The sequence below is a fragment of the Mobula birostris genome, chromosome 3 (genome assembly GCF_030028105.1).
Source record: "Mobula birostris isolate sMobBir1 chromosome 3, sMobBir1.hap1, whole genome shotgun sequence".
NCBI lineage: Eukaryota > Metazoa > Chordata > Chondrichthyes > Myliobatiformes > Myliobatidae > Mobula > Mobula birostris.
This window is the reverse complement of record NC_092372.1, coordinates 210,175,535-210,247,623: the sequence shown is the minus strand read 5'-3', so window position 1 is coordinate 210,247,623 and position 72,089 is coordinate 210,175,535. Positions and strand designations below refer to the sequence as shown.

The 72,089-nt window shown below is 44.2% G+C and overlaps 1 protein-coding gene across 1 annotated transcript; it reads left to right on the top strand.

The window, feature by feature from the left end:
• Positions 1-40,959: 40,959 nt before the first annotated feature.
• insig1 (insulin induced gene 1) lies at positions 40,960-59,041 on the top strand. The gene is made up of 6 exons (XM_072254058.1): positions 40,960-41,196; positions 41,641-42,018; positions 48,656-48,780; positions 51,878-52,044; positions 56,069-56,168; positions 58,097-59,041. Exons 2-6 carry the CDS (start codon positions 41,685-41,687, stop codon positions 58,148-58,150), a joined length of 780 nt encoding a protein of 259 aa, XP_072110159.1. The 5' UTR covers positions 40,960-41,196; positions 41,641-41,684; the 3' UTR covers positions 58,151-59,041.
• Positions 59,042-72,089: the final 13,048 nt, after the last annotated feature.

The following is a 72,089-nucleotide window of genomic DNA, read 5'->3' as shown; positions in this document are numbered from 1 at the left end:
ATGCTTCAGGAACAGCTTCTTTCCCTCTGCCATCAGATTTCTGAATGATCTTGAAATTATGAGCACAACCTCACTATTCCCCTTTGCAATACCTATTTGTTTACTTACTGTAACTTCAGTAATTTTTTTATATCTTGCACTCTACTGCAGCCACAAAGCAACAAGTTTCACAAATTATGCCAGTAACAACGAACCTGATTCTGATTCTTTGTGCGGCCACGAACTTCCGATGAAAATAAGAAACAGAAGAAGGAGGAGGCCAATCCAACTGGGGGAAACCACAAGCTCATATCCTCATATCTGCCCTGTCAACCCTGTAAAAGCTTTGCATATTTCCGTGAGATCACAGCCAATTCTTGTACATTCTACAGAGTAAAGGCCCAATCTCTCCTGCTTAACCTCTCCTTATAATGACAAACTTGCCGACCCAGGATTCAATATGGTGATATGTCACTGTATTTAAGACCATAACACCAAAAGATATAGGAGCAGAACTAGACCATTTGGCCCATCAAGTATTTCCTGCCATTCCATTAAGACTGATTTATTATCCCTCTCACCCCCATTCTCCTGCCTTCTCCCTGTAATCTTAGATGCCCTTACTAATCAAGAACCTATCAATACCCCTTTAAGTATACCCATAGACTTGGCCTCCACATCATCTTTGGCAATGATTCCCACAGATTCACCAGCTTATGACTAAAGCAATTCCTCCTCATCCCTGTTCTAAAGGGATGTCCTTCCATATGAAAGAAAAGGGCCATTGTTACATATAGAAGATAGATAGATAGATAGACATAGACATACTTTATTGATCCCGAGGGAAATTGGGTTTCGTTACAGCTGCACCAACCGAGAATACAACATAAATATAGCAATACAAAAGACACAAACAATCAAACAACAATATGCAAACTATGCCAGATGGAAATAAGTCCAGGACCAGCCTACTGGCTCAGGGTGTCTGACCCTCCACGGGAGGAGCTGCAAAGTTTGATGGCCACAGGCAGGAACAACCTCCTATGATGCCCAGTATTGTATCTCGGTGGAATATGGCCGGAGTCCAACAGCAAAAAGTTCAATATCCGGTCTACAAACACATTCCTCGATTGTAATATGACCAGGATCGCACCATCCGTTGTTAACCAGAACTGCAAGCCCCTCTCCTTCTCAGTGCGCTTCCAGTCAGCCCAAACGGTCTGGAAGCCCTCTATGGAAACGTTTTGGTCGAGTATATCCCCGTGCAGCCACGTTTCAGTAGAACACATAACACTGCACTCCCGAAATGTTCTCTGACTCCCGGCTATGAACTTCTGTAAAACCCCACCCTAGTTCACTTTAAGGAAGGAAACCTGCCATCCTAACCCATTCTATTCTGCATGTGTCCTTCTGGCTAAAGAAATTCCTCCTTATCTCTTTTCTAAAGGGCCAACCTTGTACTCCAAGGCTGAGCCCTCTCAAACTAGACTCTCCCACCTTTGGAAACATCCTCTCCATGTTCGCTCTATCTAGGCCTTTCAATATTCCATTGGTTTCAATGAGACTCTCCTTCACTCTTCTCATCGCCAGTGAATACAGGCCCAAGGCATCAAACGTTCCTCACACTTTAATCCTTTCAATCCCGGAATCATTCTCTGGAGCCTCTCCAACATCAACATATCTTTTCTTAAATTAGGAGCCCGAAACTACACACAATACTCCAAGTGTGGTCTGACCAATGCCTCATAAAGCCTCAGCAATACATTATCTTCACCTTCTTAAGCCCATCACCTCAAATGGGGCATAGGCCACCAGAGTCCTCTGTCCAGGACCTGTAGAAGGTTGAGTGGCCAGGTTGCTTCTGCTTTCATCACCCAACTTCATAAATCTTCAAGGCAAAAATTCTTCCTCCCCCGGCAATGAGGTGTTTGGAGCTTCTGTTGGCGTTTCTGTAGTTCTGGGTTTTTTAGTGTAACATTTGCTAGCCACTTGCCCAACCCTCCTTTCTCAGCCTGGCTTGAGACCATGCACGGTGGAGCTTCAGTGATTCATCTTTGCTTTGTATTCCAGTCCTCTTAAAATGAATGCTAACATTGCATTTGCCTTCCTTACCACCGACTCAACCTGCCAGTTAACCTTTAGGGAATCACAAACTACCTCTGCACTTCTGATTTCTGAATTTTCCACTCACTCAGAAAATAGTCTACACCTTTATTTCTTCTATCAAAATGCATGACCTTACACTTTCCTACACTATATTCCATTTCCCACTTCCTTACCGATTCTCCTAATCTGTCTAAATCCATCAGCTGATTCCCTATTTCCTTAACACTAACTGCTCCACCACCTATCTTTGTATCTTCCGTAATCTTGGCCACAAAGCCATCAATTCCATCATCTGAATCATTGACATAAAATTTGAAAAGAAGCAGTCCCAACACCAACGCCTGCAGAACCTCACTAGTCACTGGCAGCCAACCAGAAAAGGTCCCCTTTATTCACACGCTTTGCCTCCTGCCAGTCACCCACTCTACTATCCACGCTAGTATCTTTCCTGTAATACCTTTGGCTCTTATCTTGTGTCGCAGCCTTATGTGTGGCATCTTGTCAAAGGCCTTCTAAAATTCCAAGTAAACAACATCCACTGACTCTCCTTTGTCTATCCAGTCTTTTGTTTCCTTGAAGAATTCCAACAGATCTGTCAGGCAAGATTTATCCTTCAGGAAATCTAGTGACTTTGGTCTATTTTATCATGTGCCTCCAAGTACCCAAAACCTCATCCTTAATAATGGACTCCAACATCTTTGCAACCACTGAAATCAGGCTATTGGTCTATCATTTCCTTCCTTTTGCATCCCTTCTTAAGGAGTAGAGTGACATTTGCAATGCTACAGTTCTCCAGAACCAATCCAGAATTTGGTGATTCTTGAAAGATCATTACCAATGCTTCCACAATCTCTTCAGCCACCTCTTTCAGAACCCTGGAGTGTCGTCCATCTGGTCCAGGTGACTTATCTATTTTCAAACCTTTCAACTTCCCGAGCACCTTCTGCTTAGTAATAGCAGTGACGCTCACTCTGTCCCCTGACACTCTCGAATTTCTGGCATTCTGCTGGTGTTTTCCACAGTGAAGACTGACCCTGTACAGCCTTTTCCAATCCTGTGCAAGAGATGCTACATACCAGGCTGTAATGTAACCATGTCAGAATATTCTCACCGTATATCTGTAGAGATATGCAAGAGTCTTTGGTGACTTACCAGATCTCTACATAGCTCTACACACCGTCCTTACACACCTGGAGAAGAAGGGTGCTTATGTGAGAATGCTGTTCTTGGACTACAGTTCAGCACTCAACTCCATAATTCCCTCCAGGCTCGACAAAAAGCTCAGAGACGTCGGCCTTCGCCCTGCCTTGTGCAGCTGGATCCTGAACTTCCTGTCAGATGGCCGGCAGGTGGTGAGAGCTCCCTTCCTCACCTCCACCCATCTGACCCTCAACACAGGGGACCGTCAGGGCTGAGTTCTGTCCCTTCCGTTAATCTCTGTATACCCATGACTATGTTGCCACCCACAGCTCAAGTCTGCTAATTATATTTGCTGATGATACTACATTGATTGGCCTTATCTCAAATACTAACAAGGCAGCCTACAGGGAAGAAGTCATCATCCTGACACAGTGATGTCAAGGAAACAACCTCTCCCTCAATGCCACAAGAACAAAAGAGCTGGTTGTGAACTACAGGAGGGATGGAGACAGGCTAACTCCTATTGACATGAATGGATCTGGGGTTGAGAGGGTGAAGACCTTCAAGTTCCTCAGCATACAAGTCACCGAGGATCTCACATGGTCCGTACATACCAGCTGTGTGGTGAAAAAAGCACAACAGCGCCTCCTTCACCACAAACGTTTGAAGAAGTTTGGCATGAGTCCCCAAGTCCTAAGGATTTTCTACAGGGACACAATCGAGAGCATCCTGACTGGCTGCATCACTGCCTGGTATGGGAACTGTACTTCCCTCAATCATAGGGCTCTGCAGAGTGGTGCGGACAGCCCAGCGCATCTGTAGATGTGAATTCCCCACAATTCAGGGTATTTACAAAGACAGGTGTGTAAAAAGGGCCCGAAGGATCATTGGACACCCGAGTCATCCCAACCAGAAACTGTTCCAGCTGCCGCCATACGGGAAACGGTACTGCAGCATCAAAGCCAGGACCAGCAGCTCCAGGACAGCTTCTTCCACCAGACCATCAGGCTGATTAATTCACACTGATACAATTGTATTTCTATGCTATATTGACCGTTCTGTTGTACATAGTATTTATTACAAATTACTATAAATTGTACATTGCACATTCAGATGAGATGTAACGTAAAGATTTTTACTCCTCACATATGTGAAAGATGTAAGAAATAGTCAATTCAATCCAACATTCTGTAATGACCAAATCTCCTCAAACTACTAATGAAGTCGAGGCACTGGGGTGCCTTGATCATGATTCAATGTGTTGAGCCCAAGACAGACCCTTTGAGATGTTGACACCCAGAAACCTGAAACTGTCCACCCTTTCCGCCACTGACCCCACAATGAGGACTGGGGTGTGTCCTGTCTCCACATGTTCGGATGCAGTCACCATCTGAGCCCCTGTTCTCTCGCCTTGATTTATCCCTCTCCACTAACACATTTCCCAGTCAGGTCAGCCCCTGAGATGAACTGGCTACATAAGGGGAAATGGAAGAACAAACTAATCCAGAACTCAGAGAATATAGAGCAGTGCACCACTCCGCAATGTTGTGTCGACCTTTTAACATACACCAAGATCAATCTCAGCCTTCTTTCCTGCATAGCTTTCTATTTTCCTTTCATCAACGTGCCTGTCAAAGAGTCTCTGAAGTATCTCGAATGTATCTGCCTCTACCATCATCCTAGCTGTGAGTTCCATGCATTTCCCAGTCTCTGTGTAAAAGACCGGCCTCTGAAATCTCCCCCTGTACAATGATCCAATGATTTTAAAAGTATTTTAGCCATTGCCAGCCTGCGATAAAGGTTCTGCCCGTCCACTCTATCTGTGCCTCTTATCATCTCATACACCTTTATCAAGTCTCCTCTCGTCTGTCTGCATTCCATGGATCACAAGAGAGATACAGGGGAGTTTAAAGCTGCTTCTGATAAGTGCTGGGTTATAAACACCAAGAAAGACCAGGCTGATTACAAAAGAATCAAATAGGAAGTTAAAACTAAAGACACACAGTGACAGCATATGAAAAAAGATTAGTGGCCGACACAAATTTCAATCCTAAAGTAATCTCTGGGTAGATGAGTAGTAAAAAGGTTGTATATGTCCTGGTGTGCTTGTGGAGGACTGGACCCAAGTGCAGGCGAACGGCAGGCTTTCTCTGTTATTGCTCGCACCAGGAATTGCAGTCGGCAGGCTCACGACTCGATCCAGGAGCGGAGGAACAGTGGAATCCCCATGAAGAGATGGAAACAAGAGGTTAGACACAGGAATACCAGTAGAGCCTCAGAGCAACTCATCCTCTCCAATATAATGACTCCGCTAAGGCACTGAACGGGAGTCCTCTTTAAATAATCATAGAATGTGGGAAATGTGTGCAAGCCACAATTAACTTGACCAGTTTAAACCGAATTAGTAAATACTGGTGCTCAAGAACCTTAGAAGCTCAGTGCTCTACAGCAAGCAGTAAAGGCTACCACACTCATGACACTATGTTCAGGAATGGAATCCATTAAGGACAAAATTAGGAACTTGAAAATGAATGCCAAGGACAATGTTTAAGTACTTTGCATCTGTCTGCATCAGCGAAGGAGTGCACTGGCAATATCGGAACCCACGAACAACAGACTTCAGTGTAGAGGTGGCGACAAGAGTTTACCCATAATTCCAGAAGAATATCAGTGGCTTGGCCAAGCAACAGGGTGAGAAGTAACATTCTCAAAAGTAGGACACCGTAAGTAGTGCTAATCAGGCGCCACTTAAATAATACAGGCAACACAGAATTTCCAAGCCTATCAAAATAAACTTGACAGAAAACACCAGGAGACCACGTTACAAAGAGCGAGTTGCTCAAGAAAAAAACACGAAACTCTAAACAATTAATAACTCTCACTAAACAACAATTAGCCAATACAGGTGCTCTAAAAACCCGAGAGCCCGGTGCTCTCTGGTGTCCCCCACAGGCCCAGAGAGCTCATTACAATGAAGGTGCTTCTAAAGTAATAATGAAGAGGGATGTGACTGAGCACTAGAGTCTGTGTCACCTGTGGTTGGCATCTGGAAAATACTTCCGAAAGAGGTGGAGGAATCAGATATATTATCATAACATTTCAGGAGAATTTAAACAGACACTTAAATATACAAGGTGTAGAAGGATAAGGTTCTATTGAATTATTACAGGTAGGCAGAAAGGTCAGCATGGATCTGATGGGCTGAATGGTTTATTTCTTGCACTACAATTCTATGGCTCAGTGAAAGAGTGATACAAACACAAGAGATTCTGAAAATCCAGAGTAACACTTACAAAATGCTGGAGGACCTCAGCAGGTCAGGCGACATCAAGGAAGAGAAATAAACAGTTGATGTTTCCGTTGTGTTCAATATTGAGGGATAGTGCAGAGCACACCAAGACGCTAGCATGCAGGATATTCAACTGAACTCTATTGATAACTCTGCTTGTACAATACGTGAACTCCTCCCACGTGGGATTGGCTAACTGTGTGGCACAGGAATAATACTATTAACCACCACCACAGTTTCAGGCTGAGATACTTCATCAGGACTCTTTGGGAGATATTAAAATGGGATATTATAAAGGAAATTTTAAAGCAAAGAGGTATTAAAAGTATTGACTGATAAAAAATCAATTAGTCTTCAATACAGGTTGGGATACATCCCTAGATTCTGAACAAGTATGGGAGGAAACTGCACAGGGGGACTGACAATAATCTTTCAAAGGTCTTTGGATACAGGGTTATGCCAGAGGGCTGAGAGGGGCAAATGTTATTCATTCTGCACAAAAGGAAATAAGGTTAAATCCAGCAACTGCAAGCCAATCAGTTTAACCCTGGTGACAGGAAAGCTGTTAGAAACATTGATCCAGGTCAAGATTCATAGCAGCCCAGAGGAAAATAGATTAATTAAGGTTTTGTTTCCCCAGAATGGAAAGGGAAGAAAGGGGCCAGAGGTCACAGTCAGAGGCTGCACCATTTCCTTGAGGAGTCAGCAGTGAATTTGTTAAAGGCAAATTGTATTTTACCAATGCAATAGCAGTGTTTTAGTGAGGTAAAGTAGGGAATTTATTAGGGTAATTCAGTAAATGTGGTTCAAGTTTTTGACTAGGTACCACATAAGGGACTTAGTCAGGAAAGCTGAAGCACATGGTATAAAAGGAACTTTAATACAAAGTTGGCTGGGCTACAGACAATCGAGATAGTGGCAAGAGGTTGTATTTCAGCCTCAGTAAGATAAGTGGCATTTCACAGGGATCAGTGGTAGAACAATTGCTTTTTTAGAGTCTATAGTAATGACCCAGACAGAGGTGCAAGCCAGAATTTCTATGTTTGTGGATGACACAAAACTTGGTGGCATTATGAAATCTATAAGCAATAACGATAAGTTTTAGCAGGGAATAAACGGGCTGGTGGAATGGCCATGTACAAGGCAGATGAAGTTTAAGATGGGGAAATGCAAGGAGATGTGCTTTGATAGAAAGTGAAAGAAGAAATAATATATAATAAAAGATAATATGCTAAAAAAGGGTTATGAGTCCCTTTTGATAATATGCTAAAAAAGGGTTATGAGTGCCATCAGATTTCTGAACAGTCCATGAATCCATGAACTACCAGCTTGTCCATTGCCCCCCAACCTCATAGATTCCTTCCCCCCCCCCGTCCATTTACACCTCCTACTCAAGATCCACAAATCTGTCTGACCAGGTTTCTGTTTGTTCCTGCCCCACTGAACTTTTATCTGCATACCTCAACTCTATTTTACCCCCAGGCTCAGTCCCTTCCTACCTACATCCATGACATTTCACACAATCTGGACCTTTTCAATGACTTCAAGTTTGTGGGCCCCAATTGTTTCACTTTCGTTATGGATGTCCAGTCCCTATACACCTCCATCCCCCATCAGGAAGGCCTTAAAACTCTCTGCTTCTTTCTAGAGAACAGACCCAATCTGTTCCCCTCTACCGCCACTCTCCTCTGTCTGGCGGAACTGATCCTCACTCTCAATAATTTCTCCTTCGGCTCCTCCCGCTTCCTTCAAACCAAAGATGTAGCCATGGGCACTCGCACGGGTCCCAGCTAAGCCTCCCTTTTTGTCGGCTACATGGAACAGTCCATGTTCCAAACCTACACTGGTATCACTCCCCAACTTTTCCTACGCTACATTGATGACTGCACTGGTGCTGCCTCCTGCCTCCCAGCCTGACCTCAAATTTACCTGGTCTATTTCCGACACCTTCCTCCCCTTTCTCCATCTCGCTGTCTCTATTTCTGGAGACAGTTTACCTACTGATACCTTCTATAAACCCATTGATTCTCACAGTTACCTTGACTATGGCTTTTTGCACCCCGTCACTTGTAAAAATGCCATCCCTTTCTCTCAATTCCTCCATCTCCACCAAATTTGCTCTCAGAATAAGGCTTTTCATTCCAGAACAAAGGAGATAGAAACATAGAAACATAGAAAACCTACAGCACAATACAGGCCCTTCGGCCCACAATGCTGTGCCGAACATGTACTTCCTTTAAAAATTACCTCTCATAGCTCTCTATTTTTCTAAGCTCCACGTACCTATCCAGGAGCCGTTTAAAAGACCCTATCGTATCCACCTCCACCACCATCGCCAGAAGCCCATTCCATGCACTCACCACTCTGAGTAAAAAAACTTACCCCCTAGCATCTCCTCTGTACCTACTTCCAAGCACTTTAAAACTGTGCCCTCTCGTGTTATTCATTTCAGTCCTCCTTCTTCAAAGAAAGGGGCTTTCCTTCCTCCACAATCAATGCTGCCCTCACCTGCATCTCTTCCATTTTGTATGTCTTCCCTCACCCCATCCTCCCGCCACCCTGCAAGAAATAGGGTTCTGCTTGTCCTCACCTACCACTCCACTAGCCTCCGTGTGCAGCACACAATTCTCTGTAACTTCTGCCATCTCCAACAGGATCCCACCACCAAGCAAGCTTTCCCTCCCCCCACTTTCTGCTTTCAGTGGGGATCACTCCCTATGTGATTCTCCCATTCGTTGCTCCCTCCTGGTACTTATCCTTGTAAGCGGAACAAGAGCCACATCTGCCCCTACACCTCCTCTCTCACTACCATTCCGGACCCAAAACAGTCCTTCCAGGTGAGATGACACTTCACCTGTGAGTCTGTTGGGGTCACCTACTGTATCCAGTGGTCTCCAGAATATTGGTGAGACCCAACATAGATTGGAAGATCGTTTTGCCGCGCACCTACGCTCCATCTGTGCCAGCAACAACGGGGTTTTCTGATGGCCACCCATTTCAATTCTACTTCCCACTTCCATTCTACTGCCGTGATGAGGCCACACTCAGGTTGGAAGAGCAACACTTTATATTCCGTCTGGGTGGCCTCCAACCTGATGGCATGGACATCGATTTCCCTAACTTCCAGTAATTGCACCCCCTCCCTTTACCATTCCACCCATTCCTGTTTCCTTCTCTCACCCTATCCCCTTACCTGTCCATCACTTCCCTTTGGTGCTCCTCCCCCTTCCCTTCCTTCCATGGTCTTCTACCCTTTCCTATCAGCTTCTCCTTTCTCCAGCTTTTTCCAATCAACTTCCCAGCTCCTTACTTCACCCCCCCCCCCCACCCCGGTCTCTCCCAGTTTCACCTGTCACCTACCACCCTGTACTTCTTCCTTCCCCTGTTGCTCATCATTTATTCTCCAGTCCTGATGAAGGATCTCGGTCCAAAACCTCTACTCTTCTCCATAGATGCTGACTGGCCTGCTAAATTCCTCCAGCATTTCGTGTGTGTTGCTTGGATTTCCAGCATCTGCAGACTTTTTCTGTTTGTGCAACTACCACACTATTCTTCTTCTGCTCTATTTATTTATTTTTTATTATAACTTATAGTAATTTTTATGCATTGCACCATACCACTGTAACAAAACAACAGATTCCGCGACATACAGTACGTCAGTGGTAATAAACCTGATTCTGATTCAGATTCAAATCATTCAAAGAGGCAGGGCAAGCTGAGAAAGAGGTTAATCACAGGTAGATAGGGAAGTTAAGAAAGCTTATGGGGTGTTAGCTTTCATAAGTCGAGGGATAGAGTTTAAGAGTCGCGATGTAATGATGCAGCTCTATAAAACTCTGGTTAGGCCACACTTGGAGTACTGTGTCCAGTTCTGGTCACCTCACTATAGGAAGGATGTGGAAGCATTGGAAAGGGTACAGAGGAGATTTACCAGGATGCTGCCTGGTTTAGAGAGTATGCATTATGATCAGAGATTAAGGGAGCTAGGGCTTTACTCTTTGGAGAGGAGGAGGATGAGAGGAGATGTAATAGAGGTGTACAAGATAATAAGAGGAATAGATAGAGTGGATAGCCAGCGCCTCTTCCCCAGGGCACCACTGCTCAATACAAGAGGACATGGCTTTAAGGTAAGGGGTGGAAAGTTCAAGGGGGTATTAGAGGAAGGTTTTTTACTCAGAGAGTGGTTGGTGCGTGGAATGCACTGCCTGAGTCAGTGGTGGAGGCAGATACACTAGTGAAGTTTAAGAGACTACTAGACAGGTATATAGAGGAATTTAAGGTGGGGGCTTATATGGGAGGCAGGGTTTGAGGGTCGGCACAAGATTGTGGGCCGAAGGGCCTGTTCTGTGTTGTACTATTCTATGTTCTATGTTAATAAGGCAGTCACAATTCAGGGTTTCATCTGTTTGACATACAGCGTAAAAGCAGGGAAGTTGTATAGGATAGGTAAACCCGGTTAAAAAAAATATAAAGATACTTTCTTTTATTAACTGAGACACTGATTCTTTTAATTTCAAAATAGATATATATGGAGGAACATATATACAGGTATATACAAGTATATGGAGGAATTTAAGGTGGGGGGTTATATGGGAGGCAGGGTTTGAGGGTCAGCACAACAATGTGGGCCAAAGGGCCTGTACTGTGCTGTACTATTCTATGTTCTATAAAATAGATTTTATTCATAAGCAAAACATACGAGAAATACAAAAATCTATTCATGGCTTTCTTTACATGCATACTCTGATTCAGCCTATGCATTCATAACGTTATAAGTTCTATGCATTTGTAGTGTGATCACATTCTAGACCATTAGACTAATCGGGGGGTTGTGCCAGTACCATATACAACATCAGATCACAGCTTGGACATTGTATGCAATTCTGGCTACCTCATTACAGGAAGGATGACTGATCTGGCTAGAATACAGTGGAACAACAGACACTAAATGCTGAAGGAACTCAACAGGTCAGGCAGCATCTATGGAGGGAAATGAACATTTACGTTTCAGGCTGAGGTATTTCATCAGGACTGGAATGGAAGAGGGCAGAATCCAGAGTGAAAAGGTAAAGGGAAGGCGAGAAACACGAGCTGTCAGGTAATAACTGAGTCCAGGTGAGAGGAAGAAGGTAGGTGGTTGTGGGTGGGTTTATGAAAGGGGCTAATGTGAGAAGCTAAGACATGATAGGAGGAAAAAGCAAAGGAATGAAGCAAAAAGAATCTAATAGGATTCTAGAACTAGGGGACGTAGCCTCAAGATTCAGGGGAGTAGATTTAGGATGGGGATGAGGAGGATCTGCTTTTCCCAGAGAGTGGTGAATCTGAGGAGTAGACACTAGGCCATGAAATCAAAGCTTCAGAGGCTCATTTGCTATCAAGGCATGTATCTATCTACAACTCTGAAATCTGTCTTCTCCAGATAGCCATGAAACAAAGAAAGAAGATGAAAATTGTTCAGAGAGAAACATCAAACCCACTCCCCTCCTTTCGCACAAAATGGAACAAGAACATTGACTCCACCCAAAAACAACCCTTCCCTGCACAACACAAAAACTAACAGAACATCAACCCCCAAACCCCCTCTCCTCGCACAACAAAGCGGATAAGGAACGGGAGATAAAAAACATAGGATGTAAAAACTTTACATATGAAAAAGTCCATAGTCCAAAAATGCAATAGTCCAATCCATAAATGCAGAACTACGATGCCATCCCCCAATATCACAGACATTCATTGAAAATAAAGGGAAGGGGGTGAGGGGCAGGTCCTGAGGGCAGGCTATGTGAAGAAAAGAGATGACTATTCTATCAGCTGCCAGCTTGTACTCCTTCCCCTCCCACTTGTAAATTCTAGCATCTGCCTGCTTCCTTTCCAGGCCTGATGAAGGGCCTCTGCCCCAAACATCAACTGTTCATTTCCCTCTGTAGCTGCGGCCTGACCTGCTGAGTTCCTCCTGTGTGTTGCTCAAGACTTCCAACACCTGCAACATCTGTTGTATCTCAGTTTAGGGCACAGAGGACACTTGCACGCAGTATATGCAATGAGGGAGATGATCCTGTAGCGCAGTTAGAGATTGGTAGGTATGACGTTGTGGGCATCACTGAGTTGTGGCTGAAAGAAGATCAGAGTTGGGAGCCTAAGGAGGAAGGAAGCCAGATGGAGGCAATGGGCAAGAGAGGAGAAGGAGCAGCTGAGAATATAGAATGAAAAAGGGAGAAGGAGCAGGGTGGGGAGAGAATTACCAGAAGTTAGAGAAATCAATGTTGATGCCATCAGGTGAGGTGTTGCTCCTCCAACCTGAGTTTGGCCTCATCATGGCAGTAAGAGGAGGACATGGACAGAAAGGTCAGAATGGGAATGGGAAGTTGAAATGAAATGGGTAGCCACCAGGAGAGCCTGCCTTTTACAGCATACTCCCCGGCTGCCTATAGCATCCCCCCAGTCCTCTTTTTCCTTTCCCTTTCTTCCTTGGTCTACTGACCTCCAATAGATCCCTTCTTCTTCAGCCCTTTATCTCTTCCACCTATCACCTCCCTACCACTCGCTCATCCCCCTTTCCCTCATCCATCCATCCACCCACTTTTCCCCTCACTTCGTCTCCTCTATCGCCTGTCAGCTTGTACTCTTTCCCATGCCCCAACCTTCTTCTTCTGGTTTTTGCCCTTCCAAATCATTAGGAAGGGTCTCAACCCAAAATGTTGACTGTTTCTTCACTTCCATAGATGCCATCTGACTACTGAGTTCTTCCCGCATTTTGTGTATGTTGTTCAAGGTTTTCAGCATCTGCAGAATCTCCTGTTTTTGACATCACGTGGGACTCTCAGTTTACTATGCACAGGTGTACGTTCATGACTGACTGGGCAACAAGTGCTCGCCTTGCCAGTGAACACCCCAAGCACCTGCTTTAGCTGGTTAACAAATGAATTGTTTCTCCCCCAGTACCTCCTTTACCTAATACAGTGACCATTGAGTATCTGTTTGTGGTCTTCTGTTGCCTATTCACTTCAAGGGTCATTGTGCAGAGCATTCAGAAATGCTCTCCTGCATGCCACTATTGTAACAGCTGGTTATTTGAGTTACTGTCAGCTTGAATCAGTCTGGCCATTCTCCTCTGACCTCTCGCATTAACAAGGCATTTTTTGCCCATAGAACTGCTGCTCACTGGATGTTTTTGTTTGGTTTTTCACACCTTTCCCTGTAAACTCTAGAGACTGCTGTGGGTGAAAATCCCTGGAAATCAGCAGTTTCTGACATACTCATACCACCCTGTCTGGCACCGACAATCATTCCACGGTCAGAGTCACTTAGATCACATTTCTTCCCCATTCAGATATTTGGTCTGAACAGCAACTGATCCTCTGCATGCTTTTATGCATTGAGTTGCTGCCACAAGATTGGCTGATTAGATATTTGCATTAGTGAGCTGCTGTACAGATGTATCTAATAAAGTGGCCACTGAGTGTATGTCGTATTTCATAGAAGCAACATGAAAGAGACTTCAGCATTTTGTGAGAATGTTAGTCATAGCCTAGCCATATCATTCTGGTAAACATGAGAGCCACTGGCCGTGTGGTCAATCACTGACTGTAGAGTAATTGTACTCATTGACACAAAGCAAATATTCTCATGGATCAAATGCGTGATGATCTTATCTGTAAATGAAAGGAAACACTACATATCACAGAACAAAAAGTCCAGGGCATTGACACTATGCATTGAGGTTACCCTGGATAAAGTGAGCATGATATCCAGTTCTCTATAACTAATAGCCGTCATCTGTGGTCAATTTTTCAGCAAGCACGAGATCAGATCTAATCTGCGCATTCTTTGGCCATATCCATTGAACAGTGGGATGCCTTGGGAGCTAAGGATGGCGGAAGGGGTGTGAGCAATGTGGGGAACGTGAGGGGGGATATCAGCTGTTAAAGAACTACACTTTCAAAACCAGGGGGGAGGACAACTATGCTGTATCTCTAAAGAAAAGAAAAGGAAACCAACTAAAGAAAAGGAAACCAATGGGAAAGACAACTGGAAGAGTCATAGATGCATGGAAAAAGACTATGCAGCTCTTCATATTTACAAATATTTACTATCATCACTAATTCTATTTTTTTTATCTAGAATGACCAAAAAGGAACTAGTGCTTTCCCGGCGTATACGATGAATATACTCTTCTCGGGTTTTCAGCTGGGTACAGGTATCGATTTTAACTGATGTTTCGATGACAAACTCTCCATGAAGACAGCAGAATTTGTCATCGAAACATCTGTTAAAATTGATACCTGCACCCGGCTGGAAGCCCAGAAAGATTTTATTCGTAGAATGACAACAACTTCTTGTGAGACTGTAGCCCAGGTTTTATAGGATGCCCAACCACAGAAGCATCATCCCTCCATCTACTTTGTTGAGCCCTTTAAGAAATTTGTGTGTTTCAGAGAGATCATCTCTCATTCATCTGAAGCCATAGAATCTTAGAGATGCAGCACAGACACAGGCTTTTCAGCCCACTGACTCCATGCCGACCATCAACCACTCATTTACATTAACCCCACACTAACCCGTTCTTTCTCATTCTCCCCACACTTTCATTAACTCTGCCTAAATTTTTCAGTCCGCCTACACTACGGGCAATTGACCTACTAGCCTACATGCTTCTGGGATGTGGGAGGAGACCCATACAGTCACAAGGAGAACATGCAAACTCCACCCAGACAACACCAGGAGTCGGATTGAATCCAGGTCCCTGATACTGTGAGGCAGCAGCTCCATTCGCTTTCTCACTCTGCAGTCTGAAGAGTGTAGTAGTCTCTCAGGAGATGCAGTATGTCACCAAAGACTCCAGCAAATTTCTACAGATGTTTTGAGGACTGGTTGAGTCATTGTCTATTATGGAGTTGCCATTGCACAGGATCGTAAGAGGCTACAGGGTGCTGTAGTCTCAGCCGACTACCTCATGGGCAAAACCCTCCTCACCATCCTCAAAAGGACTCTCACCATTTGGGAAATACTTTCTTCTCAGGGAGGGGATACAGGAGCCTGAAGCCCCACATTCAAAGGTTCAAAGATTCAAGATTCAAAGTACATTTATTAGCAAAGTATATGCAGTATACAATCCTGAAATTCGTCTTCCCAAACGGACAGTCACAAAACAAAGAAGATTCATGGAACTAATCGGTTCAAAGAGAAACATCAAGCATCAACCCCTACCCTACCAACACATGCAAAAGAATTGTGCAAATGGCAAAAAAGAGCAAAAAAACACAGAATACAAAAAACAAAATCAAAAAGCATATTTCAGTAAAGTTTTAGGAACAGCTTCTTCCTCTCTACCATTAGATGTCTGAATAGTCCATAAACCCATGAACCTCACTACCCCCTTCTGTATTTTTTATTTATTTTTATTGTTATTTATAGTAATTTGTTATGCCTACACTGTACCGCTGCCACAAAACAATGCTTTTTACGACTTACACTAAGTCAGTGACAGTAAACCTGATTCTGATTCTGAATTGACATGCCACCTCCAAGGAGGATTGAAGATGTAATGCTGAGGTTTTATAAGACATTGGTCAGACTACAGTAGCTGTATTGTGAGTAGTTTTGGGCCCCTTATAGAACGTAGAATGGTACAGCACAGGAACAGGCCCTTCGGCCCACAATGTCGTGCCTAACCAATTCAATTAGTAATCAAATGGTCAACTAAACTAATGTCTTCCGCATGCACAGTGTCCATCTTCCTCACATTCCTATCCAAACATCTCTTAGATGTCCCGAATGTTTCTGCCTCTACCACCACCCCACTCTGTGTAAAAAAAACTGGCCCCTCACATCTCCTTTTAAATTACCCCTTCACACCTTAATGCATGCCCTCTGATATTAGACATTTCAACCCTGAGGGAAAAAAGGTACTGTCTGCCTACTCTGTCTGTGCCCCTCATAATCTTATAAATCTCTATCAGATCTCCCCTCGGCCTCCAGCGCTCTAGAGAAAACAGCCCAAGTTTGTCCAACCTCTCGTTATGGCATATGCCCTATAATCCAGGCAGAATCCTGGTAAACCTCTTCTGCACCCTCTCCAAAGCCTCCAAAGCCTCAAAAGCCTCTGCTCATCAGTTTTCATGCAGAGGATCTGAAACTCATACCACCATACCAAGAAAGCCAGAAACATTTACCACATTTAAGCAATGTTTGGATGTGAACAACGAGAAGGTGGTCACGAGTGAGATAGATCAGCTGGTTGAGTGTCACAGCAACAACATCGCACTCAGCATCAGTAAGATGAAAGAATTGATTGTGGACTTTAGAAAGGGTAAGATGAGGGAACACACACCAGTCCTTATCAAGGAATCAGCAGTGGAAAGGGTGAGCATTTTCAAGTTCCTGGGTGTCAACATCTCTAAGGATCTGTCCGGGACCCAACATATCGATGCAGTTACAAAGAACATATGATAGCAATTATATTTCATTAGGAGTTTGAGCAGAATTGTTATGTCACCAAAGACACTTGCAAATTACCTTAGATGTACTGCGGTGAGCATTCCAACTGGCTGCATCACCGTCTGGTATGGGGGGGAGGGGGCCACTGCACAGGATCAAAATAAGCCGCAGAAAGATATGAACTCGCCACCCAGCATCCAAGACATCTTCAAAGAGCAATGCGTCAGAAAAGTGGCATCCATCACTGAGGACCCCCATCACCCGGGACACGCCCTCTTCTCACTGCTACCATCTGGGAGGAGGTACAGGAGCCCAAAGGCACACTCTCAATAATTCAGAAACAGCTTCTTCCCCTCTGCAATCCGATTTCTGAATGGACATTGAACCCATGACCGCTACCTCACTACTTTTTTCTTCTGCCGTATAACAACAAATGTCACGACATATGCTGGTAATTTTAAGCCAGATTCCGTTTCTGAGGAGCCATAACCTGCAACCCTCAGACTGAATGCTGGAAGGTGGGATTAAGCTGGGTAGTTTCTTTCTGACCAGCATGGACGTGATGAACCAAATGGCCTCCGCCCACAACGATGTTTTCTACAACTCCATGGTCCTAATTTTCTCTTCCTATATTAAAGACTCGTTCCTGCTTGCAAGACAGCGGAAGAATACTAGATCATATGTGGGCTGCATCTGTGTGGTGATATTCCGTGCTTCTGGAATACCCAGCCTCCTGTCACCTCATAACCTGGGGCCTCACTCCATGTGACAGCTCATCACAGCTTGATTATGACACATCCATTTAGGAAATTAACTCGATTCACGCATGAAGCAAACAGGGTGCTGCCTGGATTTAAGGGCATATATTATAAGAACAACTTCAAGAAGATAACGTTCATCATTAAGGTTCCTCACCACCCGGGACACGCCCTCTTCTCATTGCTACCATCGGGGAGGAGGTACAGGAGCCTGAAGGCACACAGTCAATGATTTAGGAACAGCTCCTTCCTCTCTACCATCAGATTTCTGAACAGTCCATGAACCCATGAACACTATCTCAATATTCCTCTTCCGGACTACTTATTTATTTCAATTTTATTGACCCTTACAGTAATGTACCTCTACCACAAAACAATAAATTTTCCACATATGTCAGTGAAGGTAAACCTAGTTCTGATTCCAAGAAATTGGAAAAACCAGGGTTCTTTTCTCTGAAGTGGCGCAGACTGAGGGGAGACCTCACAGAAGTTTGTAAAATTATGAAAGGCAGAGATAGGGCAGACAGCCACCATCAAAGTACGTGAGAAGCCATGCAATTAAGGAGAGGGGAAAAGTTCAAAGGAGATGTGCAGCACATATACACTCTGTGCCACTTTACTAAGTACTCTCATACACCAGCTCATTAATACAAATACTTTATCAGTCAATCAGTCAGATGAGGGTAGTGCAGTGGATGTGATCTATATGGACTTTAGTAAGGCATTTGACAAGGTTCCACACGGTAGGCTTATTCAGAAAGTCAGAAGGCATGGGATCCAGGGAAGTTTGGCCAGGTGGATTCAGAATTGGCTTGCCTGCAGAAGGCAGAGGGTCGTGGTGGAGGGAGTACATTCAGATTGGAGGATTGTGACTAATCCAGTGGGTGGCGGTTCCGTGGATGAAAACATTTTGTTAATGAGAGAAGTCAGAGAAAAATGGCTGGAGCAGTTCAAGCTGTCAGGGAGGCGACAGTAACTCAAATAACAATGCGTTATAATGGCGGTGTGCAGGAAAGCAACTCTGAATGCACACAACACATTAAACCTTGAAGTGGATGGAGCACAGCAGCAGAAGACCCCAGAAATACACTCAGTAGTCACTACTTTAGGTACAGTAGGTACCTAACAAAGTGGCCACTAAGTGTACACAGAATGGTGGGTGCCTGGTATCTGCTGCCCGGGATAATGGTGGAGGTGCATACCAAAGAGGATTTAAGAGGCTCTTGGGTAGGCCCATGAATTTGGAAATAATGGATGGCTATGGATCATTTGCAGGTAGAAGAGATTGGTGTCATTTGCTTAAGGGGCTGAAGGGCCTGTATGTCAGTGCAATTATTCAAATCGAGTATGATGTTCTCCTGTGGCTGTCTCTGGGATGATAGGGTGGATTCCCTTAGTGGTGAATGCCTGTGTGTGACTTTGCTTAACATGGGGAGGCTGATGCACTGGTTCTCTGTGTGGTACTGTTCCATCTTTTGCCCTCACAGTTCCTACTCTGCCAAGTTGCTACTCTTCAAAAATACTTGGGAAGGTGAGGACAGGAGGAACTGTATCCCTGTTAAGGTGGCAGAAAGAATGGGGTGGGTGTGAATGTCGGTGAAATGGAGGAAATGCAGGTGAGGGCAGCATCGATGGTGGAGAAAGGGAAACCCCTTTCTTTGAAGAAGGAGGCCTCATCTGGGAACAGCTGCAGCAGAGACAAAGGAACTGACAAAAGGGAATAGCATTTTTACAGGAGGCAGGTTGGGATGAGGTATAGTCAGGACAGCCATGGAAATTCGTAGGTTTATAAAAGATGTGGGTAGACAGAGATTGAAAAAGGGAGAAGAGATGTCAGAAATGGACCAAGTGAATTTAAGGGCAGGGTAAAAGGTAGGGGCAAAGTTGATGAAATTGGCAAGCTCAGCATGGGTGCCTAGAACAGAACCAATGCAGTTGTCAATGTAGCAGAGAAAGATTTGTGGACCATTACTAGGGAAGGTTTGGAACATGTTACAAAAATCTAGTTGTTTTATAGTTGTCAGTACTAATAACCAGTTTTTAATTTTACAAGACATAGGAACAGAACTAGGCCATTCAGCCCATCGAGTCTGTTCCTCCATTCCATCATGGCCGATCTGTTTTCCCTCTCAACCTCATCCTGCTGCTTTCATTCTGTAGCTTTTCACACCCTGCTTAATCAAAAACCAATCAACCTTAAATACACCCAATGACCTGGCCTCCACAACTGCCTTTGGCAATGAATTCCACTGATGCACCACTCTCTGGCTAAAGAAATTCCTCTCATCTCCGTTCTAAATGGACGTTCCTCTATTCTGAGGCTGTGTTCTTTCATCCTGGACTCTTACACTGTAGAAAGCCTTCTTTCCACATGTATTCTATCTAGGCCTTGTAATATTCAATAAGTTTCAATGAGATCCCCTCTCATACTGCTAAACTCCAGCAAGTACAGGCCCAGAGCCAGCAAACACTCCTCATACATTAACCCTTTCATTCCTGGGATCATATAATTACTTTAAACTCCAATGCTGCCATTGTGGGTTTTAGACTTGGCTCTCTCATTTGCTAATCTAGACCTCTGAATTTCAAATCCATTAAGTTAACTACATTGATCGTCCTGGACTGTGCCTATGAGATTTTGAAAGCAGTTCCTTTCTGCTGAATTGGCAGCTTCTGGGAACTTCTGAAATTGATAACTGTTACTCAAAACTTCTCAATGGCCCGTGTAGTAAAGGTACCGTCTCTTCAAAGTTTGCAACACAAGTTTAGTTGTCACTGTTCCAGTGCTGATATAGTGGCTGAACAGTTGGCTGGGCACCTTGCTCGACAACAATTTGGGTGCTCATCCAATCCGGCAAGGGTAGCAAAACATAGAGATAAAGACTAGTTTTGTTTGTCACATGTACAATGAAACATGCAGTGAAACACGTCGTTTTGCATCCAATCAAATCAGCAAGGATTGTGCTGGCCAGGCCGCAAGTATTGCCATACTTCTGGTGCCAACTTAGCAATTTACTATTCCTAACGGTGCGTCTTTTGGAATCTGGGTGAAAAATGGAGCACTTCGAGGAAACCCATGCGGTCACGGGGAGAACATATAAACTCATTACAGATGGTGGTGGAAATCAAACCTCGATCTTACGCCTAAGGCTATAAAGCACGGCACTAATTCTAATTGCTGTGCCAACCATAGGAACAGAATCAGTCCATTGAGTCTGCACTACCATTCAATCATGGCTGATTTATTTGCCCTCTCAACTTCACCCTCTTGATTTCTCCCCATAACCTGTGATGCATGTACTAATCAAGAACCTATCAACCTCTGCTTTAAATTTACTCAATGACTTGGCCTCCACAGCCATCTGTGACAATGAATTTCACAGATTCACCACCCTCTGGCTAACGAAATTCCTCCTCCTCTCTGTTCTAAAGGGACATCCTTCTATTCTGAGGCTGTGCCCTCTGGTCCGAGACTCTCCCACTACAGGTAACACACTCTAATGGAAATATCAGAGGCCTGGTTTGTTGCAATAGGCTTTTTCCAAAGTAACAGGTTGGTCTCGAGCACTAGTGGTAAAAGGATAGCACCCACATGGTGCCCTCCACACTAGCTCCAATTGCCCTGACTTTGTTACACCCACCAATATACCTTTGTAGAGAAGTCGCTGTTGTAATAAGCCATTCTCAGAATAGCTTAGCATTTTCTGGTATACTGTAAATCCATTGTGTAAGTTGCACCCGTGTTTAAATTGCTCTCCAATTATTACAAAAGGAAAATTTTGCATTACCTCTCTCTGAAACCTGTGAACTGAGCAGTCATTTCAGAGACAACCAGGCTAATGCAGCTTGAAACACGTAAACAGCAGTCAAAGTATAGATAATAGATTGCTTCTCCTTAAGATTCTGGATTGCTTATTGTCGTTTTTCGGTACACAAGTGTTAAGGAGAAAAAAATGATTGCCAATCCGGATCTGATGCAGCATCTTAAAAAAAACACTGTAAGCATAAAGAACATAATACAATACACAATAAATACAGATACATACGTTTTTGGAATTGTACAGCTTCTTTTGCATATTGGTTGTTTGTCAGTCTTTTCTGTGTAGTTTTTCATTGAATCTACTGTATTTCTTTGTTCTACTGTGAATGCCTCCAAGAAAATTAACCTCAAGGTAGCATATGGTGACATATACATTCAGAGGCTGCTGTATTAGGTTCACCTGTACACCTGCTCATTAATACAAATATCTAATCAGCCAATCATGTGGCAGCAACTCAATGCATTAAAGCATGTGGTCATGGTCAAGAGGCTCAGTTGTTGTTCAGAACAAGTGACAGAATGGGAAAGGAATGTGGCCTAAGTGACTTTGATCAACCTATGAACTCACTGTCAAGAACTCTTCATCTCATGTTCTTGGTATTTAATGCTTATTTATTTACTTATTTATTACTTGTTTACTTATTCACTTGTTTGATTACTTATTTATTTTCTCTCTTTTGTAGTTGAACATTCTGTTGCCTCTTGTACATTGGTTGTTTGTCCGTCCTGTTGGGCGCGGTCTTCATTTGATTCTATCGTGTTTCTAGGATTTACTGTGTATCCCACAAGAAAATGAATAATAAGTTGACTTTGAACTGTACACTTTGAACACCAGTGGAGAAGTTACACCAGAGTACAAGTCACACCACACCACCCTTTTCTCACCCTTCGAAGATATTCAGAATGATTCACCAGTTCTTACAGTAATTGATGATTGAAGCTTCCATTATTGGCCGATTAAAGCAACAAGGAAGATTGAAACATCCAGGCAAATATGGAAGATGGGGAGTGTGGGATCAGCACCAACCACCTACCTTTTGATTGCTGATGGGATGACGCTGCTGTCGGAGAGGGATCCTGTGTGGCCTCGTGCTGTGCCCAGAGGGTAGACTTCCACATTCAAGCAGTGTCTCTCTCTCTCAGTAAGTCGGAGGATATTACCAAGGTACTACTTTAATGGATTTGGACTATGGACTATTGACTTTTTCAGTCTTATGGGTTTTATATTCTGTGTTGTCACCTGTTCTTTCTCATTTTTTTTGTGCAGGGGTCGATGTTCCTGTTGCGATTTTTTATTTGGGGGGGGTCAATGTTCTTGTTGCATTTCGTGCAGGGGAGGGAGGTTGGGGGCCGATGTTCTTGTTGTGTTTCGTGTGGGGGGGGGTTTGGAGAGGGGTGGGTTGAGGATCATGTTGCCATTTTTTTGTGTGGGGGGGGCGGGATGCAGTTTTTCTTTGAACTGAGTTCCATGGTTGTGGTAAACCATATATATATGTTGTAACTGGGCTACCTGTCTGGACACGCCCCTCTGCTGACTGCCCCTGTGGCTCCTCCCACAGACCCCTGGATAAAGGCGATTGCGCCATTGCTCCTCCCTCAGTCCAGGGGCAGACACTCAGCATGGATGTTGGTCCATTTACTGTTAATAAAGGCCTTTCAGTATTTACTCTACTTCCAGTCTTTTGGAGTAATTGATGGTGCATCAGTGGTTTTGTTTGTTTCACGGTTATCTGGAGAGGAATAATCTCGAAGTTGTACACTGAATACATGCTTTGATAATAAGGGAACCTTTGAACCTTTGGAAACTTAATTGACGGTTTTACTGAAACACCCGAGGTAATATTTTCGAAAAAAAAGTGTTGAGCAAATTGGGTGCCATGGTTAGCGTGACACAATTACAGCTCGGGATATTCAGAGTTCAGAGTTCAATTCCAGTGCTCTCAGTAAGGAGTTTATACGTTCTCCCCTTAACCACACGGGTTTCCTCTGGGTGCTCCAGTTTGCTCAATATAGTCCAAAGATGCGCCGATTGGTAGGTTAATTGATAATTGTAAATTTTCCTGTGGTTAGGTGAGGGTTAAAAAGGTGGGTTGTTGGGTGGTGTGGCTTGTTGAGCCAGAAGGGCCTGTTCCATGCTGTATCTCTAAATAAAAATATATAATTTACACCTTTTAGAAATGTTTAAAATGCTGCATACTTATTTCTGTCTCCAATCACACTATAAACAATGGCAAGGTTAGAACACCCATCTTCCCTGCACAAAATAGCACATGTCCGAGTCTGAATACGATAAATACTCTGGGAGCTCAAAACCTGGAAACAATGCAGCTGGCTGTTGTTGATTCAAAGCCGTTATTTTGCGTGGATTAAAAACATAAAGAAACAAATAATCCTGAAACTTGACTTAAGGAAGTGAAATGAAATAAAAGATGCTTTTGCTTGTGGAATATTTAAACCAGCAGACAATTCAAATGAGGATTTAGAGGATTACAGCTGGATGAAGAGAAGCTAGGAAGAAACTTAACCAAGCTAAATGACAGAGGAAAAAATTGGGTTAGCTTACTTCAGGAAATATATGGTTGCCTTCAGAAAAGGTGTGGAAAGCAAAATCAATTTTGCAAAGTCAAAATGCAGAGCGAAGCATAATGGACACGCCGGTAGGCACACCATCTCACCGAAGGAACAATTACTAAATACTGAAAAAGGCAAGCATGCATTTCCATATAAAGAAAACTCAGCTCAAGGGGTAGTGGTGTGTATCGACAGCACAGCCAACAACAGGAAGCCTGCCTCCTCAAAAGCTTCAGGTTACAGTTCGCACATTCATCCAGAAGCTTAAGGGTTTCTTGCAAGGGATGTTTCCTGCCTCCATTTCCAGGATGCAATCAACAAAGCCAGGGAATTCGTCGCTGGCTGTTTCAGAACTCATTCAGATCAAACAGTAATCTGCCTTCGCCGCCAGAGGCCAAAGGTTACATGTTTCAGGTCATTAGCAGCAGAGGGAGGAAAGAGAAGCATGAATGAACATATCGAACGAGACCTGTGGTTCAAAGAAAACAACTCGTTCATTAATATTCCTGGGGGAAAGAAACTTGCTCTCCTTACCAAGTCTGGCTAATATAAGTCCCGAGTCCCACACTACCTCTAAACTGCCTTCTGTGGCGGCCTAGCAAGACTCTTGGCTGTATCCCAGAGCAACCAGATGCAGGCAATAAATGCAGCCTCTCTGGGATAACTCCCTGCTCTCAGAAATAATCCCGGGGATACTTTGTGTTGGCCTGAGAGGTCAGACGGTTTAATAAGTCACCTGAAAGTCACCAGTGCAATATGACAGAATTTCCTTTAGTAGAGTTGCCTTGTAATTTAATTATATTTGCAGCGGGTACTGGGTATATGGACCGAGGTGTCAGAGGAAGAGATTGGTACAGTTACAATGTTTAAAAGACATTTACACAGATACAGTACATGGATGAAGGGTTTAGAAAGATATGGGCCTAATGTGGGCAAATGAGACCATAAGACAAAGAAACATAGAACAGAATTAGGCCATTCAGCCCATCGAGTCTGCTCTGCCATTCGAGCGTGGCTGATTTTGTTTTCTCAGCCCCCTTCTCCTGCCCTCCCTGAGACTTATAATCCTTATCGTTCAAGAGCCTATGAATCTCTTGCTTATCACAAGCAAGAGAAAATCTGCAGGTGCTGGAAATCCGAGCAACACACACAAAATGCTGGAGGAACTCCTGAAACGTCGACTGTACTTTTTTCCATAGATGCTGCCTGGCCTGCTGAGTTCCTCCAGCATTTTGTGTGTGTCTTCCTGATGTACGCCCAATGACTTGACCTGCACCACCTCCGTGGCAACAGATTAACTACTCCGTGGCTGAAGAATTACCTTCTCATCTCAGGTTTAAAGGGACATCCCTTTACAGTATTCTGAGCCTGTGCCTTTGGATCTTGGGCTCTCCTGCAAATGGAAACATCCTCTCTGCATCCATTCTATCTAAGCCTTCCAGTATCAATAGGTTTCAATGAAATCACTTCCTCACACTTCAGAAACACATAGAGTACAAGCCCAATGCTGCCAAACACTCCTCACAGACTAAGCATTTCATTCCTGGAAAACATTCTTGAGTTCTTCTGGACCCTCTCGAGGATCAGCACATCCTTCCTTAGACATGGGGCCCAAAATTGCTCACAATATTCCAAATGCAGTCCGACCAAAGCCTCAAAAAGCCTCAGTAATACATCCCTGCTTTATACTCTAGTCCTCTTGCAATAAATGCCAACTTTGCAGTTGCCTTCTTCATTACTGACTCACAATAAAAGATAACCTAAAAGGAATTCTGAACTGGGACTTCCAAGTCTCCTTTCCACCTCCGATTTCTAAATTCTCTCTCCATTTATAAAATAATCTGCCCTTTTATTCTTGCTACCAAAGTACATATCCCCGACACTTCCCAATGCTGTATTCAACCTGCCACTTCTTTGCCCATTCTTCCAACTTGTCCAAGCCCTTCAGAAGTCTCCCTGCCTTTGCACCATTACCTGTCCTGCCACCTCTCTCAGTAAACTTGGCCACTCTGTCATCAGTTCATTCATCCAGATCATTAATGTGTACTGAAACATTCCAACACTGACCCCTGGGGAACTCCACTAGTCACTGGAAGGCCTCCTGCAAAGGACCCCTTTAACTCCGCACCCCCCGCCCCACCTCCGGCTTCTGCCAGTCAGCCCAGCTTCTATCCGTGCTAGCAACTTGCTTCTAACACCCATGAGACTAGCTCAGGTAGGCTAGTCACAAAGATGAGTTGGATAAAAGAGCCTGTTTCCAAGCTGTATGACTATTACAGAATGACCGGCACAATCTAATTATGGAGGAGGCCAGTTGGCTCAGTAGGTCCATAATAGCTTCCAACAGAGCAATCCCATCAATCTCCCATACTCCTTACTTCCCTGTGCCCCTGAACTTACTATTTCTCTCTCAAGCCTGTCGAGTCCCCTTTGATTCTAACGGCCACTTACCTAAACTAAATTACAGTAACCAATTAACTTCCCGGCCATGTCTTTGGGATGTGGGAGGAAAGCAGGGTACCTCCTTTGACGAAGGCGTGAAAACTCCTCAAAGACAGCACCCAGCATGCTTTAAGATGAGCTCAAATCCTACCGTAGCCTGTGGGGAAGTTCGATCAAGATTCAAGTTTATTTATCACTTGTACGGTACATCGAAACGCACAGTGAAATGCATCGTTTGTGTTAACGACAAATACCCGCGGTTGTGCTGGGGTCACCGCACATTCCAGCACCAACATAGCACACCCACAACGCTCAGCAGAGCAACACAGAACACAACAAGCAAACAAAACAACAACAGCAAAAACAAGCCCCTGCCCCTCCCTCCCACCCACACTCATGCGCAGTCTTATAACCCCAGAGTAGGCCACCAGCGTTCAGGGTCCAGCCTCCAGCAGACTCCAGCTCAGGCCTGCAGACTCTGGGCTTCGACTTGCCCAGCGGACTCGCTGAGGTTCGCAGACTCACAGACTTCGATTAAAGATATCTGGAGTTGCAAAATTAAAATTATTAATGGTGACCACAAAACAGCCAATGGTAAAAGTCTACCTGGCTCTAAGAGGGAATTCTGGCATCCCTACCCAGTCCAGCCTACATGTGGCTCCATTTACAGAGACAAGTGCTTAAATAGGGCCCGAAGGATCATTGGGAACCCAAGTCACCCCAACCACAAGCTGTTCCAGCTGCTACCATCCCCGGAAATTGTACCGCAGCATAAAAGCCAGGAGCAATAGTCTCCGGGGCAGCTTCTTCCACCAGGCCATCAGACTGATTAATTCATGCTGATACAATTGTATTTCTATGCTATATTGACTGTCCTGTTGTACGTAATCTTTTTTACAAATTACTATAAATTGCACATTGCACATTTAGACGGAGACATAACGTAAAGATTTTTATTCCTCATGTATGTGAAGGATGTAAGTAATAAAGTCGATGCACTCATTCCTTCATTCCACCTATTTTGTCATGTGAAATGGCTAATTACTGGGTTAAGTTCAAGAGCCAGGTCAATAATTTCACCCTTATCCCCTTAACAATTAAATGAAAATATTCATTGACAGAAGAAGCGGGCTGGAATTTTGTGCTCTGTTCTCTGGGCTGGGCCCTGAGACTGAGATTCTGCAGGACCAGCTTTCTCGGAGCCTTCCTGTGACATTTTAGCGAAGGAGTAAGCATTGGAATTTGTGCCTTATCAGTAAACAACATGCCGAACGAACACGGTAACAGTTCGAGAGCTTTTATCGACTTGGAGCTTGTTAGTACACTTAACCCAATCAGTTCCTGAACCTTACAGAGTTTATAAGGGGAATGTTTAAACATGGCACATAAAATTGATTCATTGGTCAGGGCTGAAGGATGCGGAGAGAAGGCAGGAGATTGGGGCTGACAGGAAAATTGGATCGCGTCATGATGAAATGGCAGAGCAGACTGGACGGGCCAAATGGCCTAATTCTGCTCCTATATCTTATGGTCTTATGGGCTAAATGTGAAACAGCCCCAATAAAGGGTGAAGCCATAACTTCCAGATTTCACGGGGAGTGACATGGGACTGGCCAGTTGCCCTGGTTCCAAAGGTATATAACCCACTGTATAAATTTATTCTGGGTTAGCCAGGCAGATTTCTCAAGCCTTGGGAAAGTTGAGGGAAGGTAGTGGCCACCGCTTCCAGATTTCCAGCTTCAGTCATCTGCTCTAACTGGATGCATACAACCCCCTCCCAACCCTTTCCACTTTTCCACTACTCCAAGCTCAATAGAAACAGAAACAAGCAATCTGCAGGAGAAGCTGAGCAGGTCGGGCAGCATCTGTGGGGTGAAACCAAGGAGACCTGAAGGAGAAAGGGACTGAGCCTACTTCAGCCCTGTAGCCCACAGCACCCAGCAAACAGCATCACCAGTGCATCCAGTTTGAGAGGTTGCACCAGTTAGTTTTTGATTCACAATTCAGATAAGCTTTAAAGAGATTAGCTTTATTGCCACGTAAGCATTGAAACATTAAAACATACAGTGAAATGCACTGTTTGCATCAACAACCAACACAGTCCAACTACGTGCTGGGGGCAGCCTGTAAGCGTCACCGGGCTTCTGGCGCCAGCACAGCATGCCCACTGTCACGTGTGCACTAGTGTGATTAAGTGTTTTCCTGAGTCGTGTTAGTCATGGTATATGCTGGGCAACTTACAGTGTGGGGACGACAAACTGGGCCTGTTGAGGTGGCAGGACGTGCACACCTGAAAGCACACGCCCAAAAGAGAGAGCAGTCCGCGCATGGGAGGCCCAATCGACTCACCGCACTATCAGACGGACGCCTGCCCACCTGCTACGTCCTCACAACCGATCTGATACAGTACAGCCACAACTTACTAACCTCAATCTATGTGTCTTTGGAACTTGGGAGGAAACCAGAGAACCAGGAGGAAACCCACGCGGTCACAGGGGGAACATACAAATTCCTTACAGACAACGGCGGAACTGGGCCCAGGTCGTAGAGGCTGTAATATTGTTACACAAATCACTGTGTCACCATGATTCCTTAAGCTGGGGGTGGTCATGGGGATAACCTCCCGCTACCTGTTAAATGCTCCCAATGGCCTGCCTCTCAAATAGTCTCTGACAACCAAGTCCAGCTCCTGGCCTTCATGTGTGACTTAGCAACTAAGCCTGTCCAGACCATTTCTACTGACAGGAGAAGGGTCAAAAGCGGGTTACTGGTGCCTTAAAATCAGTCACTTTGGGCAGATGGGGCTCATCAGCCGTGGTTGGCAGCTCATCCAGACCGTAAGACCATAGGACATAGGAGCAGAATTAGGCCTTTTGGCCCATCGAGTCTGCTCTGCCATTCCATCATGGCAGATTCATTGTCCCTCTCAACCCCATTCTTCTGCCTTCTCCCAGTAACTTTTCACACCCATACTAACCAATAACCTATCAATCGCTGCTTTAAATATACTCAATGACTTGGCCTCCACAGCAGCCTGTGGCGATTGAATTCCACAGATTCACCACTCTCTGGCTGAAGAAATTGCTCCTCATCTATATTCTAAATGGAAGTCCCTCTAATCTGAGGCTGTCCCCTATGGTCCTAGACTCGCCCAAGATAGGAAGCGTCCTCCTTTCCAGACCTTTGAATATACCCCCGACCCCTCCCCCCCATCCTTCTAAACTCCAGCGAGAACAGGCCCAGAGCCATCAAAGACTCCTCAACATTAACCCTTTCATTTCCAGAATCATTCTTATGAACCTCCTCTGGACCCACTCCAATACCAGCAGATTCTTTCTTAGATAAGGGGCCTAAAACTGCTTACAGTACTCCAAGTGTGGCCTGACCAATGCCTTACAAAGTCTCAGGATTACATCCTTGCTCTTATATTCTATCTAGGAGAAGGAAAACTCTAATATAAAATCTCCATTGCCCTGCAGCTATACTGACTCATGAGGAAGGCTTTGAGAGTAAGTCCAGAGGAAAAATCCAGGGATGGAATCCCTAAGGCAGTCCTACACTGAATTCAACTCTAGTGCCAAAATGTATCGGTCTCTCCCGTTTCTTTGAATTCATCATCTGTGTGAAGAGGGGGAGCCTTCCATATGGGCAGCAGCTTCCTCTCAATATCGTACTGCCCCGGCTTGATTATCACGTCGACAGCTGGGACACAACATCCATAGTCGACCCCGACCAGCGGAGATCCTCAAAATTGCTACTGTGATGCCGACAAAAATTAAGACACAAGAGACTGCCAATGTTAGAATCTGGAACATGAAACAATCTGCTGGAAGAACCTATCGGCATCTGTTATATGTGCTTTGTGCTGTGTGTGTTTTGTATTTTGTCCCCAGAGGAACGCTGTTTCACTTGGCTTTGTTCTTGTGTACGGTTGAATGACAATTAAACTCAAATTTGAACTTGCACTTGAACTCCTTTTTGTGCCATTTCCTGTAGCCAAAAAATTTGTGACCTCCCAAAGATTTTATTGGAGAGCCCCTTCAGATACCACCATGGTTCATGTCTAAACACAACCAATCAATGCGTGAGATTCGCCATCCGAGGATCAAAGAGCAATGATCCATGAAGAGGTAATGTGGCAGGGAGGCTACTGAGAATCAGGCTACAGGCCGTTTAAGACAGAGCCTACATTTACGTTCAAAATGTCGAGGGCGAGTAGGGGCTCAAATATATCAGAAGGTTATGAAGACAGAGGTGCTTACAGAGATGAAGGTGCCTCCTTTGGGAGGCAAGAATACACTGGCATGCTCCACACTAAAATATGCGCTGTGGCTGAAGAGACAGGCCATTGTGGCCCAGAGCTAATAATGGATCATGAATGTACCGTCACTCTGCTGAATAAGCAGCAACCTGGGTTATGCCTGAATCATGCAAATCATGTGCACACATTCTGAAAAAAATAATGTTACTACTAAGGGAAATTAGAAAGGCAGCTGTTTCTGGTTAGACCAGAAATATCTATGATTTCAGATCCGTACGGTCTTCAGTTCCCCACTATTCTCACCATTGAAATATAATGTACAATAATGACTTGCCAACCTTCCCCACCAGCCTAGTACAGATGAGAAAACTCCTGCGTCAAAAGGATTACGTGCCCTTCTCTACCCTGAGTTGTCAATACAACATTAAACACAAGCTAAGCAAAGGGTTAAGATTTAGGAAATACCTCAATAGCATTTCTCAGTATTGTCTAGGTTAACTTTTTTGCATTTGTACATGAAACAGCTCTCCTTTGGGTGACTGTTATTTGTTCTCCATCTCCAAACAGCTGACTGCAGTATTGACCCAAATTTACACATTGAATTGTTCCACATCTCTGGAAAGCTCAGCTACGGGGCTGATTCACCTCATCATCAAGTGTTACAAAAGCATGTGAAGGCCTTACCATGACAAGAATAATCCCCTCCTGTCTGACTCATTTTTCTTGAAACCCCCTCAAATTTCTTTCTCATTTATTGTTATACCTCCACTAGCATTAAATTGGACAGTGGCAGCTTTTTATTCACTGATTTGTTCCTGGTTTTGTGCTGATCATCAACTGACTTAATCAGTGCCTCGTGGGCAATAAGGTTGGCTGAAACTATCAGAATTGTGTGTCAGAGAATGCAAGGACTAATCGAGGACAAACAATGTAAGAAAGTCACGAGTCCGATTCTCAAAATAACCACTGCAAATACAGCGACACTTTCCCATCATTTGTCAAAAAGAAGGTCACCTTGAAAGCATAATGAAGTAAATGTAATATATCCTCAGCAACGCCACCTGGGAAGTGTCTCCCCGCACAGATACCTCAGTGGCCACTTTATTAGACATAGGAGTTCAACCCAATGTGCTCTCCTGCTGCTGTAGTACGTCCACTTAAAGGTTCAACGTGCTGTCCATTCAGAGATGCTCTTCTGCACACCAGTGTTGTAACACGTGGTTATCTGAGTTACTGTCACCTTCCTATCAGCTTGAACCAGTCTGGTCATTCTCCTGTGACCTCTCTCTTTAACAAGGTGTTTTCACCCACAGAACTGCTGCTCACTGGATACTTTTTGTTTATTGAACAAAACTCTATAGAATGATGTGTGTGAAAACCCCAGATCAGCAGTTTTTGAGATACTCAAGCCACCCTGTCTGGCACCAATAATCATTCCATGGTCAAAGTCACTTAGATCACATTTCTTCCCCATTCTGATGTTTGGTCTGAACAGCAACTGAACCTCTTGAGCAGGTCTTCATGTGTTTATCCACATGATTGCCTGATTAGATATTTGCATTAACAAGCAGGTGTACTCGTGTATCTAATAAAGTGGCCACTGTGTGTACTCAGCATTGCTACTGGTGAAGGCCTCCCCACACAATTACCTTCCATTTGTCCCTGTCTTTCTTTGATCTCCCTTTTGCCTGCCTGATGATATAACCTTTAAAAACACAGGGGCACGGTGGTTGAGTGTCTGAACTAGCAATCCTAAAGCCTGGGATATTGGTCAGAAAATATGGGTACAAATTCCAAAACCTCGACAATTTATTCTTCTTCATAGATGCTGCTTGACCTGCTGAGTTCCTCCAGCACTTTTGTGTGTATGTTGCTCAAGATATCCAGCATCTGCAGAATCCCTTGTGATTGCAAATCCCTCCACTCAGTTGGGGAATTGAAATTATTAATCAAATAAAATAAGGAGTGATAAAATATTAATGATGTAAAAACTTGCCCAGTTTATTAATATTCATTGTGGTTCATAAGACCATAAGACATAGGAGCAGAATTAGGTAATTGTGTCTGATCTATCATTTCATCATGGCTGATTTATTATCCCTCTCAACCCTATTCTCCAGCCGTCTCCCTGAAACTTTTAATGCCCTTACTAATCAAGAACCTCAGCATCACATCCTTGCTTTTATATCCTAGTCCCCTTGAAATGAATGCAAACACTCCAATTCCCTTCCTTAGCACAGACTCAACCTGCAAGTTAGCCTTTAGAGAATCATATCCCTTGGCACCTCTGATCTTTGGGTTTTCTCCCCATTTAGAAAGAAGCCTTCGTCTTTATTCCTTCTACCAAAGTGCATGACCGTACACTTCTCTACACTACATTCCATCTTCCACTTCCTTGCCCATTCTCCTAATCTGTCTAACTCCTTCTGCAGACCCCCTAAGTACACACCCCAAGCTGTGCTTGGTTCTTAACCGCACGACAAAATGGCTATTAAGTTGAAGGGCTTTAAGGGAGGTGCAGAAGTTGCTTTTTTCAAATTTATTTTTCAGGATCTTTACAATGGAAATCTAAAAACAGAAAATAAAATGCTGGAAGAACTCAGCAGGTCAGGTAACATCAGATGAATTCCCTTTGTTTCACTCATTGCTGTCCCCCACCTTCTCTACCACCTAGTAATGAATTAGAGTGCAGACTTGGTTTTTTTCTTGTATTTTCCTTGTAGTTTAACTTTCCCATGTTTATTTTTTTAAAATCACCTGTATGTGAGCAATTGCTCAGTAAATTTTCAGTAATTGTGGTATAGATGATTACGTATTTTCCAGAAGTTTCTCTACAGCCTGTGCCATGCCACTGAATCTAATTATTTCATTGGTTACTTCTTATAGAACCATAGAACCATAGAAACTACAGCACAGAACAGGCCTTTTGGCCCTTCTTGGCTGTGCCAAACCATTTTCTGCCTAGTCCCACTGACCTGCACACGGACCATATCCCTCCATACACCTCCCATCCATGTATCTGTCCAATTTATTCTTAAATGTTAAAAAAGAACCTGCATTTACCACCTCGTCTGGCAGCTCATTCCATACTCCCACCACTCTCTGTGTGAAGAAGCCCCTCCACCTAATGTTCCCTTTAAACTTTTCCCCCCTCACCCTTAACCCATGTCCTCTGGTTTTTTTCTCCCCTTGCCTCAGTGGAAAAAGCCTGCTTGCATTCACTCTATCTATACCCATCATAATTTTATATACCTCTATCAAATCTCCCCTCATTCTTCTACGCTCCAGGGAATAAAGTCCTAACCTATTCAACCTTTCTCTGTAACTGAGTTTCTCAAGTCCCGGCAACATCCTTGTAAACCTTCTCTGCACTCTTTCAACCTTATTTATATCCTTCCTGTAATTTTATGACTGGAAAGTCTTCTTATCTCCAGTCTGAGCTCATTTTTAGCACTGCACATCCACAGCTTCTTTGTTCTTTGCCTTTCTTTGCTTGTTCTTTGTTCTCTTAACACCTATAAAGAGCCATAGCTACATAGTTGGATGCCTCGTTCTTTACTTTTGAAGAACCTCTAGATCACAATATCACGTGGATCCAACACTAGACTAATGGTTTTCTTTCTTTCTTGAGTCTGATGAAGGGTCTTCGACCTGAAGTGTTAACTGCTCACATGCTGCTTTGACTTGCTGAGTTTTTCAAGATTCAAGATTCAAGACTTTTCAATGTTATTTCCTGTATACAGGTCTAGAGCAGAATGGAATAATTACTCCAGATCTGATACAGCACAAAAAAAACACTAAAGATAATGAGCACAATAATAATAATAATAAAACACAATAAATATAAATACATAAAATAGCTTATATACATGGATTTATTGTATGTCCATAAGGTGAAGCTCCTCCAAGAAGACTACAACCTTGTTGCTTGTGTGCCTCAATGACCCGGAGAGCCACGTTGGCTGGAGTCAGGACTTTATGCTTTGGCTCTTGGTAGGGTCACCCATGCCAAACAGATCAAAGGGTAGAGGACAGGCTAGGAGTGGTCCACTGGTCTCCAGGTTTGGGGGGGGGGGGGGGGTCAGCTCAGGGCTAACAACCCTGACAAGTAAAACAGAATTGTTATGGAAACAGCAATGAAGAACCCGAGTGTGACAGTATTCCTGAGTCTCTGCCAGGGACTTGCATGACTGACAATAGTGAAAACTGACATGATGAAGGAAGCCCTGAACACCACCAGAGATGGAGGACCTTCATTGCTGCCCTAAACACCAGCAACGTAAATAGAGTGAGGCTAGGCTGTACATTGGGTGACTGAGAGGAAATAATAAAGTAGTGGTTGAGTTAGTGGGTGAAGGTGTTGAACAGCCTTACTGCTTGCGGAAATTAACTATTACATGAGCAGTTTCTCTTTTATTTTAAAACTCCTTAGCTCCCCTTGCCCAATCAAGGATCAACTTTCTCAGCTTTAGCCACCATATACATTTACATGGATCAGGAATTTGCAGTGGTGTGTTGGTCGGTCTACAACATTCAACAGAAAACAACAGCATTCAAGAACTATAAAGAATTATATTAAAAAAATAAAGTCAGAGGTTGTGGTACAGATATGGAATAAAATGTGAATAAGTACTTAAATCATGGCATGTATTTACAATGTGAAGAGCAGTATAAAAAGTGGTTTAATGTGTGGTGCAGAGATGGAGGTAGTAGATAGTCGGGTCTGGAGGGGGCTAACTAGAATGGTTAACCAAATCCCAAACAAGAGAAAACCTGCAGATGTTGATTTTCCTCCAGCATTTTGTGTGTGTAACTAGAATGGTTGATCAGATTAACTGCCTGGGGGAAGAAACTTTTAAGATGACGTGTAGTTCTTCTATTCTTTTAATAGCCAGAAGAGAACTTATGGAAAAGGCAGTTTGCATGGTGGAAAACACACATCCGTGAGGTGCTGAGGAAGGATCTCAGCTCGAAACATCAACTGTTTATTCTTCTCCATGGATGTTGTCTGATCTGCTGAGCTTCTCCATCATTTCGTGTGTGTTACTCTGACTTTCCAGCATCTTCAGAATCTCTGAAAGGGTTTGTGTTTATGATTTGTGGGGCACTGGTACAATCTCTCGAGTTGACTACGATGTTCCCCTAAGAGGTTATTCCCTTAAGGTAGAACGCCTGTGTATGATTTTCCTTAATGTGGGGTGGCTGATGCCCAGGCAGCCGTCGCACAGTCCTTGACAGATCAGGGTCTGGGTCCGGTGGCATGGCATCCAAGATGACTGGGGACTCCTCACTGCTGCAGTCTTCCTTCACCTTAACCGCCATTGTGATGCGTCATCATCTCCCGCCAGCTCCACCATTGAGGTCTTGGTTGGATCGCTCTGTCTAGAGCCCACCCCCCCCCCCCCCCGACCTTACCACATCACTCTTGGGATCTCAGGAACTCACAAGCCTCTCCACCAGGGCAAGATGACAATCTTTGGAGATTTGCATGGTGGGTAATGTCCGCAATGATTTTTCTTGCCTGTGTTTTTGTTCTGGACACATGCAAGTCCTACAGCGAGGGTAGATTGCAGCCAATGCTGTCCTAACTGTTCGCAATGGTTTTCCATATCGTGAGAGGGTGCTGCACCAATCCAGACAGCAATGGATTGAAGTCACAGATCATCTGCCACATTTTACTTCTTTGACCAACATGCCTTCCTTCCTCCACTGCCAGCCCCGTCCACCCACCTCCTTCAACAATGCATGAATGCTCAAAGGCCTCTTTGTCTCTGAGACTCCATCCACCAGCCTGTGCCAAGACCCTTTTCCTTTCCCTTGCCCATCAAACCGAAGTTTCCCCAGTGTCCACACATGCTTCACCATCTTCATGACCAAAATTAATCTAGCGCATCTGTTACTCTTGCTGTGTGAACCAGTGACACTTAAGTCACCCTCTAACCATTTTTATATTTTCTATTTATAATTTATAATTTAAATTTTTAATATTTACTATCGATTTGTAATCCAGGGAGCGGGAAGCGCAGAATCAAATATCGCTGTGATGATTGTACGTTCTAGTATCAACTGTTTGGCAACAATAAAGTATAAAGTATAAGTAAAGTATAAAGTATAAAGTAACCATAAACAACCTCTATCAAGTTATTTACAACAAAATCAGAAATTACAAGAAATTAAGGCCCTTTCGTGGAAGCATTGGGAGCCATTACTCCAAAGTTAGCCTACATGTCATCATCATAGAGACATAGACCACTACAGCAAAGAAACAGGCCTTTTAGCCCATCTAATTGTGCTCCGCTGTTATTCTGCCTACTTCCCATTGTTCCATTACAGTCCTCCTTACCCCTCTCATCCATGTACCAATCCAAACATCTCTTAAATTCATCCACCCACTTCTGCTGGCAGCTTGTCCACACTCACACCCCCCTATGATTGAAGAAATTCCTCTCCCCTCAGGTTCCCCTTAAACATTTCTCCTTTCACCCTTCACCTCTAATCTCATCCAACCTCAGTGCTTGCATTTACCTTATCTATACCCCTCATAATTTGGTCTACTTGTTTAATTCATATCTCACTTAAATGGATGAATTGTTATATTCGGAAAGCAATCCATTTAATTTCTATTTGAACAAATAATTGCTAATTTCTCTCACCATCCCCTAAGGGAGGTTGGGCAATTGACCAGTTACTTATTGAACTCGTGTTTTCACAGGTTAATTTTAACCTCCCAGGGCTGAGTCCGCTGGCTGTACCAGTCTGAGGAAAAAAATACAGTACCAGGGTAAAATCAATCATATCTCCTCTCAATCTTCCCTTATTTTTATCACTGCAGACATGGTTGATTGCTTATCTTAGTCCAATTTCATTATTCCATCAATCATCCTACTTGCTCTCTCCTTCCTTTGACCTATCTGCTTTGATTTCAATCTCTCTCACTACCTCCCTCTCTTTCTCATTGTTTGGATATTGTCAACCATCTAATTTCACTTCCTGCCCAATCAGCTAGCTAATGTTATATGTTATAATGTTATAACGTTAGTTCAAATCTCTTACTATCTCTTCTTTCTGTTAGTCCTGACGAAGGGTCTTGGCCCAAAACGTCGACTGTACCTCTTCCTATAGATGCTGCCTGTTCACCAGCAATTTTTATGTGTGTTGCTTGAATTTCCAGCATCTGTAGATTTCCTCGTGTTTGAGCTAACGTTATACACTGTTTTCACGTGCACTTACCGTCTCTTCACCCCCGCACCTTCACTGCTATCGGTACTGTATTGGTTGACTATTGTCCCATGGACCAGGATACAGTGAACAGCTTGTCATGATATTGTTCATACTTTTCAAATCATTACACAGTTCATTGAGATAGAAGAAGGTAAAACAATAACAATGCAGAATAAAGTGTGAAAGTTACTAAAAAAGTGCAGTGAAAGTAGACGATAAAGTGCATGATCATAACGAGGTAGGTTGTGAGGTTGAGTCCATCTTATCGTACAAGAGGCCCTTTCAATTCTCCCTGTGACCCCATGGGTTTTCCCTGACTACACCAGTTTCCTCTCATGTTCAAAAGGCGTGCGTGCACGTTGGTAGGTTCATTGTCTGATGTAAACTGCCTCTAGTGTGTGGGCGAGCAGCAGAATCCTCATGGTAATGCGGAGAGAATGAAGAAATAGGATCAATGTCAGATTAGTGTAATTAGGTGGTAAAATACAGTATATTTGGATGAGGGAGTTACATGCAAAACTGGTATTGGTATTGGAATTGGTTTATTATTGTCACATGTATAGAGACACAGTGAAAAGCTTGTCTTGCGTACCATTCATACAGAACGAATTATCACACAGTATATCAAGGAGGAATAAGATAAAAACAATAACAATGCAGAATAAAATGTAAAAGCTACAGTGAAATTGCAGTGTAGGTAAACAATAAGGTGCAAGATCATAACCTGGTAGATTATGCGGTCAAGAATGCATTGTATTGTACTAGGAAACCCTTTAATACTCTTGTAACAGCAGGGTAGAAATTGTCCTTGATCTGCTTTCATATTTTTGTTTCTTCTGCCCAATGGGAGAGGGGAAAGGAAAGAATGTCTGTGGTGAGTGCTATTGGGAATGTTCAAGGAGACTGCAATGAATGAAGGATTAATTGCAAAGCCACTTTTGCAACTTGCTGAACTTTCTGAGCCACAGAGGAATTATTCCCAGCCTATACAGTCCGCTCACTCATCCAGGTCATCACCTGCTAGGTCATACTCACTTCACACTAGCAATGGGACAATAGTTCAGCTTCTCTGTCAGTGATCCTTATCTGTGGCCAATAACTATGACTAGTCATTTAACTCGCTATGCTGTCCAAGTTGCATGCCATCTTGGACAATGTCTCCCATCCACTACATAATGTACTGGTTGGGCACAGGAGAACTTTCAGCCAGAGACTCATCCACCAAGATGCAACACAGAGCGTCATAGGAAGTCATTCCTGCCTGTGGCCATCAAACTTTACAACTCCTGGACTTATTTCCTGGCATTATTTACATATTACTATTTAATTATTTATGGTTTTATTACTACCGTATTTAATTATTTATGGTGCAACTGTAACGAAAACCAATTTCCCCCGGGATCAATAAAGTATTGTGGGCATTCATAGTAGATACTATGTGAGAAGACAGCATGGCCTGGATGATGGGGATCTTTGATGATGGATGCAAGTTTCATGTGGGAGTGCTTCTTGTAGGTGTGCTTAATGGGGAAGGAGTTACGTGCAATGAACTGGGCTGTATCCACCACTTTTTAAAGGCTTTTCCGTTCGCAAGCATTGATGTTTCCATACCAGGCCATGATACAACCAGTCAGGATACTCTCCACCGTGCATCTACTGAAGTTTGTCTAAGTTTTAGATGACATGCCGAATCTGTGCAGACTTCTGAAAAAGTAGAGGTGCTGCTGTGCTGTTTTCATAATGGCACTTACATGCTGGTCCCAGACAAGTCATCTGAAGTGATAACACCGAGGAATTTAAAGTTGCTGACTCACTCCATCTCAGATCCCCTGATGAGGACTGGCTCATGGACCTCCAGCTTCCTGCTCTTGTTGTCAATAATCAGGCTCTTTAGTCCAGCTGGCGTTGAGTGAGATGTTGTTGTGGCACCATTGAGCCAGATTTACAATCTCCCTCCTACATGCCCATTTGTCACCACTTTTGATTCGGCCAACAGCAGTATCAGCAAACTTAAATATGGAGCTGTACTTAGCCTCAGGGCCATTAGTATAAAGCGAGTAGAGGTGCGGGCTAAGCACACAGCCTTGTGGTCATGATTAACCTCTCAAATGTGGGATGAAGTTGGGTAGCTTACTTTCATGGCTCAGATGAGAAGGGGGTGAACAGCCTCCTGTTTGCTAATTGTTTTCTGATTCCACAATCAGCTATAATACACGGTTTGCCTATCAAAAGAGTTGCTAGTCTCAAAGTATGTGAGAAAGTGTAAGTTTGAGAACCACTAGGGAAGAAGGAAATGATACCAATGTCTTCTGAGGGCCCATGGGCCCAATGTTCTCCTTTTGTGTCTTTGATAAAGTAACACACCAAGTGTGCATGTCCAAAGTTTAAAGTAGTTATCAAAGTACGTACAGTATACTAACTTGAGATTTTTTTGGAATTTAGGGGAAAATAAAGAAATACAATAGAATTTACAAAAAAAATCTATACATAAAGACTGACAAACAATCAATGTGCAAAAGAAAGAGAAAATATGCAAATACAAATATAATACTGAGAACAGGAGTTGTAAAGTCTTTGAAAGTGAGTCAGGAGGTCGCTGACATTGTTCTAGTGTCTCCGCTCCTCGTTTTCTTTGTGCGAGTGTGTCATGATTTTTCACGTAACATCCCTCTTTCGCCTGTTTCAAATTCTTGCCTGTTTTTTTTCCCCCCACTCCCAATCCCTTTGTTTTAAATTTTATTTGTTGTCCGCTGCCTGAGACTCACTCATTCGTGGAAGCCAGGTTGCCACACCACCTCTTGCGCGGTGCGCTCAGGAACTGACGAGTGATGCGTAGAACGGGTGATGCCCGGGCGAGGAGGTGGGGCTTAGCTGCCTCTCGCCTCTGCAGGAGGAAGAGGAATGTGAATGGGACGGTGCAGCCAGTGGTGTGTCCTGAACGTCATATGGGCCGCCAGGCAGCCATTGGCTCCACCGCGCTCACCAGACAGATTGTTTTGACCGCTCGTCTGTCTGCGCCGTATGAATAGATCCGTGCAGGATGTGACCTAATAATTTAGCAAACAATGTAACGCAGCGGCAGCGGAACAGAACCGACAGCAAACTTGTATATTTATAAAAAAAAATCCTTCCAGGACGCAGACTTCAATAGTGTGAATGAACACCTTGAATGGTAGGTCTACGTTTAGTTACTTCATGGCTTGGGCTTCATTGCTGTAACGCGTTAACTCGCGATACAGCCCCGTCTCCACAGATACAGCGGGCATATGTTACATTTTGAAGGGAGTAGAATGGTTTAATCTTTGCCTCTGGCGCTCTGATTTCAGATCGTAACCATGACCTAATTTATTGTAATTTACTCTGCCTTTATTTAAGACGTTGGTGACGTTACTCCCGAAAATGACAGTAAAATGAAATTGGAATCTGTTTTACAGACCCTTTCTTGAAATTAAACTTCCCAGCAAAAACTTGTTAATTTAAATTTATGTCAGCGGTGTTTATGGTTTTGTTATGTCTGGGTTTTGTTGTCAATTCGCAAAGTTTGGGACTTGGATTTGAGACATTGCCATGTTAGTGAGACCAGCCTAACTGTATTCTGTTTGCCCGATCACCTAAGGTGATTCTCGCACAGCTCCACGCTAAGAATTGCCCCTGAACCAGATGTCAAGAGTTGAGGAGACCTGCTGGGCGTGTAACTGCGGCCGGGCGCGAAGGCCAGAGAACATCTCCAGCGGCACGCAGCTGGTGGCAAAGGCGCACGAAATGATGACCATCCTCACCTCGGTGATGGCGAGTGCCTACTGCTCGCTAGCCAGCGGCAGTACCATGAACTTACTGCGGCGGGGACTGGTGCTCTTCACCGTGGGAGTCTTCCTGGCTCTCGTATTAAACTTGCTGCAGATCCAGAGGCACGTCACCCTGTTCCCCGAAGAAGTCATCGCCACAATCTTCTCTTCGGCCTGGTGGGTGCCACCTTGTTGCGGCACGGCAGCAGGTAAGAATGAGGGAGTGGGAAGGACTGGTGCTCCTATGGGAGACGGGGGCCCTTCGGGGCAAGGTGTCCCGCCTAATTTAGCAAGACTTACATATCCTTCAACAGTGCGGAGTTTTCTGGAAAGAGTTTGAATTTGGTACTGTTTTAACCTTTACGAGAGAGAGAAGCATTTTCACTTTCTATTCAGCCCTGGCCCAAATGCTGTAATCAAAATCAGTAAAGTGTTAGAGAATGCTCTAACACTTAGGCCAGGCAGTAGCAGGCAAGATTGGTTAAAGTTTCCGTTCTAAGATGTTTCACCAGTTAAGTTTGACAGTAAGCTTAAGAGGTCTCTCGCATCCAGTTATCGGTTGCTGGCAGTGGGGATTATTTGTAATACAAAGAAATCTAAAATTAACACAGTAGGTATTTCACATTTGGTCATAACCGGGTGTATTATCAGTTGCAAACATTTGCAGTTAAAATGCGGACCCATCTGACTCAAAGGACTTAAAACCGTTCCGCTCTTGTAAAGGCAAAAAGAATGTATTTTTCTCGAAGATTTTTTTTTCCAAATAATTCCTTATTTTGGTGAGGCGCCAGAGCCCCAAATTCTTCCTTCATACACTCCTCTAAAACTTGCTGCATTGAAAGCAACTCCGATTCAGCATCCTCTCTCGAAGACAGACTTTGCAAAAATTCCCATCTCAGAAACCAAAGTCCTGAGAATGAATTAAATATTATTAAAGGTTCTGTATTTACAGAAGGGAGGAAGTGCGGCACAGTAAGAATCTGAAAACTTGAAAATGTTGGGGTTTTCCCCAAAAAAACGTAAGACATTTAACCTTCAAAATTTTTGAATGGATGGTACCTATATTTTTGTATCCATTTACACGGAAGGTTGGTGGGGATGTTTTTAAACACAGCTAGAGGATTGCAGTCTATTTGCCTAGTTCAGTATCTAATGTTTTGGGGATGTTTGTTCCGCGCCACGTGTCGCTGAATTTGCATGAAATTGCAACATGTTGGAGGGGGCGGAGCCTTGCGGAAGCGGTCGCCGTGTTTTCATTGGCCCAGCTGAAACTGGTGAGAGGGGACATTTACTCGTGATTGGTTGCTATGTACAACATGCCACTTGAAAAGGAGAATGAAAACTAGGAAGTGAGACAGCTCAGCTGCCAAGGTCTATTTCATCAATTAAGGGAACAGCTGGCTATATTTTTTTCTGTGGGCAGGTTCTTCCCTACGTTGTGTGTGGAGCTCATGACAACATTACAGTGAGCTGGGCAATAGCCTGTGAAACATATAAACGAGGTGCCAGGCATACTAGAAGGTCAATGACTCGCCAAGTATGATGTAATTTGAAAGAGTTATCATTTGGGGTGGATTCCTTCAACAGATAACACACAGTCTTTGGCTATTTGGGATCGGCTTCCAGTGGCAAGATGAGTTGGGAAACATCATTGCTGCAACTATCCCCTGCCTTCATAGCCAATCTGCCAGTTCCACCAGTGAGGTCTTGGTTGAATTGATTTTTATCTGGAACTTTACCGCTATGGGTGACCCTACCAGGAAGCTAAACTCCAGACTGCATTCTCTAGAACTCACAAGCCTCTCCACTAGGACGGGCTGACAAGCCAAGATGCCGAGCATACTATGTGAAAGTAACACTCACAAAATGTTGGAGGAGCTCAGCAAGTCAGGCAGTATTTATAGAGGGGAATAAACAGCCAGTGTTTTGGGCCAAGACCTGTCATCAGGATGGAAAGGAAGCAAATCTTTTTTTTGCTCAAGGTGCGACAGGGAGTATAGTCTGAATTTTTTTTTTTAAAGTCACTATGCTAAACCTTATACAACCTTCAGGGTGAAGTTCTGACTTTTTATGTCCATGTCCTCTATTTACAAGTTAAGGTGGAGGAACTGAGGTACTAGTTCATGCAAGAGCAATGCAGTGGCCACAGAACTGACCTCAGGCTCCTTTCAATCCCATGTTTAATTAATGTGTCAGATGTGTGGAGACATCAGCAAATATCGATCCAATAAAGGCAATTGTTATTTGTTTAGTTATGTCTTAAAGTCCGAAATGAAGGGGCTGAGAGTTATTGATCCAAGTTTGCTGATGATTCAGAGATAGGGAGGAACATAAGCTGTGAGGTGGATGCAAAAATTCTACATATCCATGGAATTTTGTTAAAAAGTGCGCTGGCAATGTCAGATCCCAAGTGCAGAGGGAAAGCAGACTCTGATGTAGAGACATCGACAAGAGTTTATTCCAAAAGAACATCGGTGGCGCAGTCAAGCGATTCTGCGAGAAGTAACATTCTCAAAACTAGGACCCCGTGATTAGTGCTAATCAGGCATCCACTTAAATAAGCCGATCAAAATAATCTTAATTAGCTTAAACAGAAGGCACCAGGAGACTGCTTTACAAAGAGTGAGTTAAAGTTTGAGTATTTGATGGCTCCGGGCCTGTACTCACCGGTGTTTAGAAGAATGAAGGGTGGAGGGGTCTCATTGAAACCTATTGAATATTGAAAGCCCTAGATTGAATAGATGTGGAGAGGATGTTTCCTGTATTGGGGAGTCTAGGACTAGTGGGCACAGCCTCAAATTAGAGGGACATCCCTTTAGTACAGAATCAAGGAGGTATATCTTTAGCCAGCGGGTGGTGAATCTGAATTCGTTGCCACGGACAGCTGTGATGGCCAAGTTATTGGGTATATTTAAAGTGGAAGTTGATAGCTTTGTGATTAGTAAGGACGTCCAGGCTTACGGGGAGAAAACAGGAGAATGGGGCTGAGTGGGATAATATATCAACCATGATGGAATGGCTGAGCAGACTGGATGGTCTGAATTGCCTAATTCTGTTCCTATGCCATATGGTTGGTTGGCATAGGACAATGGGTGATGATAATCATCATCACAAGCCTGGGTGGCTATGTCATATGATCTTATAAATGCTGAGAAACTCGGGAGCATTTAGATATCCCTGTAAACAAATTACAGTCACAACAAGAAATTAGGAAGTAAATGGTACATTGGTCAACAATGGAAATAGTTAGAAGATAAGGGAATCATGCTACAAATCAGTAGAACTTTGTTAAAACCACTGGGATTAGGTTTAGTTTCAGATAACACTTTGGCGAGTGTGCAACAAAGGCTTACAAGCTTAGCTCCTGAGACCCGAGGCTAGTCCCAGCAGTAAAGGCTGAGTGTTATGAGCTAACATCCTAGAGAGCTGATTTCATTGTAAAGCAAAGTTCAGGGACGCTTGACAGAGCAGAAGGCAAGAAGTTATTTCCACTAATCACAGGCTAAAACTCCATATAAGAAGATGGGTGTCCTGAAATGAGACAAGGAGTTTCATCACTCAGTGTTCGAAGCTGGCTGGGCAAATTTTGGACTCTTGATGAATCATGACATGTTGATCTCAGTGAGAAACTGAATCAGTGAGGAGTCTACGTAAATGTTAGTGCAGCTCTGTGGCAGTATGGCCTACTGTTGCTTGTCTATCTAATACTGGGGACTGCTCTATTGGCCAGTCACCCTGTGAAAAGATCACTTAGAACGAAGCTGCTTAACCTATGCCTTCTATGATTGTGCTTAGGAAAGTTTCGCTCCTTTCGTAACAATGATGCAACAAGACCATAAGACACAGTAGCAGAATTAGGCCATTCAGCCCATTGAGTCTATTCTGCCTTTCCATCATGACTGATTTATTCTCCTTCTGAGTCCCTTTCTCCTGCCTTCTCCCCATAACCTTTGACACCCTTACTCATCACGAATCTATCAACCTACGTTTTAAATGTACCCAAATGACTTGGCCTCCATAGCCAAGTTATTTGTTCATGTGGCATGGATGTCTCTGACAAGCTGACATCTATTGTTCGCCCTTTCTAGAACACTACACTTGCTAATTTAAGGGTAAAGGTCCTATAAGGCTTAAGATTAGCGGGTGAAATGAGTTGTTTTGCATCAAATCAAATCAGCGAGGTTTGTGGTGGGCAGCCTGCGAGTGTCGCCATGATTCCTGCAGCAGCATAGCATGCCCACAACTCACGAACCCTAACCTGTTCATCTTTAGAATGTGGGAAGAAACCAGAGTGCCTGGAGGAAGCCTGCGCAGTCATGGGGAGAACATTTCAAACTCTTCACAGGCAGCTGTAGGAATCAAACCCCAATCTTACAGCAAGCACGGTAAAGCTTTGCGTTAAACGCCATGCTACAATGACGAGGTAGGAATCACAAGTGTGCCAGACTGGGTGAGGGTGACAGACTTCCTCCCCAGAAGGGATATTGGAGTTGGTTTATTATCGTCACATTTACCAAGATACAGTGAAAAGCTTGTCTTGTATACTGTTTGTATAGATCAAATCATTACACAGTGCACTGAGATAGAATAACATAAAACAGTAACGGTGCAGAATATAGTGTAACAGCTACTGAAAAAGTGAAGTGTAGGTAAACAATAAAGCAGAATGTTGCACACACAAAATGCTGGAGGAACTCAGCAGGTCAGGCAGCATCTATGGAAATGAATAAACAGTCGATGGTCAGGCCGAGACCCTTCTTCAGGACTGAAAAGGAAGGAGGAAGATCCTGATTAAAAAGTTGGGGGAGCGAGGGAAAGGAGGCTACCTAGAGGGTGATATGTGATGCCAGGCGGGTAGGAAAGGTAAAGGGCTGGAGGGGAAGGAATCTGATACGAGAGGAGATTGGATCATAAGAGAAAGGGAAGGAAGAGTGGACCCAGGGGGAGGTGATAGGCAGATTGGAATGGGAGCCCAAGTCCAAAGTGCAAAGTTATTAGCCAGGGATCCATCTTATTGTACAAGAGGTGCATTCGAGACCCTGAAAACGGCAGGATAGAAACTGCCCTTGAGCCTTGAGGTATGTGTTTGTATCTTCTGCCCAATGGGAGAGAGGAGCAGAGAGAATTTTCATCTGGCTGCTTTACTGCGTTGTGTTTAGGGCCATTAATATAGTTTGCTGGACAGCAAGGGTTTTATTCAGTTCAACTAAATCCCTATAATTTCAATTTTATAGCTGTGGGACTTGAACTTCTGCTCTGAATCTATCGTCCAGAGCCTCAATATGCACCTCAGTGACATAACCACTGTGCAATACGCACATATCTCTTTGGAGAAAAAAGACATATTGGAACAATAATTTACTTCCAGTAAACCTATCAGCACAGTGTTATGCCACAGCAGCCAACTTTACTGCCTGTTGACTGCTCACATAGCAGTAAAACTTCAGTAATCCCAAATTCTGTTGTTGGGATCTGGCATTTGACTTGTTCAGTAGTTTGGAACAGGAGCCCGGGGCCCAGAGCCCAGAGTGAAAGCAGGATGTGCAGCCAGGGCAAAGTCCACACTGTGGGACAGCTGTGGCTTGTCACTGTTGGGGTCTGGAACAGCGGGGATCAGGGTTTGAGGCTAAACACAAACACGAGATTCTGCAGATGCTGAAAACCCAACAGGAACACACAGACAGCTGCTCGAGGAACTCAGCAGGTCAGGCAGCATCTATGGAGGAGAATAAAAGTCAACATTTCGGGCCGAGACCCTTCAGCGGGGCTGGAAAGCCAGAAGGAGGGGGGAGGGGAAGGAGTACAACTGTTGGGGTGATTGGTGAAACCAGGTGAATGGGAAGATAGGAGGGAGCTAAAGTGAGAAGCTGGGAGGTGATAGGTGGAACAAATAAAGGGCTAAGCAAGAAGGAATCTGATAGGAGAATGGAGCGTGGGAGAAAGGGAAGGAAGAGGGTCACCAGAAGGAGGTGATAGAGAAGGCAGCCAGAATGGGCAATGGGGAAAAAAGAGAATTGAGGGGAGGTTGCGGGAAGAAATTAACCGACGTTCGTTAGAGAAATCGTTGTTCGTGCCAACAGGTTGGAGGCTACCCAGACGGAATATGAGGTGTTGCTCCTCCAAACTGAGAATGGCCTCATCGCAGCAGCAGAGGAGGCCATAGACTGACGCGTCAGAATGGGAATGGGGAGTCAGATTAAAATGGTCAGCCCCCAGAGATCCTGTTTGTTGTGGGTGGAGTGAAGGCGCTTGACAAAGCTGATCCCCATCCCCAGCCTATGTCAGGTCTCACCAATGTAGAGGAGGCTACACCGGGAGATATTTCCATCTATAACTTTAGTGTTCACTGAAAAATGTATTATCCTAATAAAGAAAGTGAAATAGAAGTCTGTTTAGGTAATAACAGAAGTAATATCCAATAGTCTAGAAAATCTGCGAGACCAAGGTCCAAGGTGCCAGGTTCTCACCCTTCCCTCCTCTGTCCGCCTACCACATATTGGCTGCTTGTTTTGCCCCTTTAATTTCATTAACGTGAAAACATTTAAACCTTATGAGTCCTGATGAAGGGTCTCAGCCCAAAACAACCCTTCTGCTGAGATGCTGCCTAACCTATTGATTACCTGCTGCATATTATGTGCTTTGCTCCAGACTTCCATCGTCTGCAGAATCCCCTCTGTTTAGCACTTAAGCATTTTACCGTTTTAAAATTTTTGCACCTTAATGAAATCAAGGAATTTGGGATCAGTGTTGAGTTAAAAAGCCAGTGGGGTGAGTGGATGGTGGAATTCTTATGCTTCACAACAAAATGTTGGTTCTAACTGCTTCAACCTTCTGTCTTTCACACAGCTGTAGTGGGCCTGCTGTATCCCTGTATTGACAGCCACCTCGGAGAGCCACACAAGTTCAAACGGGAATGGGCGAGCGTCATGAGGTGCGTAGCGGTCTTTGTTGGCATCAACCACGCTAGTGCTGTATCCTTCCAACCGTGAATGGCACAACAGGCTCCTGCCAAGAGTCGTCTATGTCCGCCGTCCTCAGCATTATTACTCAACTTCACCCGCGGGTCTCTGCCAAGTGGTTTTATGGAACCAGGGTGGTGCCTGACTTCTGAAATCTCTTCACCTTTCTGTCATTCTGTAGATCCAATGTTCACAGAGTAAGGGACAGGGAATGAGCCATAGAGGCTTGGCAGCACAGAACAGGCCCTTTGGATCAGCGCATCCATGCCAGTGCTTCTTGCCCAACTATAGTAGTTGAGTATGCCTGCCTTGGACTGGGGGTTGAGATCAAACATAAATCAGCTGTGATAGATTCCATGTGTCGAGTGGCCTAAATTCTGCTCCCATGTCTTACGGTGTTATGGAAACATATCTTTCTTTGGTCTGCCTGTGTTTGTCCTAAAGTCTTTTAAATGGAGTAGTTATACCTTCATTGGCAATGTTTTCCAGACATCAGCCACTCTCTATATAAAAAAAAATTAACCTTTCGGGTCCTCCTTAAAACTTCCTCTCAGCTTAATCCTAGCCACCTTTTTTTTTTGTAAGCCTACTGTGGGGGAAAGAGCCTCTTTGTGCCTGTCATTAACTTGCATACTTCTGTCAGTTCATTGCACAACCTCCTTCACCCAGGGAAAGCAAGCCCAGCCTATCTACTGGAGTCCCCTAATTCAGGCAACCCCCTTAGGAACTTGGAGAAATAGACCAGAATGCTGGAGGAACTTTGCGGGTCAGGCAGCGTTGTTGGGGGGGGGGGGGGGGGCGGTCAGGTTGAGGGGAGGAATTGTGGAATTTCGGGTCGAAGCCCCACGTCGGGAGTGAGTGTGCAGAGGGAGTTGGCCGGTGTAATGAGGAGAGGGGGCAGGGCGAGACAGGAGGCAGTACGTGATGGATGGACCAAGGAGGGAGGTTGGACAGATGGAGCCAGGTGGGGGAAGAGGGAGGGACGTAGATGGGAGATAGAGGTTAGTGGGCGATAGGTCGAACTAGACTAGGATAAATAGGCAGATGGGGCCAAGTGGGAGGAGGTGAGGGTGATGGCTGGAAGCACAAGCTCAACTCAAGAGATTCCGCAGATGCTGGAAATCCAGAACAACTCACTCAAAATGCTAGAGAAACTCAGCAGGTCAGGCTGAGAGAATTAACAATCGATGTTTCGGGCTAAGACCCTTCATCGGGAAGGGTGATAAGCATGAACACAAATGGCTACCGCTGCTGGAATCTGATATGTAGAGAATGTGATAATGGGAACCATTGGGGGTTTTGGTTTAGAATTCTTTAAATTATTATTGTCAAATGTACCAAGACACACTGAAAAGCTCTTGCATACTGTTCATACAGATCAAATCATTGCACAGTGCTTTCAGGAAGAACAATAAAAATACAGAATAAAGTGTAACAGCTACAGAGAAAGTGCAGGTAGACAATAAGGTGCAAGATCACAGGTGTCAAGTTAAGTGTTCCAACTTACCATACTAGGGAATTCTTTAATAGCCTTGTAACAACAGGTAGATATAGGTGGGTATAGGTGAGGAATGGGATCCAGAGGGTGACACGTGTAGAACCAGTAGGGGGAAGGGGATGAAAATGGTGATGGGATGCTGGGGTTGGGTATAGAAAAGGGAACAAAAATGGGCGGACTGGAAGGAGGCAGGGGACGGAGACTGGAAGAAAGTCTCCTGATGAATCTCTTCAGCAGCACAATCACATCGGACGAGGAGAAATTTATTTGCCCTGAGGATAACAAACCAGAATTCTCTACCCTGAGGACTATGGAGACTGAGTGACTGAACTGATGTCAATTTACTTTCCCTGTTTGCTCACACGATATTAGCCTTGAATTGTTCCAGCCAAGCTGGGCGGTTGATATTCAGTGGCTCAGTTATCGATTTCCTGCGGGAGTCTCCCACTCACTCCATCTCTCACGTTCCCATTCTGGTTTGCACCCAGTTTTAATTCACTATTATCTTTCAAAGTCTTGACTCTGCCCTTTCTGTAGTTGACTAATTTCTTCCCATCATTTTAATCTGCTACGGCTTGTTCCTGAGGTTACTCCAAAATGAGGATAATTATCAACCACAAATGAGTCCTTCCTCCTCTTGTAAACAACTAAAGCTATCTTGTGTCTCATTCTGCAGCAATGTCATTCCTAATGGCTTCTTTCTGAGTGACAGCATGCTTGGCACCAAGGACGTTTAAAATCTCTTCAGGAAACTGAAAGATCATTCTTAGTGTAAGAAGGAAAAAGAAAGTAAAAGTGGATTAGAAATTCAGGGAAATTGTTAAATAAGCTGATATCAATCCGCCCATCTGTTACATTTTTAATTAATTGGCTTCTGAGGTAAGGAAAATTGTTAACAGATGGCCACTGAGTTAGTTTCCTTACACTTCTGGCTAAGGTGAAGACTATTCCCTTTAGCAATTTTTCAGTGGAATCAAATTAAAAGCTAATTTTTGTTAATAACTCACTATAACCCCAATTGTCCAGCATTGCCACCAAGGTTTCATCTCAATGCCACAACTTTACAATTCTTTTTAAAAGTCATCGCAATGTCAATTACTTAGTATTGTTTATGACATTTCGAATTGTCAATTGTTTTGTTTTAACTTACAAATGGGATAGGGGTACATGTAAGTTTAGAAGAGTGAGTGGGGAGTGGAATCTCATTGAAGCCGATGAAATATTGAAAGGCCTAGATAGAATGGACATGGATGAGGACATTTCCTATAGTGGGGGAGCCAGAACCAGAAGGTACACCTTCAGAATACAAGGACATCCCTTTAGAACAGAAATGAAGAGGAATTTCTTTAGCCAGAGGGTGGTGAGTCTGTGGAATTCTGTGGAGGCTAAATCATCGGGTATATTTAAAGTTGTTGATAGGTTCTTGATTAGTAAAGGCGCCAAAGGTAAAAGGGAGAAGGTAGAAGAATGGGGTTGAGAGGGATAGTAAATCAACCATGTCTGTATAGTGGAGCAAACTCGTTAGGCTGAATGGTCTAATTCTGCTCCAATGTCTCACATTACAATCCACTGATGCATTTGCTTCTTTCCTTAATTCTGGCATCTCATCAGAAATTAGATTTTGCCAATAACATGCAGTTGTCGTTGACCCTGGCTGCCCTCTCTCTGGGTCTGTGGTGGACCTTTGATCGCTCTCGAAGTGGATTTGGACTTGGCCTTACAATAGCCTTCGTGGCAACCCTGGTCACACAGCTGTTAGTGTACAATGGCGTTTACCAGTAAGTACAAGAGTCTGGATTGGTAATTCTATCGTTTATCTTCTTCCATGTGCCCCACCACCTACAACATCTATGCATAGCCGCCACTCTATTAGGTACTTCCTATACCTAATAGAGTACCCACGGAGGGTATGTTCATGGTCTTCTACTGCGGTAGCCCGTCCACTTCAAGGTTCGAAGTGTGTGTTCAGAGATGCTCTTCTGCACACCACTGTTGTAATGCGTGGTTGCTTGAGTTACTGGCTTCCTGTCAGCTTGAACCAGTCTGGCCATTCTCCTCTGACCTCTCCCATTAACAAGGCATTTTCACCCACAGAACTGCCACTCACTGGCTTTTTTTTTGTTTTTCGCATCATTCCCTGTAAGCTCTAGAGAATATTGTGCGTGAATATCCCAGGAGATCGGCGTACCTGAGATCATCAAGCCACCCTGTCTGGCACCAACAATCATTCCACAGTCAAAATCACTTAGATCACATTTCCTCCCCATTCTGATGTTTGGTCTGAACCTCTTGATCATGTCCACATGTTTTTATGCACTGAGCTGCTGCAACATGATTGGCTGATTAGATATTTGCATTAATAAGCAGGTGTACAGGAGTACCTGATAAAGTGGTCACTGTGTGTATATTACTATCAATATTTAGAAGTTGCGTGGGCACGTGGCCAAGTGGTTAAGGCATTGGACTAGCGACCTGAAGGTTGTGAGTTCCAGCCCCAGCTGAGGGATCGTGTTGTGTCCTTGAGCAAGACACTTAATCACACATTGCTCTGCGACGACACTGGTGCCAAGCTGTATGGGTCCTAATGCCCTTCCCTTGGACAACATTGGTGTCATGGAGAGGAGAGACTTGCAGCATCGGCAACTGCTGGTCTTCCATACAACCTTGCCCAGGCCTGCGCCCTGGAGAGTGAAGACTTTCCAGGCACAGATCCATGGTCTCGCAAGACTAACGGATGCCTTAGTAATTTAATTTAATTCAGAAGTTGAGCAAGCCCCACAGTAACTATAAAATCCTACCCCTCTTGCACCCCCTTCAGCAAGAACCTACTTCTTGAACTACATAGCACATTCTAGTAGCAAGAATTCATGTTTGTCCTGTTGACAACTAGACAAGGAAAAAGTTTACCATATTATTAAAGAGTAACAATCCTGCCCTACAAGACCATGATCTTTATTACAGCAGTAGTTCAATTTTTTGTTCGTTCATTATAGATGCCACAATGTGATTGCTTTCCTGTGAATGTTTAACACCATAACGCCCTTGATGGGCTTCTCACTTGCTTTAAGTTCTCAATGAGACATCATCTCTCCCCATTTCTAGTTCCTTGTTCAGATTTAACTTCTAAACCCCTACCAAGCACAGCAACATGGGAAGAATGGACTTGCTGGAGACCATTTGGTGGTTCAGCATATCAGAAAAGCTTGTGGGCTCTTACCCTGTTAATTCCCGTATCTTCTTTTCACAAGGTTGGCTCCAGTGAACAGGGAGAGGAGAGAGCATCAGGCACATGCTAAGTCACAGGCTTACCCTTGCCTAGTCATCAGTAATGGCTTAGTGGACAAACCAGTAAATGTGGGACAGTCGAGCCTTCCTTTACAACTGCGGGTCACTGAGAGTTAGTACTATCCATCATGGTAATGGCAGTAACTTTAACCAAGTCGTTCATTATCCCTGGGCTGTCCAGTAGCCTGATCTACCCTGGAAACCATTCACATTAGTTAACACAGAGAAGCAGAAATATCCTCCAGCGTGGAACAACCAGGTTCCAGGGGCAGTACAGTAGCACAATGTTTAGCACAGTCACTTTACAGCGCCAGCTATCACTAATCGGTGGTTCAACTCCCACTGCTGCCTGCAAGGAGTTTGTACATTCCCCCTGTGATCGTGTGGGTTTCATCTGAACGTTCTGGTTTTCTCCTATGTTCCGAGGATAGACGGTTAGAGTTAGTAAATTCTAATAGGCAGGCTATATTGGTGCCAGAAGCGTAGCAATGCTTGTGGGCTGCCCCCAGCTGTGTTAGTCGACGGCACGAAACAACACGTTTCACTATGTTTTGAAGTACGTCTGATGAACAAAGCTAAACTTTTCAACGGGAGGCCAGGTGTCTGAGGCGAGAAGCACTCTGAAAAGCTTCTGCAGTGCCAATCGGTGCTAATTTGTGTGAGAGTCAAAATAAGCGCAGATGCTTAGTATCTGAAGTAAATGCTGGCAACACTCATCGGGACAGAAAGCATCTGAGGGTAAAAGAAACTGTTAGCATTTCAGGTCAGAGATCCATTTGCAGAAGAGAGCAGAAGGGTCTTCAACATGAAATGTAAGCTCAGTTTCACTTCCCACGAGGGTGAAGACTGACCCGGAGTATTGCCAGCGTCAGAGACATACAGCATGAATTTAGGCCCACCGGCCCAGCTTGTTCATGCTGACCAAGATGTCTGTCTGAGCTTGCCCCATTTGCCTGTATTTGGCCTGTATCCCTCCAATCCTTTCTGTCCCTGTACCTGTATATTAAGTGTTGTAACTGAACCTGTCTTTACAACTTCCTCTGTGAGCTTATTCCACATATTCACCACCCTCGGTGTGGTGAAAGATTCCCCTCAAATCCCTTTTAAATCATCCCCACCTCACTATAAACATATCTTCTAGTTTTAGACTCCCTGACCCTTGGAAAAAGACTATAACACCTTACCTATGTCCCTCATGATTTTATAAACAACTATAAAATCTGACTTTCACACTCCAGGGAAAGAACTCCCAATCTGTTCAATTTTTCCTTGTAACTCTGGTCATGCAGTCATGGCAACAGCTTTATAAATCTTTTCTGCTTCTTTTCCAGTTGGAACTTAGCACCTTACAACACAGTACAGGCCCTTGGGCCCACGATGTTGTGCCGACTGTTTAACCTGCCCGAAGATCAATCTAACCATTCGCTTCCACCTGCCTATCTTACTAAGAGTCTCTTAAATGTCCCTAATGTATCCGCCCCTACCGCCACACACTAACCTCCAATCGCCTTAAAATTATGCCCCCTTGTATCAGCCTCGAATAGTTTAATAACATCCTTCCCATTGCTGGGTGACCAGAACTGCGTGCAATATTCAACGTGCAGTCTCGCCAATGACTTGTTGCAACACCATATCGCCTGTGCTCGGTGTACTGAGCTGTGAAGGCACAGTTTGTCTTTTTTTTGCACATTGGTTGCTTGTCAGTCTTTGTGTATGGGTGGTTTTCATAAATTCTATTAAATTTCTTTATTTTCCTGTGATCACGTAAGAGCAGCAATCGGGTTTAATAAAACTACTGCAGATACTTCAAGGGCTATGGTTTCAATCTGCTTTGCTAAGTAGCTAACATCTAAATAAGTAATATTAATATGTTTAGTCATTGTGATAGATAGAACCTCTGCAATAACTAATCTTCTGTCGATCATAATTTGCTATCCAAAATGGGGAGGAAGCAGGAGAATGGGGTTGGGAGGGATAATAAATTGGCCTTAACCAAATGTCAGGGAGACTCGATGGGCTGAATGGCCTAATTCTGCTTCTGCGTCTAACGATATAAATGCTCGCTTGCGGCACAGTAGTGTAGTGGTTAGCACAACGCTGTACAGTGCCAGCGACCCGGGTTCAATTCCTGCCACTGCCTGGATTTTGTAGGCTCTCCCCGTGACCGTGTGGGTTTCCTCTCACGGCCCAAAGGCATATCAGTTGGTAGGTTAATTGGTCGTTATAAGTTGTCCTGTGATTAGGCTGGGGGTAAAATTGGGGGATTGCTGGGCAGCATGGCTCAACGGGATTGAAGGGCCTGTTCCAAGCTGTATCTCAATAAAATAAAATGCTGGAAGGTGAATCTCAAGGTAGAATATGGTGACATACATGTATTTACTTTGACTTTGTCTTCTACCTGCTCCTATCTGAGATTCACTTACCCCTCCAGCGTAATCGACATACAATGCTCCATCAATGTTCTTGTGCTGTGAATAAGCCAGGGGTGTAAGACGATTCTCTATCATGTTACTGCAGGTACACATCACCGGACTTTCTGTACATCCGCTCCTGGCTACCCTGTATATTCTTCTCAGGTGGAGTGACCATGGGGAACATAGGAAGGCAGCTCGCCATGGTAAGTAGCTCAAGTCAGTCCCGGGCTGCTTGTGGCCGAGCAAGATGGCTGGGAATCCGAAATAAAAACAAGGAATTCTGTAAACGCCGGGCAGCACCTGGGGAGGGGAAATAATTTGGCTTGATTAAAAAGATGCCACCTGACCTACTGAGTACTTTCAAAGTCAAGAGTCAAATTTATGCACAAGTACACGTATATCCAGGTGCAATGAAAAACTTAATTGCAGCTGCATCACAGGCAATCAGCATCAGAGAAACAGCTCTATAAAACATACTCAAACACATAAATGTAAATTATACACAGTTTTTACAAGGAAGTACACAATTAGAACAATCTTTGTTCAGTGTTTATCCTCATTTTTTTATCGGTGAATTTTATGATTTTGTTACAATTATGTTCCTGTGAAACCCCATGAGACGTTTCATAGTGTTAACAGCATTCTATAAATTTAGGTGGACGATTGATTTTGTTTAGTGTATGTGTTGCCAAGGCTACAAAACCAGTATGGACTAACACACACACACACACAATGCTAGAGAAACTCAGCAGGTTGGGCAGCATCTCTGGAGATGAATAAACAATCAATGTTTAGGCCAAGAACCTTCATCAGGAAAGGACGGGGGAAGGATCCGGAATAAAAAGGCGGGAGGAGGGGAAGGAGTACAAGCTGGCAGGTGATAGGTGAAGCCAGGTGAGGGAGAGGGGATGAAGTAGGAAGCTGTGAGGTGATAGGTGGAAAAGGTAAAGGAATCTGATGGGAGAGGAGAGTGGATTTTGGGAGAAAGGGAAGGAGGAGGGGCATCAGAGGGAGGTGATGGGCAGGTGAGAAGAGGTGGGAGGGGAGTCAGATTGGGAAATGGAAACAGAGAATGCAGAGGGGGTAGAAATTACCCGGTTAGAGAAATCAATGTTCATGGCATCAGGTTGGAGGCTACCCAAAAGGAATATGAGGTGTTGCTGAGAGTGGCCTCATCCTGGCAGTAGAGGAGGCCATGGACTTCCGTGTCAGAATGGAAATGGGAGGTGGAATTAAAATGGGTGGCCGTCAGGAAACCCTGCCAACTACGGATGGAGTGAAAGGTGCTGGACAGGAGAGAGCAGCTGAGTGCCCCATTTCACTGTGCCCTGACGACTGCCTTGTGTGTACTGAGATGCTGCGCCTGGCACTTCCGCCCGCTCCGGTGTGACGTATGTACATTACAACACCTACACGGCAGCAGTGAAGCTGGCGGTGGCAGTGAGGATATAAACGAGGACTGTAGCAGTACCTCAGCAGCTGTCTCGTTCAGGAGTGCAGTGTCATCAGAAATAAATTAAAACAAGACGCTCAATATCAGAATCAGGAATACTATCACTAAAATATGTTGTCTGCGGTAGCAGGGCTGTGCAATGCATAGAAATTACTTGTGATATTGCAGTCACTTGGAATATCATGTTCAGTTTGGGTCGCCTCTTTATGGGAAGAAAGTGGAAGTTTTATATGGGGAAGTTTAGTAGCTAAGAACAAAACAGGAAAAAAGACTAAAGGTGGTGGGCAACATGTTCTGCCTTTCTTGTACCCCATAGATAAGGAACATCCCATTCTAATTTATAGATAACCAATCAGACAGCCCGTATTCAAATAATACAATACCAGAGAACTTTCCAAATCATAAAGAACTGTAACTACTAGGCAACATACTGAACAATTACTTATACATACTGTGACTACTTGGAAACATACTAAACACTTACGTGTATATAGGAAGTTGTATAAAATACATGCAGGCATAACAGTTAAGCTGCAAAGAAAATACACAATTATACAGTCTAATCCAACACCTTTGTCTCAAAGAGCACAACCCCCAGCCGAGACAGACCCTCCTCATAACTAAAATTCTCAGTGCGGGCCACCGTCTTCATCAGTCTGCTTTGCTCTGTCTTTGCAGGGAGTCACTGAGATAGCACAGAAGGACTGCCTCGACAAGATGCACAAGGATTGAACAAATAGGAGTGTGTGATGATGATTCCAGCGTAGATGCTTTGTGTGCGAGTGTGCTCATATATAGACCAACATGAGCTGTGGGTCCATATATGTTGGAGCTTGCGATTTACTGCATGATATTCATAAAAGGGAAGATTTGCAATCTGTGATTGCCTTCGTACAATTGATTCATTTCTTAATGTCTGAACGTTTTGTGCCTGCAACCTGTATAGACTCAGTCTGATGGGCACTCCTCATTTAATCTACTACGACCTGCAATGCCATTTTCTGCTATTGTTGCATCTGACCTAATTAGCAAGTATTAGGTGGTATTGATGGAAGTTCAGTGTTCACGAGCTTGTTGCATATCCATGCTTCGATTCCTTATTTATTTCTCCTTCTCGAGTTCATTCGTAGCATTAAAGTACTCATGGGCCCCCTCACCCTCTCCGTTCTGCATGGGAATAAAGAGCGATCCTGTTTTCCTTTCTCCAAGCTGTAGTCCAGTACCTGTAAGTGACGATAGTATTCACTGGATTTCCTCATGTGCCACAGTATGGATGGGCCCAGTGCTGAATAGCAGGAACTCCCTCGAGCTGAGGAGAACCAGTATCCGGACAGTCATAGAGTCGTGCTTTCCATCAGTCCCCAGACTCTGCAATATACTGAAGCAGGGACACGATAATTCCAACGCTCTTGGCCGAATGAATCATTGCTCGCTGCTCCACTCAGAGAGTGAAGTGATTTTTATTTTTGTATGTTTATCCACTGTTTCTGATATGAACCAATCATTTGCATGCCTCTTGGTAGGATGATTGTCTGATTTTGTAAATTAAAACCATTCCGGGTTATTTTTTTTCTCCTCCCACGCTGTTCTCAATAAAAATGTTCAAGTGATTATCAAACAGAATTTATTTTGTTGGACATTATTTTTACAAAAAGTCATGCAAACTCTTAAAAAATATTACTGTGTATCTGAACAATTCCTGTTGCCGAAAGGGTCTTTGATCTGGTGTTAACTCTGTTTCTCTTTCCGCTGATGCTGCCTGACCCATTGAGTGTTTCCAACGTTTTCTGTTTCTTTGCCTAATGCCTACAAAACTTCTAATATCAGATACTTTCCAAGGCATCTTCTCACACTTAAGTAAGAAGTTATGAGTTAAGACACCTCCCCAGAATTGGTGTGTGCTATCCTGGGCTTTCACTCCACTGTATTAGACCATAAAACATACAGTAGGGGCAGAATTTGGCCATTCAACCTGTTGAAGGCTCTACCATTTGATTATAGTTCATTTATCATTGTCCCCCTCAACCCCATTCTACTGCCTTCCCCCCAGAACCCTTGCTGCCCTGATTAATCAAGAACCTATTAACCTCTGCTTTAAATATTTCCACAGTCATCTGTGGCAATGAACTTCACAGTTTTCCCATCCTCTGGTTAAAGATATTCCTCTCAATCTCTCTTCTAAAGGAACATCCTTGTATTCTGAGCCTGGGCCCTCTGATCCTATACGAAATTCCCTCACTAGGAAATATCCTCTTCACATCTACCCTATGTAGGCCTTTCAGTATTTGATGGGGTTCTATAAGATTAACCCCCCCCCCATTCTTCTAAACTCTTAACAAATTCAGGCCCAGAGCCATCAATCACTCCTCATATGTTAACCCTTTTATTTCCATGAACTTCCTCTGGACTCTACAATATCAAAAGTGCTAGCTCTGTGAAGTTGTTAAAGCTGAGAGGTAATGCTATAAATAATTTGGAATGTTGGAGAAGTATAAAAGTTGAGAAGATATGGTGCAGTTATACAAAGCTTTGGCTGAGGTCACACTTGGAGTATTATGTTCAATTTTGGTCACTGTTATAGAAAAGATATTACTGAACTGGAAAAAGTGCGGAAGAACTTAGCAAGGGCTTTGCCAGGACTTAAGGAACAGACAGACGAAACAGGCTGGGATTTTATTCCTTGGTGATCTTACAGCGATCTGAGAAGCGATCTTATGGAGGTGTATAAACTCATGAGGGGTATAGACAAGGTGAATATTCTCAGTTTTTTCCCTCAGAGTTGGGGAATCAAGAACTAGAGGGCCTAGGTTTAAAGTGAGAAGGAAAAGATAAAAGAGGAACTTAAAGAGGCAAACACGAGAAATTCTGCAGATGCTGGAAATTCAAGCAACACACATCAAAGTTGCTGGTGAACGCAGCAGGCCAGGTAGCATCCCTAGGAAGAGGTACAGTCAGCGTTTCGGGCCGAGACCCTTTGTCAGGACTAACTGAAGGAAGAGCTAGTAAGAGATTTGAAAGTGGGAGGGGAAGGGGGAGATCCAAAATGATAGGAGAATCCAGGAGGGGGAGGAATGGAGCCAAGAGTTGGACAGGTAATTGGCAAAAGAGATATGAGAGGATCATGGGACAGGAGGCCCAGGGAGAAGGAAAAGGGGGAGGGGGGAACCCAGAGGATGGGCAAGGGGTATAGTCAGAGGGAGAAAAAGGAGAGAGAGAATGTGTGTATAACGGATGGGGTACGAGGGGGAGGTGGGGCATTAGCAGAAGTTAGAGAAGTCAATGTTCATGCCATCAGGTTGGAGGCTACCCAGACGGAATATAAGGTGTTGTTCCTCCATCCTCAGCGTGGCTTCATCTTTACAGTAGAGGAGGCCGTGGATAGACATATCAGAATGGGAATGGGATGTGGAATTAAAATGTGTGGCCACTGGGAGATCCTGCTTTCTCTGGCGGACTTCCTAAAGAGGCAACTTCTTTTACATAAAGGGTGGTATATATGTGTGTGGAAAGAGCTACCAGAGGAAGAGGGCAGGTACAATAGCAATATTGAATACAGGTGCATGGATAGGAAAAGGTTATGGCTTTGATGGGGCATCTTGGTCAACGTGGACCAGTTAAGCCGAAGCGCCTCTTTCCGTGCCAACTAACAAGGCTGGAAATCCAAGACCTTCTCATCTCTGGCTGCTTCCAGAAACTGGCAAGTTTCTCGGCTGAGCACCAGGTGGCGCTCCAGAGCGCCAGCAAGGACCGTCTGGAACTGGAAGCAGCTCTGCCTTCAAAGTCAACAGCACAGTACTGCACCGCAAATTAGAACAGTGTCCCGATAACCAAAAGCATTTGAAATTTGTTTACGAACATCAGACGTTTTCATTGTTCACTTTTACTTATTTCCAATAATTTGTTGCCCCATTCTAACTTTTATTTATTTTTAGGTGAAACATTTATTGCCTACCCCATAATCGCCTTCACACTGAGTGCTTTGGGCTATTTTAAGGGTCGCTGAGAAGTTATCCCCAATATGGGCTATGGAGTCACGTACAGATAGATTCAGTCAAGGACCCATTTGACCTGCAAGGGTGATTCGGCTCGATTAAGCTTTAGTTGTCACTTACATCAAAACATTCAGCATATTGCGCTTTTTTTTCGCGTCAATGACCAACACAGTCCGAGATGTGCCGGGAGGGGCAGTCTGCAAATATCGCCGTGCTTTCGGTGACTCCCTGCTGGCCACCATGCGCCCATTTGCACCAGCCCCACTTCATTCTCCCCACTTTTCCAATAACTCCCCTTCCCGCCCACAAAACATCAGAAACATTTGACAGGCAGTAAAAACCCGCCTCCCTGTTTTCCTGTCAAAATCTCCTAATGTCTCCAACAATAAAAATTACAAGTTCAGTGAACAATTACAAATAGATTCAAATAAATTAAAATGCTTGCAAATAAGTATTAATATTAAACCAAATGCAACTAATTTAAATATTTTGGTTGAACCAATATTTCGGTGACCTTCAACATCACTGCAATTAATTTTAACTGGGCAAGACTCAGTTTTGATTTAACTGTGAACCAAAATTTTAAAAATTAGTTAAGACAGAAATAAAACAGTTTATATCTGGAAACGTGCAGTAAAACAGAATGTGTGTGTTTCCTAATGAGAGTTTGCTCAGGTCAGATAAGCTCCCTACACTTCACTTTAGGAAGTGAATACATGTAAATCCTAGTTAATAAACTGGCTGGGTACTGTCTACGCCACCCCAAGCTACCTGCCAGCCTAGTCATCATATAGGAGCCCAAGCACGGGAGGATGAACCCTGGGCGCCCTCCCAAGACTATGGTCAACACGCTCCTAGAAGACAGCGGCACGGCTAATGTAGATGAACTGAACACACTGATGAGGGAGAGGGAGAAGTGGAGAGTCCGTCATCGCGCCCGACGCCGGCCCCCTAGGCCTGAGTCGACATAGTAGTAGTAGTAGTAGTAATAAACTACATTCAATGGCTACTTTATTAGGTACACCTGTACACCTTATTAATGCAAATATTTAATCATCCAATCATGTGGCAGCAACTCAATGCATTAAAGCATGCTGATATCATCAAGAGGTTCAGTTGTTGTTCAGACCAAACATCAGAATAGGTGAGAACAGTTATCTACGTGACTTTGACTGGGGAATGATTGATGGTGCCAGATTGTATGTGCCAAGGGAAAGATCTGAGCATGTGGGAACGGGGGAGAGGGAAGTGGAGAGGGGATGTCCACAGACCCACCAGAATGCCATGAGAGGAGCTTGGTAAGAACTTCAGGGATGACAACATCCCCCCCCCAACAACGGAAGCAGAAGGGGTGAAATCTCATGTCCTCGATGAACTATAAGTGCTTTTCGCAATGACAGAGTGGAGGTCCCCACTGGGTAGGTTCTTCATGCAGAAAAGTTATTTAAGCAAGGTGCCCAGGAGGAGATGCACAGACTGCAAAGGGAGGTCAAAATCAGATCTAGGTCACTGGTGCTGTGAGCAGCTGCTCACTTTTTACAGAACGTCAGGTAATCTCAGAAGACCTGAGGTTGTAAATTGATTTTTTTTGTCAGGAAGGTCCAGGTTGGGTGCGGTGTGGCTGAAGTCTCTTTCAGTCCATTCTTCACCAAAGGACATACAGTATCTTAGCATCCTGTCCCATCTCCTTATACACTCTGGATGGCCAGGCACAAAAGTAATGATGGCTCAAAGTTTCGGCCCAGAGCATCTACTCTCCACAGATACTGCCTGACCTGCTGAGCTTCCCTAGCATTTTGTGAGTGTGGCTCCAGATTTCCAGCATCTGCAGAATCTTGTGTGTTTGTGATGCCTCTCATAATGGATCAGTGTCACCACTGAGGCAGTCACCGCATAGCCACCTCAGAAGTCAAATGCTCAAGAAAACACTCCCTCAAGCTCAGTCTGCAGACCTCGGGAGGTGGTTGGGCAACCTGCAGTCCATTCTGTATCTCCCCAAGTGAAAATCAAACGAACTCTGGATGCTGTAAATAGAGTCACCGAACACTACAGCACAGAAACAGGCCCTTTGGCCCATCTAGTCCATGCCAAGTTATTATTCCACCTAGCCCATCGACCTGCACATGGATCATAGCCCTGCAGACCTCTCCCTTCCATGTTTTTTAAGAGAAACTTATCCAAGCTTCCCTTAAATGTTGAAATCGAACCACCATCCACCAATTCCCCCGGTTGTTCATTCCGCCCTCTGAATGAAGAAGTTCCTCCTTAAACATTTCACCTTTCACCTTTAACCTCAGTGGAAGAAGTCTGCTTGCATATACCCTATCTATACCCCTCATAAATCTGAAAGAAAAATGGAAAATTCTGGAAATACTCTGCAGGTCAGTCTGCATCTGTGGGAAGAGAAACTGAGTCAAATACCCTTCAACCGAAGAGGACTCCTGGAGGAGAAGTGAAAAATCAGAAAAACTGCTGGAAAAATAAACTAAGTTGATAGAAATAAAAACAGAAGGTGTTGGAAATGCTCAGCAGGTCAGACCCCCTCCACGGGAGGAGTATCCATCATCAGGGATCCTCACCACACCGGCCATGCTCTTCTCTCGCTGCTGCCATCAGGTAGAAGACACAAGTGCCTCAGGACTCCCATCACCAAGTTCAAGAACAGTTATTACCCCTCAACCATCAGGCTCTTAAACAAAAGGAGTTAACTACAGTCACTCCTTTTCTGGTGTTCCCTCAGCCCATGGTATCACTTTAAGGAGCCTTTGTCTTGTTATTTCCTGTTCCTTGTTTATTGGTTGTTATTTATTGTTTATTGCTATTTACTTCTATTTGCATCTGCCCGGTTTGTTGTCCATCAATTCTGTTTACAGTTGTTGTTCTGTAGATTTGCTAAGTATTTGAATTTGGATTTGAATTTATTTAAATATTACATCCACCCACAATGTGAGGGAGTAAAAATCTTTGTGTTACGATTCCGTCGCATTGTACGGACATGTGAATATAAAAGTTTAATGGCTTGTACAAAGAAGCTGTCCTGTAGCCTGTTGGTCCTGGCTTTTATGCTGCGGTAGAGTTGGCCAGATGGAAGCAGCTGAAACAGTTTATGTTTGGGGTGACTGGTGTTCCCGATGATCCTCCAGGCCTTTTTTCTGCACCTGCTGCGGTAAATGTCCTCAGTGGAGGGAAGTTCACAACCACACATGTGCTGGGCTGTCCGTACCACTCTCTGTAGAGCCCAGCGATCAGGGTTGATCAAGTAAGAAAAAGAATCTCAGGGTTGTATGTGGTGACAGGTGTGCACTCAGGTAATAAATCTTGCTTTGAACTCCGACTGGAGCTATAATTTGTGTCAGTACAGGCAGGAAGGTTGGCATGCAGCTAGTGGCATCATTGTGTGTCAGTATAATGCTGGGCAAAGATCAGGAGCTCTATCATGGATAGTGTGGCCCTGTCCACTTTGGGAATTGGTGCAGTTTCACTATGACAACTAACATGATCCATTCCAGCCAAAATTAAATTTAGTGCAATTAGTTCTTTTAAAACAGGTGGTACCCGGCCTTGTTGCTTGACTGACTATTCTTATTTCTGATTCCCCACAGCCCTACAGTTCCCGTTCATGAGAATGGGGATGGGGTTAGACCAGGTACACCATCCAACAGCATACCTCAGAATCAGAACCATGTTAATTAGCATCGACATAAGTCATAAAATTTGGTGTTTTATGGTGGCAAGACCATAAATTTACTCATCAACATCATCATTATGTGCCATGTGGTATGGTGTGGGTGACCATGGTCTATGACCATGATTGTCCTTGGCAAATTCTACGGAAGTGGTTTGCCTTTGCCTTCTTCCTTACAAGATGGATAATCCCAGGCTTTATCAACACTCTTCAGAGACTGTCTGCCTGGCATCATAACCAGGACTTGTGACGTGCACCGGCTGCTCAGACGGCCATCCACCACCTGCTCCCATGGCTTCACATGACCCTGATCGGGGGGACCAAGCAGGTGCTACACCTTGCCCAAGGAAAAATTACTATAAGTTATAATAACTAAATAATGGTGCAGAAGGTGAATAACGACCTAACATTCGTGGGTTTGCGGACTGTTCAGAAATCTGATGGCAGAGCGGAAGAAGCTGCTCCTACAATGTTGGTTGTAGTTCTACGGGCTCCTGTACCTCCTCTTTGATGGCAGTATTGAGAAGAGGCCATGTCCTAGATGGTTGGGGTCTTTGAAAGTGCCTTCGTTTGAAGATGTCCTCGATGCTGGGGAGGTTTGTGCCCATAATGGGGCTAGACGAGTCTATGATCCCCTGCCGCCTCTCTCGTGTGTGCTCCGGTGCAGTGAAACCTCAACTCTAGCTGCTTTACAGGCACAGGTAAATATTATGGTGCCATAGTATTGGGCTTTCCCTAGTGCCTCGGCCTTTATTTACCCATCCCCTTGCCTCACCCGCAGCCAACCGGATTAAAGCGGTGTCACGATTGCGCGGCTGTGTGCAGACTGACTGACGCATTTCCCACAAGGTAGCCAAGACTGCATACGAAAGCAGCTCGCCCTTTGTGCGGCACTGAAGGTTACCCTGGGGTCACGAAAGGCGCTAAGGAAGTGCAAGTGTCCCTTCAATGGCCCTTTGTGCGGCTGCTCTTGCATTGACGCCTAATGAGAAGCGTAGCATTTCAGGAGCTGCAGTGCAGCCAGTCAATTAGTAGGCAATTGAATCCGAAACCTAAGAGCAGAGGCAAGGAATCCAGCCTCGTGATCCAGGGCAAGTAACTGACAGCATGTGGAGAGGAACAAAAGTGACGGAAAATGTCCCATTCTTCACTACTGCCAATCCTCACGCTGGTAAGGACGCAGCCCTGACAGATGGCAACTCTTTTATGCAAAATATTCAGTGAGTTATTGATTTGTTTTTACACTAATTCAAATGCTTTTCAAATGATGTTTTTAGAGGGTCTTCTCCCCCGCCCCCCCCCCCCCAACAACCATTATATTTTCACCTAGACCGGGCATACTGTTTACGTCGTTGGAGAACTTGACTTTGAGGACTTACTGACTCTGACAGTGTGAGACAGCTGAATTAACACCAGTAGGTATGGTCAAAAACCCAGCATGGCTCAAAGAGCTTGTCATTTAAACAGTGAATATTATATTCATCTCCACAGCAATTGGAGCTGTCAACAGCAGCAAATTCCAAATGGGATTTACCATCAGGAATAGATTAGACCCAAGACTCTAGATCCCATTTAAACACACAAAGGTCTGTTTATATTTATTTTGTTTTGGCGGAGTGACATCTTTAAAGCAGGTCGCACTTTTAAGAGATTGATTGACAATCTGTACAGATGAGTGACTCGTTGTTGCACAACGACGTCCAATTCAGCTCTCTTGAAAATGTCATTTGTAAACATTTTAATACAAAAAAATATACAAAGTAATTACAGTATTTTTAAATTTTATGATCGTAAGAGATACCTTAAAAGTTATAATTTAATTAATTTCTTTACATACAAATTAACCCATGGATTTATATTATAATATTTACAATATAGCTGTTGATAATGAAATAAAAACATATTTCACTACCGGTAGAAAAAACAATTTTTTTTAAAGATACAGTATGATAACAGGTCCTTCCAACCCAATGGGACTCTGCCGCCCGATTACACCTGTATGACCAATTATAGGAGTAGCCCGGCACTGCAGTGCAGTGGTTAGCACAACGCTTTACGGTACCAGAGACCAGGGTTCCATTCCTGCCGCTGCCTGTAATTCAAGGTACAGTTTCCCCCCGTAGGGAGTTTGTATGTTTTCCCCGTGAACCATGTGGGTTCACATTAGGTGGCTGGTTTTCTCCCACAGTCCAAAGACATTCTGGATGGTGGGCTGATTGGTCATGGTAAGTTGTCCCATCATTAGGATTAAATCGGGGGATTGCTGGGGTGCGTGACTCGAAGGGCCAGAAGGGCCCATCCTGTGCAGCATCTCAATAAATAAAAATAAATAAACCCTCAGTGTTCGGAAGGTGGAAGGAGAGTACAGACTCCTGACAGTCACTGGGAGAGATTACAGACTCCTTACGTCACGGGGAGAGAGTACAGATTTCTTACAGTCTCAGGGAGAGAGTAGAGACTCCTTACGTCACGGGGAGAGAGTACAGACTCCTTACAGTCTCAGAGAGAGAGAACAGACTCCTGACAGTCACAGGGAGAGAGTACAGACTCCTTACATCACGGGGAGAGAGTACAGACTCCTTACAGTCTCAGGCAGAGAGTACAGACTCCTTACAGTCACTGGGAGAGAGTACAAACTCCGTACAGTCACAGGGAGAGAGTAGAGACTCGTTACAGTTTCAGGGAGAGAGTACAGACTCCTTACAGTTTCAGGGAGAGAGTACAGACTCCTTACAGTCACGGGGAGAGAGTACAGACTCCTTACAGTTTCAGGGAGAGAGTACAGACTCCTTACAGTCACTGGGAGAGAGTACAAACTCCGTACAGTCACGGGGAGAGAGTACAGACTCCTTACCATCATGGGGAGAGAGTACAGACTCCTTACAGTCTCGGGGAGAGAGAACAGACTCCTTACAGTCACAGGGAGAGAGTAGAGACTCCGTACAGTCACAGGGGAGAACACAGACTCCTTACAGTCTGAGAGAGAGAGTGCAGACACCTTACGGTCTCGGGGAGAGAGTACAAGCTCCTTACAGTCACTGGGAGAGAGTGCAGTCTCTTTACAGTCACGGGGAGAGAGTAGAGACTCCTTACAGTCACGGGGAGAGAGTACAGGCTCTTTACAGTCACAGAGAGAGAGTACAGACTCCTTACAGTCATGGAGAGAGAGCACAGACTCCTTACAGTCACGGGGAGAGAGTGCAAACTCCTTACAGTCACAGGGAGAGAGTGCAAACTCCTTACAGTCTCGGGGAGAGAGTTCAGACTCCTTATCGTCACAGGGAGAGAGTACAGACTACTTACAGTTACGGGGAGAGCTAGCAGACTCCTGACAGTCATGAGGAGAGAATACAGACTCCTGACAGTCACGGGGAGAGAGTACTTACAGTCTTGGGGAGAGAGTGCAGTCTCCTTACAGTCATGGGGAGAGAGTAGAGACTCCTTACAGTCTCAGAGAGAGAGTACAGACTCCTTACAGTCTGGGGGAGAGAGTACAAGCTCTTTACAGTCACTGGGAGAGAGTACAGAATCCTTACAGTCATGGGGAGAGAATACAGACTCCTTACAGTCTCGGGGAGAGAGTACAAACTCTTTACAGTAGTGGGGAAAGCATACATGCTCCCTACAGTCATGGGGAGAGTGTAGAAACTCCCTACAATCACAGGGAGAGTTTACAAACTCCATACAGTCTGGGGGAGAGTGTACAGACTCCATACAGTCTCGGGGAGAGAGTACAACCCTACAGTCTCGAGGAGAGAGTACAGACTCTTTATAATCTTGAGGAGAGAGCACAGACTCCTTACAGTCACGGGGAGAGTGTAGAAACTCCCTACAGTCTCGAGGAGAGAGTACAGACTCTTTATAATCTTGAGGAGAGAGCACAGACTCCTTACAGTCACGGGGAGAGTGTAGAAACTCCCTACAGTCTTGGGGAGAGTGTACAAACCCTACAGTCACGGGGAGAGTGTAGAAACTCCCTACAATCACAGGGAGAGTTTACAAATCATACAGTCTCTGTGAGAGTGTACAGACTCCATACAGTCTCGGGGAGAGTGTACAACCCTACAGTCTCGGGGAGAGAGTACAAACCCTGCAGTCACGGGAAGTGTGTACAGATTCCTTGCAGTCAGCTGCAATAATTGAATCTGCTGCTGCAGTAGCATTATGCTAACTGCTGTACTAAATTGTTTTATGCCTTATGTCAGTGATCAGGAAATTACTGGTGAAAATTCATAGGGATAGGGTTGATGTACATCTAGAAAGGTAAGAGCAAATCAAGGACATTCAGTTTGGCTTTGAGTGAGATAAATCCTGCCTCAGTAATTTGATTGAATTATTTTAGGACCTCAGGAAGCTCAAAGCAGCCTGGTACACAGGTGTTCGACACCCAGCTTACTATCTGGCCTTGGAACAAGTACAGGGAAGTATCTTTGACCTCACTTTGGTCACAGTTGGCTGGTGCTGGAATCTGGAGCGGGGAAGAAGGAGCTGTCCACTTTTCAGATCAACATCTTGCATCATGACCCTGCATCCCGTCCTGATGAAGGGTTTTAACGTGAAACATCCACTGTTCATTTCACCCCCACAGTTACTGCTCGACCCACTGAGTTCCTCTGGCAGATTGTTTGTTGCCTGCTTTTACCTGTCTCTGAGGATCGTCACCTTGTCAGGATGGAGAGGCTTTTGAGTTCCTGAGATCCCAAGAGCAATGCCATCTGGTCACCATGGCGATAAGATCAAGGGGAAGGCCCAAGGCAAAGAGCGCTCCAACCAAGACCTCAACAGTGGAGCTGGCGGAAGATTACACAGCTCAATGGCAGTGAAGGGACACCAGTGGTCTTGCATTCCACACCACTGGACTCTGACCCTGATCTGTCGAGGACCATCTGTTGGCTGCCTGGGCATTAGCCTCCCCATGTTAAGTAAAGTCGCGCGCAGACATTCTCCATCCAGGGAAGTCACCATAACATCCAAGAGTAACTCCCATGGTGATCAGCAAATGACAAAGTGGGCAGGATTGTGAGGTCTGGAAGCTCCTCAGGATATGTGTGGACCTTGCAGCCACCTGAAGGCCTATCAATAGGCAACCCCTTGTCAGAACATCATACATGACTCCAGTGATCGCACTAATACTGATACTTTGTCGGAATGCCGTTGTTTTCTCCGAAGGATCATGCTTAGGAAGTCCTCCAACTGAATAAACCACACTGATATGTTTTCAAGTACTATAAATCCAATATTTTTTGGATTGAGTAGTGAATTAGGAAATAAACAAACAATTGTCCTACCTCTCAAATTGGATGCACCAGTATTTCTGCACAGTGAGAGCAGAGGACTACAGGGTCAAAATTGCATCAAAAACAAGAGAAAATCTGTAGGTGCTGGAAACCCAAGTAACGCACACAAAATGCTGGAGGAACTCAGAAAGCCTTAAGGCATCTATGGAAAAAAGTAAATAGTCGATGTTTCGGGGCGAGACCCTTCAGCAGGACTGGAGAAAGAAGATGAAGAGTCAGAGTTAGCTGGGGGGAGGGGAGGAAGAAACACAGCGTGATGGGTGAAACTGGGAGGAGGGAGAGGTGAAGTAAAGAACTGGGAGGTTGATTTGTGGAAGAGATACAGGGCTGGAGAAGGGGGAATCTAATAAGACATAGGAGCAGAATTAAGCCATTCAGCTCATCGATTCTGCGCTGCCACTCCAGCACGACTGATCCCGAATCTCACTCAACCCCATTCACCTGCCTTCTCACCATATCCTTTGATGCCCCAACCAACCAGGAAACCATCAACTTCCAACTTAAGTATACACACGGTCTTGGACTCCACAGCAGTCCGTGGCAGAGCATTCCACAGATTTACTACTCTATAGCTAAAAAAATTCCTCCTTACCTCTGTTCGAAAGGGTCTTCCCTCAGTTTTGAAGCTGCGTCCTCTGTTCTGGATTTCCCCACCAAAGGAATCATCCTGAACACATCCACCCTATCTAGTCTTGTCAACATTCAGTAGATTTCAATGAGATCTCCATGCATTCTTCTAAATTCCAGTGAGTCCAAGCCCAAAGATGCCAAACTCTCCTCATATGTTAATCCATTCATTTCCAAAATCATCCTTGTGAACTTCCTCTGGACTCTCTCCAATAACAACACATCCTTTTTGAGATATGGGGCCCAAAACTGTTGACAATACTTCAAGTGCGGCCTGACTAGTGTCTAATAAAGACTTGGCATTATTTCCTTGTTTTTATATTCTATTCCCCTTGAAATAAATGCCAACATTGCATTTGCTTTCTTTACCACAGATTCAACCTGTAAATTAACCACCTAGAGTCTTGCACGAGGACTCCCAAGTCCCTCTGCACCTCTGATGTTTGAACCTTCTCCCCATTTATATAATGGTCCGCACTATTGTTCCTTTTATCAAAATACATTATCATATATTTCCCAACACTGTATTCCATCTGCCACTTTTTTGCCCATTCTTTCAATTTGTCTAAGTCCTGCTGCAATTGCATTGATTCCTCAGCACTACCTAACCCGCCACCTATCTTCATATCATCTGCAAACTTTGCCACAGAGCCATCAATTCCATTATCCAAATCACTGACTAACAATGTGAAAAGTAACGGTCCCAGTACTGACCCTGAGGAACCACTAGTTACTGGCAGCCAACCAGAAAAGGCACCTTTTACTCGCTGCCTTCTGCCTGTCAGCCATTCCTCTATCCATGCCAGAATCTTTCCAGTAACACCACAGGATTTTATCTTGTTAAGCAGCCTCATATGTGGCACCTTATCAAATGCCTTCTGAAAATCCAAGTAAATGACATCCACTGCCGCTCCTGCTTGTTACTTCCTCAAAGAACTCTAACAGATTTGTCAGGCAAGATTTCCCTTTACAGAAACCATGCTGACTTTGACATATTTCATCATTAGTCTCCAAGTACATCAAAACCTCATCCTTAATAATAGATTCCAACACTTTCCCAACTGCTGAGG

Coding starts and splice junctions, on each gene's coding strand:
- insig1 (XM_072254058.1), top strand. CDS start 41,685: ATGTCAAGAGTTGAGGAGACCTGCTGGGCGTGTAACTGCGGCCGGGCG. Junction 48,781..51,877: donor GCATCAACCACGCTAGTGCT/GTATCCTTCCAA, acceptor GCATCTCATCAG/AAATTAGATTTTGCCAATAA. Junction 52,045..56,068: donor GTGTACAATGGCGTTTACCA/GTAAGTACAAGA, acceptor ATGTTACTGCAG/GTACACATCACCGGACTTTC.